The sequence below is a fragment of the Mustela erminea genome, chromosome X (assembly GCF_009829155.1).
Source record: "Mustela erminea isolate mMusErm1 chromosome X, mMusErm1.Pri, whole genome shotgun sequence".
NCBI lineage: Eukaryota > Metazoa > Chordata > Mammalia > Carnivora > Mustelidae > Mustela > Mustela erminea.
In genome coordinates this window covers 121,899,513-121,971,601 of record NC_045635.1, presented here as the reverse complement: position 1 = coordinate 121,971,601, position 72,089 = coordinate 121,899,513, and the positions used below count along the sequence as shown (strand labels likewise).

The 72,089-nt window shown below is 38.7% G+C and overlaps 1 pseudogene; it reads left to right on the top strand.

Annotated features, from left to right (window-relative positions):
- The first annotated feature begins 59,713 nt into the window (after positions 1 to 59,713).
- LOC116582384 lies at positions 59,714 to 67,480 on the top strand (annotated as a pseudogene).
- The last annotated feature ends 4,609 nt before the right edge of the window (positions 67,481 to 72,089 follow it).

Sequence of the window (72,089 nt, the reverse complement as noted above, 5' to 3'; positions counted from 1 at the left end):
GCAAAGATTTTTCCCACTTATGCAAAGGTTGACATAGGGGGCTATAGGAAGTAGTAGCACGGGGCTCTAGCTGGCTTGTCAGATCCATTCAAGAAGGCTTATAGCTTATAAACATCCCAGTGGGATGAAAGGATTTCAAAGAGGAGTTGTGGAGTGAAACACAAACTTGGGGTAACAGTTATGCCTCTGTAGAATCATTGGTATCCAAAGGCTGTGGAGGCTCTGCCTAGCAGATGCCTATAAGCCCCTGATTGTTCCACATACAAATAACAGCTTTGGACTATCTTTGTTTTTTCCATCCTTGAATAGAACACACTGAATGATACAGTCACAAACATCAACAGATGTATGACTGCTGCTTTAGACTGAGGATATAGAAAGCTGCCATCTGTTTCTACCAACTACCTCCCTTTCACCCACCCCACCCATGCCCTGCCAGCCACTTCCAGGAGGCAGGTGTCCCTTCAAAATATGTTGAAGTCCTAATGCTCAGTACCTCAGAATGTGACTTTAATTAGAAACTGGGTCATTGCAGGTCTAATCATTTAAGATGAGGTTGGGCCCCAATCCTATGTGAATAGTGTCCTTATAAAAAGGGGGGAGATTTGTACATAGACACACACATAAGGGTAAAAACCATGTTGAAGGCAGAGATGGTTATGATATTGCTTCAGGCCTAGGGATTCCAAAGATGGCCAGCAAACCACCACAGGCTGGGAGATAGGCATAGAACAGTTCCCTCCCTCAGAGCCCTTAGAAGAAAGAGCATTTCCCACACCAGGATCTCAGACTTTGGTTCTCTAGAACTGTGAGACAATATATTTCTGTTGTTTAAGCCACCCAGTCTGTGTTACTTTGTAATGACAGGCCCAGAAAACTTATATAGACATTTTTAATATTTTTTTAAATTAAAGCAGAACCAGGGAAGATGAAGGAGAAAATACCTGCAAGAAGGAGAAGCCCTGGGATGGTGAACTTGACAGTGACTTGAATATGATTGCATACGTATCCAAGAGAGATGAAATTTTAAACCAGAAGTATCTGAAACATTATGAGGTTGAACCGGAATGCGATAAAATGAGTTGTCTTCTCTGAGCATAGTCAGGACTCAAATCTAAGAAGAGGATATAGTTTTATGAAGAGATCAAACTTCACATTTTTTCCTCTCAGAGAAGAGCTTGTTTCTCTTATACATTAAACTCTTCTGAATAGACCTTTCAAGGTTGTGTGTGTGTGTGTGTGTGTGTGTGTGTGTGTAGGAAGGTGGGTAGTATTGAACTGTCAGTCTATTCATGGCCAGTTATATCAAAACATATTAGCCAAGCTTCAATCACTGAATATTTAAAGAATAAACAAAGTGATTTTTGTAACATTCTATAAGTCCTGGCAAATTCAGCTTAGCAAGACTTTAGTTGTTTTCTCAACTTAAGACCTGTAGTATTCATAGAGCTAAAGAAAAAAAAAAGATTAACACTCCACACAAAGTTTATAACTGCTTCATAAGTCACAAAGATTCACTGGGTAGTTCATAGATGCTTTTGTTGACTGCATGAAAATCAAATAGATCCACTAGATGTTTTGTTCTTACATGATTATGTGAGCAAATTCCATTTCCCTTTAAGGAAGTAAACTTGGAACAAAATGCAACATAGACATTTTCAACTCTGGATGAGGAAAAAATTACAGAGGAGTTATAATTATAGCTGTCTTGCAATTCTGAAAATGCCTTCATTAAATCCTGAGTGCTCTAATATAATGACCCTAACCCATCTTCATGTGCCTTTCAAAGAATTCTTCATACATAGATGCTTTTTGTACAATTTTATACACAGTTTTCCAACTCATAATAACTAATTTTTTGTATCTATATACAGAAACTGTTGAAAATTTGGGATTTTTATTTGGGGAAGTTTTGCACACATTGAGGGGGAAAATATTATAGGATATCACAGTATGTATATTTGCTGTAATAAACTGACTATGTGATTATTATAATGCCTGAAAACTAAACATGAATTCTATTTTAAATGTATTAGTGTTGGATAGTATTGATGAGTGGAAAGAATCTTATTTATTTATTTATTCATAGACTCTTTTATCCAAAGATAGGGTTCTAATATATTTGTTGTACTGGAAACTGGCTGTGAAACTTTAGCTCCTTTGAGTTGCATTTGCTTCACTGATAAAACAAATGGTTTGGGCTAGGTAAATTTCAAGTTTTCTTTCAGTGCCAAAATTCTAAATTCATTAAACAGGTATTTATTTATTTTTTAAAAAGATTTCTTTATTTATTTGGGGAGAGCACAAGAAGGGTAAGGAGCAGAGGGAAAAGAAGACTGTAGTGGGGTGAGGGGCAGAGAGAGAGAGAGGGAGAGGCAGACTTTCCGCTGAGTAGGGAGCCCAACACGGGGCTCTATCCCAAGACATCAGGATCATGATGTGAACCCAAGGCAGACGCTCAACTGACTGAGCCATCCAGGCACCCCTCAACAAGTATTTATTGCCTAATTTGTACAAAGGACTGTGCTAGTAGGCACTGATAGCCTGTCAGTGCATAAAACAGACAAAAATCCTTGCCATCGTGGAAGGAAAAAAATTGTCCTCCTGGAATCCAATGTCTGTCCCAGCCCTCATACTCATCTTCATATCCTGTGCCATTTGAATAATTTTCCTACAGAATTCTTATGAGCAAGTCCTTATACTCAAAGACTTTCCAGGTTCTCTATCAATAGCACAATATTGCAAATTCTTTAATTAGGCATTCTTTACCCAAGGTGACCTAGCCCAGTACTATGTTAACTGTCTCATTATTTCAGTGGAAGTATTGGATAATAGAAAAGAACTGACACAGGGGTCCAAAGCCCTGGATTTAGGTCCTAGTACTACCACTCATTAGCTATATAAGTTTTTGGCAGAGCATATAAATTCTTGAAGCCTCTATTTCCTCATTTGTAAAATAAGAAAGATAATAACCTAATTCCATAAGGCAATATACAAACAATGAATCACACTTGGTAAAGTTATGAGAGTACCTTATAACTCTTAAGGAAAAGTGGGAAAGTGAAAAGACCATGGATTTTGCAATCATTTAGAACTAGGTTTGAAATCTGGTCAATACTTGATAAATAGCTTTGTGACTTAACAAGTTAATTAATGTCTCTGAAATCCTTACCTATACAATTGGGTCAAAATGGTTCTTTTTGCATGGTTATTATGAGTGCTAAGTGAGTTTAAGGAAAATCCTTAACAGTCAGTAGGTTATTAGGTGACCACTGAATAGTAGCTATTATTAAAGCAGTTAGTATTTATTTTAATTCTGCATAAAGAATGAATTGTATAGATACTATATTCCTACTGGTTGACAAATTGATTCAAACTTCCCTCAAGAGAAAAAATACTATATATATATATATATATATATATATATATATATATATATATATAATTGAGAGAGAGGGAAGAAGGGAGTGAGAGAAAGAGAGAAAGGAGATTATGAAAGATTCCAACTGGAAGAAGAATGAATTGCAATCCCAATTTGGAGGTTATGCTGATCTTATAGAACCATCAAATAGTATTAGATAGTCCACAGTTAGAAATGCATAATAAATAAAAAGAGTAAGGAGATTGATTTAGTATTACGTTATAGAGTTGAAAATGTTTAAACATTATGATCTAACATATCTATTCCTAGATATGCACCCTATGGAAATTCTTACACATGTCCAAAGTGAGGTATGAACAGAGATGCTAATTGCGGAATTGTTTATAAAAATGAAAGATTGGAAATAAGTTAAAAGTCCATCCACTGAGGGGGCCTGAATTTGACCTTTGATTTCAGCTCAGGTCATGATCTCAGGGTCATGAGATCAAGTCCTGTATCAGGCTACCCACTCAGTGGGGACTCTGCTTGAGATTCTCTCTCTCCCTCTTCCTCTGCCCCTCCCCCCCTCAAATAAATAAATAAAATCTTTTTTAAAAGTCCATCAATTGAAGGGTGAATAAAATAATTGTGATTTACCTAATAAATAGGATATATGCATCAGTAAAATGAACGAACTATATTGTATAACTTACCTATCAACATGATTGAATGTTTTTAAAAATATACACCCCAAAGAGCTAGAGGAATGTTGAAAAAGGTACTGGCACAAAAACAAACACATATGTCTGTTAGCCATTTATAAGTCTTCATTGGAGAAGTGTCTGTTCATGTCTTCTGCCCATTTTTTGACATGATTATCTGTTTTGTGTGTGTTGAGTTTGAGGAGTTCTTTATAGATTTTGGATATCAGCCCTTTGTCTGTACTAGGGAGCTGGGGGAATTTGGAGGGGAAGACAAACCACTAGAGACTGGACTTTGAAGAACTAACTGAGGGGTTTGGAGGGGGGTGGATGGGAGGTTGGGTGAGCCTGGTAGTGGGTATTGTGGTTGGCACGTATTACGTGGAACACTGGGTGTGGTGCATAAACAATGAATTCTGGAACACAGAAAAGAAATTTTAAAAATAAATAAAAATTAAAAAAAAAACCAAAAAAAAACCAAAAAAGCCCTACATAGATCAATGGAACAGAATAGAGAACCCAGAAATGGATCTTCAAATTTATGGTCAACTAATCTTCCACAAAGCAGGAAAGAATATCCAATGGAAAAAAGACAGTTTCTTCAATAAATGGTGTTGGGAAAATTGGACAGCTACATGTAGAAGAATGAAACTGAACCAAATTCTTATACCATAACAAACAGAAATTCAAAATGGAAGAAATACCTAAATGTGAGACAGGAATCCATCAAAATCCTAAAGGAGAACACAGACAGCAACTTCTGTAACCTTGGCCACAGTAACTTCTTTTTTTTTTTTTTTCTTTTTTTTTATTTATTTATTTTTATTTCCAGCATAACAGTATTCATTATTTTTGCACCACACCCCGTGCTCCATGCAATCCGTGCCCTCTATAATACCCACCACCTGGTACCCCAACCTCCCACCCCCCGTCCCTTCAAAACCCTCAGATTGTTTTTCAGAGTCCATAGTCTCTCATGGTTCACCTCCCCTTCCAATTTCCCCCAACTCCCTTCTCCACTCTAAGTCCCCATGTCCTCCATGCTATTTGTTGTTAGACATATCTCCAAAGGCAAGGGAAATAAAAACAAAAATGAACTATTGGGACTTCATCAAGATAAAAAATATTTGCACAGAAAACATTAAAAAAAAACCAACAAAACAAAAACAAAAGACAGCCTACAGAATGGGAGAAGATATTTGCAAATGTCTTGCCAGATAAAGGGCTAGTAGCCAAGATCCATATCTAACCCAATAGTCAAAGAACAAAGAACCAAAGAACAGTTAAGAAACCAAAGAAAAAGAACCAAAGAACAGTCAAGAAATTGGCAAAAGACATGAACAGACATTTCTGCAAAGAAGGCATACAAATGGCTAACAGACACATGAAAAAATACTCCATATCACTCAGCATCAAGGATATATAAATCAAAACCACAATGAGATACCACCTCACACCTGTCAGAATGGCTAAAATTAACCAGTCAGGAAATGACAGATGGTGAGGATGCAGAGAAAGGGGAACCCTCTTAAACTGTTGGTGGGAATGCAAGCTGATGCAGCCACTTTGGAAAATAGTATGGAGATTTCTCAAAAGGTTAAAAATGATCCAGCAATTACACTACTAGTTATTTACCCAAATATTACAAACATTGTGATCTAAAGGGACACCTGCACCCCAGTGTTTATAGCAGCAATGTTGCAATAGCCAAACTATGGAAAGAGCCCAGATGTCCATTGACAGATGAATGGAAAAAGAAGATGTGATATATTTATACACACACACACACACACACACACACACACACACATAATGTAATATTACTCAGTCATCAATATGTATCAACTCTTACCATTTTCAATGACATGGTTGGAATTGGTGAGTATTACGCTAAGTGAAATAAGTCAATCAGAGAAAGACAACTATCATATGATTTACTCAAGTGTGGAAATTAAGAAACAAAACAGAGGATCATAGGGGAAGGGAGGGAAAAATAAACTAAGATGAAATCAGAGAGGGAGACAAACCATAAGAGTCTTAATTCTAGGAAACAAACTGAGGATTGCTGGAGGGGAGGTGGGTAGGGTGATGGGGTAACTGGTTGATGGGCATTAAGGAGGACACATGATGGAATGAGCACTGGGTGTTATATGCAACTGATGAATCACTGAGCTCTACCTCTGAAACTAATGATACACTATATGCTAAATTTAATTGAATTTAAATAAGGTAGAAAAAATATAAAGACTATTTACATAAAGTTTAAAAACTTACAAAACCATACTACATATTGTTTGAAAAAAATATATGGTAAAACTATGAAGACATGGATAGGAATGATAATCACCAAATTCAGGATCAAGTCTAATTCTAAGCAAGGTGTGTATGTATGTGTGTGTGTTTGTGTGGGGGTGTGTGCATAAGAGGATAAGAAGCATGCAATCAGGGTGAGGTACTCAAGGAGCTTCACTTATATATGCAATGCTCTGTTTCTTAAGCTAGATGGTGGGTACATTATTTTCTATACCTTGTATATATCTACATTATTTTGTGATATCTACTGAAAAGAGTATGATAATGAAGTGAGAGGAGAGGAAAAGAGGGATCTGGTTCTTCCATGTTAACTAATCAGGAAGTCATGATAAATTGTGAGTTCTGGTGACCCAGTGAGAATCTAAGAGAAGTAATCATTGTACGAAGAGTGATATCAACACACTTCCAACTTACACAAGATAACCATAAAAGCTTAGGTGGATGGTTGCATCACCCATACTAAGGCCCAGGTATCTGTCTAACATCTTCCTGGAGGCAGCTAAGTGGGATAGTACAAGCAAATGAATGGTTGAAAAGAAATATAGGCTTTGAAGGCAGACTGACGTGACTTGTAAATTTCCTTTCTGCCATCTGCCCATGGAAATGAGCTGTAAACTTAGAACTGTCAGTGAATTGTTATGTTACCTTAGATAATTTTTAGTTTCAGTATCCTTAAATGTCTACATCTATATATAGATAGGCTATAATATCTATATCTATATATAATATTTAGTTCACAACATTTCAGGGAATATACACATGTACCCACACAATGCTAGAAAATAATAGGTACTGAAGGAATTTGTTTTCTTCCTTTTTATACACTAGGAGATTCCTTATAGCCTGAATCCTCCTAAGATCGATTATTAAATTTCACTATAATCTGCTTGAGATCAATTTGTATAATACCATTATTACAAGGACCTGAAGCAGTTTTGATGTAATGCAGTTTTTCTCATTTTATTATTTCTTTGTTCACCCTTATTTTTATTTTCATAAGTACCCCCCAAAAGTTGGTTAAATTTCTAATCAAGAGTTGGATTGGAGAAGCAAATTATCTGTTCATGTTCTGTCCTGACAGGTGTTGCTAAAGCATGTGGTGACCTTGGACAGCACTGTCTCCCTCAGCCACCAAGATGACACTCCTATTGCAGAATGACTTTGAGCATCTATGCTCTCATAGCACCCTCGGCCACAACAGCATGCATTTTCTCACCATATTTTGTGGATCCTAGCTTCTGAACAAGCTGAGATCTCTCTGGTGAGCCATCTGGGAATAGAGATGGGCTAGAAATTATAGGACTATCACTATGAGAAGAAACAGTTTTGGTAATAGCACCTGAGAAAAGTGACTGGCAATTCAAATTTCAAGGAATAATAGGAATCAGAGAGCTCAAGCAGCCACCAAACTCTCACAAGTTTATAGGTCCAAGCAAATCCCATAGCATCATTTTTCTTTTGAGAAAAATTTAGAGGGACAGAGTTGTTAAATATCAAACATAGCCAAGGTAGGAGCAACCTGATTTTCTCTCCTATAACCAAATGAACTTATACTCATCTGTGATACCAAGCCAGGATGTCTTAACTCTGTTCAAAGGCATTGACTGTCATAGGGCTGCATGCTGAAATCTTGCAAAATAATACAGGAAATGGAATATTTAGCATGGTAAGATTGCATGGAAATCCAAAAGATCTGATATTTTATCTTGCACTTCACATTCATTTGTTATAATTACACACTTTTAACTGTGTGTGTATGGGGGGAGTATGTAGGTAGTAGAAATTCTGCATTTTGGTACCCTCTTCTATTACTCTCTGACCACAGTGAAATAAAGTTAGAAATTAAATTGTGTACAGAGGCACCTCGGTGGCTCAGTTGGTTAAGTGTTTGACTCTTGTTTTCAGCTCAGGTCATGATCTGAGGGTCATGAGATTGAGCCCTTCACACGTTCAGTGTGGAGTCTGCTTGAGATTCTTTCTCCCTCTGCCTCTGGCCCTCTCCCCACTTGCTTTCTCTCTCTCTCAAATAAATAACTAAACAAAATCTTTTAAAAGTGGTGGGGGGGGCGCCTGGGTGGCTCAGTGGGTTAAGCCGCTGCCTTCGGCTCAAGTCATGATCTCAGGGTCCTGGGATCGAGTCCCACATCGGGCTCTCTGCTTAGCAGGGAGCCTGCTTCCTCCTCTCTCTCTCTCTCTGCCTGCCTCTCTGCCTACTTGTGATCTCTCTCTGTCAAATAAATAAAATCTTAAAAAAAAAAAGTGGTGGGGGGTGGGAGGTCGGGGTACCAGGTGGTGGGTATTATAGAGGGCACGGATTGCATGGAGCACTGGGTGTGGTGAAAAAATAATGATACTGTTATGCTGAAAATAAATAAATGAAAAAAATAAATAAATTGTGCATGGATTAAATTCATAGAAAAATCCAACCATTTGGAAATTTTAAAACATTCTCTTAAATAGCGCTAGGTCAAAGTGGAACTCTAAACTGGTGACAGACCAGAATATGATGACATGAGAACACTACGTCTCAAAATATGTGGACGGTGGTCAAAGATGAACTTAGAAGACTTACAGCCATATATATTTTATTATGTGAAAGAACAAAGATAAGAATTTACTAAAAATAATAAAAATTAAAAGAAATAAATGTTAAAAAAAACAGGAGGAATTAATTTACTCATTCAGTAAGTATTTATTGAATGGCTACTATGTGCCAGACACTGCTAGGTACTAAAGCTACAGCAGTAAAGGTAACCAACTCTGTGCATTCATGGAACTTACACTGTAGGAGAAACAGAAAATTAACACATAAACAAGTAAATAATGTGTTAAGTGGTAAGTGCTTTTGAATAACAATAAGTCAGGGTAACAGAAAGTATATTTAATGACTGAAGTATAGAAAGATGTGGCATGTACTACTCCTCAGCAAAAGCTTCAAGAATCAATGTTCATGATTTGTTATATTCCCTTTTTTCTGCCTCTATGATCATGGAAAATGGTGTCAAGATAGGGCCTCCATCTGCCAGAGTCCATGAGACCCCTTGTTTACTTATGGTGGATAGTTAGCTTGCTTGAGAAATAAACATTGTTTGAGCCACAGATGTTTCCATGCTTTTGTTACTGCATATAGCCTAGGCCATCTTTATTCTTTTTTTTTAAGATTTATTTATTTATTTGAGAGAGAGAGAGCCCATGAGCAGGGGGAGGGACAGAAGTAGAGGAAAAGAGAGAATCTCAGGCAGACTCCCTGTTGGGTGGGGAGCCTGACACTGGGCTTGATCCTAGGACCCCAGGATCATGACCTTTGAAAAACAACACAAGAAATCAAGAGTCAGTTGCTTAACCAACTGAGCCACCCAGGCATCCCAGTCATCCTTACTCTTAAATTCATCTATGTGGAAATGTCAACTAGTTGGCCATTTACTCAAGACTTTGGGAGAGAAATTGGGATGCTAATATGTAGCTGGTAGTTGAAGTCATGGAACTAGGTAAGATTCCCGAGAATGAGTCTATATAGAAATCTGAGTATTAAGCTCCAGGGCCTTGAAAAGTTAAGAAATCAATGAGAACATAAAAATCCAGCAAAGGAAACAGAGAAAAAGTGATACATGAGAAAGGAGAAAAAAAATAACAATTATCTCTGAAGCCAAGAATATAGAATATTGCAAAGGGAAATTCCAATGAATCTATTGTTAATAGGTCATAGAAGAGGAGGACTGAGAATTGATCATTATATGTAGAATATGAAGGTCTCCGATGAATTTGACAGATGTAATTTTGTTGGAATGATGGTATCTTAGTCCATTTGGACTGCTGTAATAAAATATCATAGACTGGGTGGCTTATAAACAACAGAAATTTATTTATCATGATTTTGGAGGCTGGAAGTCTGAGATCAGGGTGTCAGTATGACTGGGTTCTGACTGAGGGCCATTTTTCAAGTTGCTTACTGCTGACTTCTTGGTGTATCCTCCCATGCTGAAAAGAGCAGAGCAAATTCTGCCCAAGGACACTAATCCCATTCATGAGCGCTCCACACTTAGGACCTCATTATCTCCCAAAGGCCACACCTCTTAATACCACGTTGTATGGGGTTAGGATTTCAACCTAAGAATTTTGCAGGTACACAAACCTTTAGTCTATGACAGATTGGAAACTCAACTTGAATGGAGTGGGTTGATGAGAGAATAGGAAGTAAGGGAGTATATGAGCAATGAGAATCCACTACTTTTTAAAGAAATTATTCTGTAAAAAGGAGCAGAGAAGGGGGTAGAGTACATGGGCCCATCTGTACGCAGATGGTCAGATGTGGTTTGGGAGTTTGTTCAAATTCTTTTCTAGTTATTTCAAACTTCTCAGTGAATTAGGAAGAGGGTTCATCAGCTTACAGTAAGGAAGGTGAGAGGATTTTGGAAGTTTGTGGGGAGAAGGTGTAAATAATCACTTTGGAAAGTGGAAGCAGGAACTATCAGGTAACTAATATAGACAAACATGGGAATTATCATATAAACAAAAGTGGGAATTAATATGTTAGAACAGAGAAAATCAATAAGGCCCATAAATACATCCAAAACGTTCTTTGGATAGATCAATAAAAAAAACCAAACTTCTGATTAATAAAGAACAAAATAGGAAAAGAGAAAATGTACATATATAATATTTGAAATCAAGAAAGGATACAAGGGGCGCCTGAGTGGCTCAGTGGGTTAAGCCGCTGCCTTCGGCTCGGGTCATGATCTCAGGGTCCTGGGATCGAGTCCCATATCGGGCTCTCTGCTCAGCAGGGATCTGCTTCCTCCTCTCTCTCTCTCTCTGCCTGCCTCTCTGCCTAGTTGTGATCTCTGTCTGTCAAATAAATAAATAGAATCTTTAAAAAAAAAAAGAAAGGATACAACCACAGAGTTGGAGAATATTTTAAATATTATATATAGATACTTAGACTAATACATAAAAAAATCTTCACATAATGAGGGGTGGCTGGGTGGTTCAGTCAGTTAAGTGTCCAACTCCTGATTTTGGCTCAGGTTGTGATCTCAGGGTTGTGAGGTCAAGCCCTGAATTGGGCTCCACACTCTGCAAAGAGTCTTCTCTCCCTCTCTCTCCCTCTGCCTCTTCCCCTGCTCACTTTCTTTCTCTCTAAAATAAATAAATAAATCTTTTAAAAAACTTCACATAATGAATAATTTTCTAGGGAAATAGATATTATCACAAGTATTTTAAGGAAGTAAAAAGTTGGAATAGGACAACAATCACAGAAAAAAGTTGAAAAATTATCAAAGAGCTACCAGCAAAATAGCACTAACCTCAGAAGATGGTAAAGGCAAATTCCTTCAAACTCCAAGGTATGAACAATTTTCAGAGTATGGAAAACAATGACATACTTTCCATTTCATTTTATGAGAGTGGTGTGACCATAATCCTCAAATGAAAAAATACCATAAAAACCCTAAAGACCAATTCACATGGGAATCTGAATAGCAGAAAGAATGTTTACTTCATGACTCCTTTCTTTAATATTTTTGTGCCTTTAGGTATAGCAAAAGTTCAGAACGGAAAATCAGTGTTCTCTCTAGGGCAGTTTAGAATTATGCAAATCATGACTAACACAAGAAAATAAAAAAAATTTTTTGGTAATAGCTAAAAAAAAGAATTATTACTTAGAGGTGGCTATCCAGCTGTGGACTACATTTTGCAGTTCCTTTTACATCTACATGTAATCAAATGACTGGTTCTTGCCAGTGGACAGAGTAGTAGTGACGTGAGACATTTCCAGGCCAAGCCACTTATGCAGATGTGCTTTCTCTAATCTCTCTTTTTTCATGTGATGGCTGGCTCTAGATGACACAGAGGTCCTATGAAAAAGTGCAGTCAACATATGGAAGCAGCCTAGATTCCTGAGTCATCGTGTGGAAGACCAGTCTGACAAACACGGACAACAACATTGGACTGATACATGAGTAATAGGTTTCTGTTGGTTTTAGTCAATGAGACTTTGGGATTTATTTATTAAAGCAATTGACCGTATCCTAATTAATGCATGAGATTAGTCCATTACTTGCCCTGAGCTTCCATTTTCCCATCTCCAATATGGTCATCAAAACATTTTAGGTGGAAAAAGAATATCTTTCCACCCACCTCATTGATCCCTATGTGCCCATTCAAGGAATAGAGTTGGTAAGATTACAGTTATCCCACGACATTCATTAGGCTATCTATGGTAGTGAGATGGGTCACTCAGAATCAATTGCATAGAAACAAATTCACCAGAGCGTAATATATAAACAAAGATATTTATCACAATGTTTCTCTAGTATCAAAAGAGGAAGAAGAGAAAGGAAGAAGAAAATAAAGAAGGGGGAGGTGTAGAGGGAGGAGGGAAGGAACCGGAAGGAGGAAAAGAAGAAAGGAAGGAGGAAGGAGGGAAGGAGGGAACCTTCCAACACTCATTTTTTTCCCTTTTTTTTTTTTTTTGAGGCCAACATTACCCTGACACCAAAACCTGACAAGCACAATACAAAAAAAAAAAAAAAAAAAAAAAAAATCACAGGCCAATATTCCTTATGAACATAGATGCAAAAATTCTCAATAAAATATTAGCAAACCCAATTCAGCAGCGTTTTTTTAGAGAGGAAGTAGGGGAGGGACAGAGGGAGAGGGAGAGAATATGAAGCAGGCTCCACACCCAGCATGAAGCCCAACGCAGGGTTTGATCTCAAAACCCAGAGATCATGACCTGAGCCAAAATCAAGAGTCAGATGCTTAACTGAGTGAGCCACCCAGGCACCCCCTAATTCAGTAGTATTCTTAAAAGAATCATATACTATGATAAAGCAGGATTTATCACTGGGATGCAAAAATTGTTCAACATACACAAATCAATAAAAATGATACACTACATTAACAAATTGAAAGACAGAAATCATGATCATCTCAATAGGTGCAGGAGAAGCATTTGACAAAGTTCAGTATCTTTCCAGTCTAATATTTCTCAACAAATTAGGTACAGATGGAGAGCAATATAATAAAGGCCATATATGACAAGCTCACAGCCAACATCATACTCAATAGCAAAAAGCTAAAAATTTTTCCTCTACAATCAGGAATAAAGACAAGGGTGCCTTCTCTTACCACTTCTATTAAACATAGTATTGGAAATCCTAGCCAGAACAATTAGAAAAGAAAAAGAATTAAAAAGATACTGAAATTGGAAAGAAGGAAATAAAATCATCTGTTTGCACTGACATGATCTTATGTATATAAAATCCTAAAGACTCCACTAAAACACTGTTAGAACTAATAAATGAATTCAGCAAAGTTGCAGGATACAAAATCAACATACAAAAATTAGTTGTATTACTATACAATGACAATGAACTATCTGAAAATTATGTGAACAATCCCATCTATAATAGCACCAAAAAGGGTAAAAAGTTAAGCATAAAATTAACAAAGAGATGAAAGATACATACAGTGAAAACTATAAAACTTTGTTGAAAGGAATTGAAGAAGACACAAAGAAATGGAAAGATAACCATGTTCAAGGATTATAAGAATTATTATTATTAAAATGTCCATACCATCCAAAGTGATCTATATATCAAGTGTAATCCCTACCAAAATTCCAGTGGTACTTTTTGCAGAAATAGAAAAAATACTACTAAAATTTTATGGAACCAGAATGTCCTCAAATGGACAAAACATACCTGAGAAAGAACAAAGCTCGAGGCATCACCCTTCCTGTTTTCAAACTATACTACAAAGATACAGTAATCACAACAGTATGTTATTATCATGAGATCAATCGAACAGAATGGAGAGCCCCCAAATAATCACAGGTATATATGGCCAACAAATTTGACAAAGATACAAGAATATACAATGAAGAAAAGATAGTCTCTCCAATAAATGGAACTGGAAAACTGGATATTCACATGCAGAAGAGTGAAACTGGACCTCTATCTTAAGGCACATACAAAAATCAACGGCAAGTAGATTACAGACTTAGGCATAAGACTTCAAAGTGTAAATCTCCTAGAAGAAAACATAAGGGAAAAGCTCCCTGACACTGGTCTTGGCAATGTATTTTTTGGATTTGACACCAAAAACACAAGCGACAAAAGCAAAAATAAACAAGTGGGACTCCACAAAACTAAAGTTTCTGCATAGCAAATGAAAGAACCCACAAAATGAAAAGGCAACCTACAGAATGGGAGAATATATCCGTGAACCATATATCTGGTAAGGGGTTAATATTAAAAACATATGGAAACTCTTACAACTCAATAGCTAAGCAAACACACACATACAACCCCCCCCATAAAGACAAAACCAAACAGATAACCTCATTAAAAATGGGTAAAGGACTTAAAAAAGAGAATTTTTTTAATAGACTATGTGTAAGTGGCCCATGGATATATGAAAAGGGGCTCAATATCACTAATCATCAGAGACATGCAAATCAAGGCACAAGGAGCTATCACTTTACACCCGTTAGGATGTCTATTGTCAAAAGGACAAGAGATAACAAATACTGGTGCAGATGTGGAGAAAAGGAAATTCTTGTACAGGGCTGATGAGAATATAAATGGAGCAGCAATTAAAAAGAACAGTCATACGAGGAATAAGTTTTAAGGATCTATTTACAGGGTGGTGGCTTTTGTTAATAATACTATATTCTATGCTTGAAATTTGCTAAAAGAGTAGATGTTAAACGTTCTAGAAAAAAGGTAACTATGTGAGGTGATAGTTGTGTTAATTAACCTGATCATGGGAATCATTTCACTATGGATACATATTTTGAATCATCACATTGTATGTTTTAAATATATTGCAATTTTATTTGTTAATTATACCTCAAAGCTGAAGAAAATATTATAAGCAGCTGAAGTAGCTGGAAATTTGGTTCTTATTTTTTTTCCAGTTTTGTAAGTGTTGGGCACTTACCCTGGTAAGTCTTTAGATATTTGAGAAATTGGGACACAGGAGAGACTTAAAGTTGTATTAAACTCAATTTTGAAGATGTTCTGCCTGAGTGCTACACAATCTTTGAAGGAACACATAGCTTAGGCTATGTTTGCAGAAAGATGAACCCAGACCAACCAGATACCTGATACCCATCTTCTTCCAAAAGATTTTATTTTTCAGTAACCTCTACCCCCAATGTGGGGCTCAAACTGACAACCCTGAGATCAGGAGTCCCATGCTCCAGCGACTAAGCCAGCCAGGTGCTGGGAGACTCCTGAGAACCCTGGTAACAAGCTCAATTCTGGTGATAATATGGTGAAGGAGAGGTTTAGAGGTCATTACTCCCCTCTGGATACCAGAGGAAGAAAATTCACATTTCATTAAAACTAGAACAATATATAACGCGCTATCATGATTCCTCAACACTCTTTTGCAACTTTCCTGGCAACAGATGTCAATTTTCTCTGATGGCTGATGCTAGACCCTGAGGACTGATGGGTATTCTCTGGGATCCAGGGAGGGAGGCTGCCTGTTCCAAGTGTGACGTGGCTATGGCTATGTCTCAGTGACTTTATTCACAGGACCTCTGTTCTCTGTCTTGTAGTCTGGGGGCGGGGCAGGGGGGGAGATGCTGACATCCAGCGCTCTCTGCCCAAGTCCCTGTCATTTCCTCTCCACTGATTGCTAAATGATTCCACACCATAGGTAAGGGAGGGCCTAAAGATGTAACAAGTGACAGAAACATTTGAGAAGGGGTTAAGAGGACGCTGTGATTTTCACCTTTGTTATCAGGGACAGATGATAATGGGAATCTTGTCACTATGGCCCATAGAAGAGAAATGATACAACTACATCAATTGCTTCATTACCATCAGGAATGGTGGAAAGGAGCGAAAGACAGAATTCATTTCAATCAGCTCTTTCTTTGGTTTGGTTAACTGTCAGTTTTTGTATATCCATAAGATGGAATGATATGCCGCCAATAAAATCCTATTTTTGAAGAATACTTCATGACAGCTGGCAGTCTTATGATATAATCTTAAATGTGAAAAACAAGATGCAAAACTTTATTCACAGTTTGACCCCATGCAGAGGGAAAAGCATTTAAGGAATTCTATAAAATGATGGGATCTCTGTGATTGAGTATTTTTTTTTTTATGTCGCTGTATTTTTCCAAATTCTCCATACTAAACTCCCTCTGCTTTTGCAATTAGAAAAATAAGAAGCATTATTTTTTAAATGTCACCTCCTTCGTTGTTGAAACTACAGGGCTCACTTCCAGGAACACCTGAAATTAAAAGGTGGATATGGGAGTGGTTTTCTCATTTTGGCAGCTCAGTTGGAATTACTCAAGCTGACAGGTTTTTGTTTTAACTTTGTCTAAGGGAGAAGTGAGAGGAATAAAGTAAATTGAAGGACAAAGTATGGGGTTGGTTAAAAATTCCATTATAATAAAGAATTAGAAAATGTGGGCTTTGGAACAGATAGCCAAGTTTATTAATTCTAAAAAAAAAAAAAAGCAGAGATGAGGACAACAAAATATTCTTTTTTTTCCCCCAAAAGCAGACCTATGTCTTGGTAACAAATTTATTACTCCTAGTTAATCTACAATCTGTAACAACACAGGAATAAATAATAAACAATACTATCTCTTGTGTCCTTTGTCTTTCCAATATTCAAACTACATTTCAATTATCTTAGAGTAAAAATAGTGTCATAGTAGAAAAGGATTTCCAAATCTCCTTTGTAGTAAGTTCAGGATTACCAAACACAAAGAGTCCTCTTCATGGAGTTCCTGTTTTTCTAAACGGCCAATGCTGTTCTTAAAGACTGCAGGTAAGTCTGCTTTGGAGCAATTTTTGTGCATGCTCTTGAGTCTGTACAGTTTTGCTAAGGAAAGAAAATAAACATATGGTTTCACTGACTTGTGGAGCATAAGGAACAACATGGAAGACATTGGGAGATGGAGAGGAGGAGTGAGTTGGGGATCCGAGGGAGAGACAAACCATGGAGACTGTGGACTCTGAGAAACAAACTGAGGGTTTTGGAGGGGAGGGGTTGGAGGGTGGGGTGAGCCTGGTGGTGGGTATTAAGCAGGGCACTTATTGCATGGAGCACTGGGAGTGGTGCATAAAAAAAGAGTTTTGGAACACTGAAAAAAAATTAAATTTAAAAAAAAGAAAGAAAATAAAACGTTGACAATAAAGTTTCTGTCCCAAACCATTGTTACATTCCAGGACATTTTTACATAATACTATTGTTAATTGAAGCCTAGTGATAGAATCATTGAATTTTAGAGGCAGAAGGAATTTTGGAAATAAAACAAAATCAACCACCTCACTTTACAGCTTAGAATATTGGTGTCAAACTTAAGACTAAATTCACTATACTGGAGCAACCGACCATCAGGGATTACTGATGCTTTTGTTTGAAAGGTCATCAGTTTTGAAATGAATCAACATAATATTTTAAATGTAAAAATTTCCAGCTGATTCTGGGTGGCAGGAAACGGCTGCTTATGAATGGAATGACAGGCTGAGAAGGCTTCAAAAAGTAAAATATGTTGTTTTTGAGTGTGGACAAGTGGAGGGGTTGCCAGGCAAAAAAAAAGGATGCAATGCCTTTTTAAAATATTTCATTTGGCAAATAAAAATATCAATGCATAAAGAGTTAAGTTTCATTTATCTTACAAATGATTTTGCAGATGATGGATGAGTAAGAAGCTACAGTGTTCATTTTCCTTTTTCTAATTTCATAACACATAGGATTTCTCTCCTTCTTTGACCCCCATGCTCCCTGCTGATGGATTTAATCCTGCTTTCATGTTACTGTATTTTGATTAATTTGTTACATATACTTTTTAATTTACTTTTAAAGTAAATAATCATGATCATTAGCTACGTTGTTATTTCTTTTACTTGGGCCACTATGCTCAGAACGGATAATCTTGGTTGCAGTGGGAAGCAAAATAACCATACAAAGTCTGCTCTTTTGACCAAGAAATAAACAAGGCCCCAAATGATCACTCTAAATCCAATTAAAGTTCAAATACTGAGCCTTTGGTTGAACACAGAATTTCTAAGAAAATTACAAGGGGTGATTCCATTCCCTAAGGCTCTTTTAAAGCTTCTAACTTGACATATTGAAGTGGCATTAACTGAATTCATTAAACATGTGATAGCAGATAGGATACTTAAGAACACCATACAAATATAATTCCACTTTTGTTATCTACTCATTGCTGCGAATGAAGCACATATTTAAAGACCAGCTAATCTACCAATTTTTACAGGATTTCCATTTAAAAGGTATGTTTATAATATATTTTCCATTTATTCCTCAAATATTGTTGAGTCCCTGATATGAGTCAGGCACTCTTAGGTTCTGAGTCACTCTGCTTTCAGTGAGTTTATATTCTGGTGGGATGGGGACCAGATAGGAAAAAAATATATGAGTAAATAAACAAGATAATTTAGCCAGTTAGAAGTACTAGGAAGAAAAGAAATTAGTTTCTCAAAAATCATCTGAGGATGATCAAAGGAGCTAATTTAGACTGGGTGGTCAGGAATACCCACAGTGAGGGTATGTGAACTCAAATGTGAATGACAGAAGATCAAGGATGGTACGAGGTGAGATCAAAAAGTCAAAAGGTCAGATGGAATAATGTTCTAGGGAATAGGGCAGACACCCTAAGTTGAGAATGGAATGGACATGTCCAAGGATTAGAAAGAAATCTACTATGGCTGAAATATAGCAAGAGACTGAGTTATGTTAGTGATGGAAGGAAAAAGAGGGATCTAATACTGAGCCACTGGGTACTTCAACCTTAAGAGTTAAAGCTCAGGAGGAGGGAAGAGAAAAGGGACCTGAGAATGAATAGCCAGAGACCTAGGGGAGAATATGTGCAATATCATGGGGGCCATGATTTAAACATGGAGGCCATGGTGACCAAAATAATTTCAAGGAAATGGTAGCAGTTGGAGGCAGGATTAGAAGGAAAGAAGAGCAGGGAATGAAATGGTGACAGAGTATAGAAAATATTTTAGACAAGTTATTCTGTGAAGAGTGGCAGAGAGATGTTTCTCTGTATCCTTACCAACAATTGGTGGTGTCACTTTTTTTTTAAAGTTTAGCCATTCTGATAAGTGTATAATGATAATTCATTGTGGTTTTAATTTGCATTTTCCTAAACTGCTAATGATGTTGAACATCTTTTCATGTGCTTATATACAATCTGTATATCCTCTTTGGTAAAATATTCTTTCACGTGCTTTCCTATTTATTTAACTAATATTATTATTACTTAATATTTTATTTCTTTTCAGCGTAACAGTATTCAATTGTTTTTTGCACCACACCCAGTGCTCCATGCAATCCGTGCCCTCCTTAATACCCACCACCTGGTTCCCCCAACCTCCCACCCCCCGCCCCTTCAAAACCCTCAGGTTGTTTTTCAGAGTCCACAGTCTCTCATGGTTCACCTCCCCTTCCAATTTCCTCCAACTCCCTTCTCCTCTCTAACTCCCTATGTCCTCCATGCTATTTGTTATTTTTAAATGATTTTATTTACTTATTTGAGACAGAGAGAGAGCATAAGTGGGGGAGGGGGGCAAAGGGAAAGGGAGAAGTAGACTCCCTCCTGAACAGGAAGCCCAACAGGGGCTCCATCTCAGGACCTGGGATCATGACCTGAACTGAAGGCAGACACTTAAATGACTGAGCCACTCAGGTGCCCCTGCCCATTTTTTAACTGGATTGCTTGTTTTTCTTCTGTTGAGTTTTGGGTAATCTTTATGTATTCTAGACATTAATGTCTTACCAGATATATGGCTTGGAGATATTTTCTCCCATTTGCTAGCTTGTTTTTTCATCATCTTAACCGTATTTCACAGAGCAAAAGTTTTAAATTTTGATGAGGTCCAGTTTATCAATCTTTCTTTTTAATAGATAATGCTCCTGGTTTCAAGTCTAAGAATTTTTTTGCATAGCCCTAGGTCCTGAAGAGTCTCTTCTATGTTGTTACCTACAAGTTTTGTAGGTTTACATTTTATGTTTAAGTGTGTGATCCATTTTGAGTTAATTTTTGTATAAGATGTGAGGTTTAGGTAAAGGTTCATGGTTTGCCTATGGATTTCTAATATATGTCATATTTAAATTAAAATATATAATTTATCATCCAAGTAGAATAAGTACTGATATTTTTTACATCCTCCATCAATTTTGATATTTTCCTATTATAAATGTAAGACACTCCTAGAAAAGTCATTTCATGTAGCAGTATAAAGCAGGGTCAAGTATTTTCATAACAACATCAGCAATTTTTCCTCATACCATCTCCAAATTGGGACTACCCACGTTAAGCAACAGTCGAGAGACGTTTTAACTTCAAAGATAGATGTATGATCAGTGATAATGTGAGAGTTTCTAATTAGAAACTAGAGTTTCCAAATTGATTTTAAAAAATTTTTTATTTTTTAAATTTCTTTTCAGTGTACCAGAATTCATTGTTTATGCACCACACCCAGTGTTCCATGCAATACGTGCCCTCCATAATACCCACCACCAGGCTCCCCCAGCTTCCCACCCACTGCCCCTTTACAACCCTCAAATTGTTTTTCAGAGGCCATAATTGATTTTAAGAGAGGAAAAAATCCAGCTTATTTTGGCTGCCTTGAGCTACACAGGTAAAATGGAAGAAGGCCATCACTATAGGAGCTCAATCTGTTTTTCAGAATTAATAACACTGTGGTTTTCCCTCAAATTACCATGAAAATTACCTTAACCTGCACTCAATTTCATGGGTATTATGGTCACAGTTTCCTATGCTGTGTCCATGAGTCCAGTGTCATGTACAGTGAATTCATAATATACCAGATCGATCTTCTTTAACCCTCCCCTTTTAAAAGACGTTATTTTATTTATTAGAGAGAGAGAGAGAGAGCACGAGTGGGGGAAGGGGTAGAGGGAAAACCAGACTCCCCCTGAGCAGGAAGCCAGATGTGGGGCACCATCCCAGGACCCCGAGATCATGACCTGAGCCAAAGGCAGATACTCAACCGACTGAGCCACCCAGGTGCTCCTAAAACACTTTTTATCATATTTCCTCCAATTCCCTTCTCTTACAGTCAACAGCTCCTCATTTACTAATAAATAGCCCAGATTTCTTACCTTGGCATTGCAGGTCCCCCCAGCCCTGGCCTCTACAGTACCTGTCTATGTAAACTAGTCTAATTCCATCTCCCAACCACCAAACCATCCACGAACTGTCAGCAATTGCTTTTTTACTCAGGCTAACTTCTTCTAGCTGATATTCTATCTGTTGAATAGACTCCTGTTTTTCCTAGTCAGTGAAAATGTGAACTCCCCCAATCAACCTGCCCTAATCATTCCAGCCCAAATCTTCCAAGGGTTTCCTTTGTCATCTAGGATAAAATACAAGAGCCTTACCATCGTCCAGGAGACTGTACCTGATCTGGGCAGTGTTACCTCTCTGACCTTCTCTCTTATGACATTTCTCTGCTCACTAGAGGCACTTCGCCCATGTTCAAGCCAGCAGAAGCCCATCTTCAGATCTCTTGGACCCACTCTTCTGTCTTCCGCTTTCACTTACAAGGATCCTTTTGATTCCATTGAGCTCACTTGGATAACCCAGAATAATCTCTTTACCTCAAGATTCTTAATCATATCTGCAAAGTCCCTTTGGCCATGTGAGGTACCATCCTCACAGGTTCCAGAGATGAAGACATGCATCTTTGGGGCTTGTTATTTTGGAAACCATACTTCCCAAATGTAGTATTTTTTTGCTTCATTTAAAGTTCTCATCAAATGTCATCTAGTCAACGATGCCTTCTCTGAGGCATCAATACCATACCTTCTTTTCTCTGTATATTCCCCCTCCTTAGTTTCCTTTCCTTATTAACACTTCACACAACCTGACATAATAATTTTGTTTATATCTAAAGTACAAGATCTCCAGGGGCTCCTGGGTGGCTTTGTTGATTAAGGGTCTGCCTTTAGTTCAGGTCATGATCTCAGGGTCCTGGGATGGAGCCCCATGTTGGGTTCCCTGCTCAGCAGGGATTCTGCTTCCCCCTCTCTTCCCCACTTGTGTATGTGCGCGCTCTCTCTCTGTTTCAAATAACTAAATAAAATCTTAAAAAAATACAAAGTCTCTGAAAGCAAGAATCTTTTCTGGTTTCTTCACTGCCATATCCCCTGCCCTGCACTCCATCTGGAACAATGCTTACCATATACTAGGTGCTCAATAAATGTGTATCGAAATGATGAATGTTGACTTTGTGTATTTATTATTTTCCTACTCCCTTATACATTCCTAGAAGTTAAGAACTACGTTTTTAAAAATTGTTTCCATTTCCTTTTTTTATTATGTTCAATTAGCCAACATATAGTACATCATTAGTTTTTGATGCGCTGGTCAATGATTAAGAACTGTGTTTTACATCGTTCATACACTTTATGTACTAAAGAAATCCAATTTCATTATTATGATTTTATCCTCTGTCCTACATTCCTATTCTGACCTTATTCTCTCTCTTCATTTTTAGAAGTTCCCATTCAGTTATTTTGTATCGTGGAAAAGTGCTTTCTCTTACTCTTCTGAGATGAGCATATAGGCAGTAGAGTTTTCTGAAAGGTGCTGGGCTCAGACCTTACTGTACAGATGGAAAAAAACCCTGGAAACATGGTAGCAACTTAGACATCATATCATATAGCTTGAAATAAATTTTAAATAAACACTTGCTTAAAAATACATCTTTAGGGGCACCTGGGTGGCTCAGGAGGTTAAAGCCTCTGCCTTCGGCTCAGGTCATGATCCCAGGGTCCTGGGATGGAGCCCCACATCGGGCTCTCTGCTCAGTGGGAAGCCTGCTTCCTCCTCTCTCTGCCTGCCTCTCTGCCTACTTGTGATTTCTGTCAAATAAATAAATAAAATCTTTTTTAAAAAGTACATCATTAAAATCAAGAAGTGTTTATGTGGTTTAAAATGTCATAGTGGCCTTTAATACACATTTGGCTATCAATGGCTACTTTAAAAAAAAGATTTATTTATTTTTGAGAGGGAGAGCATGAGCAAGCAGGGAGGGCAGTAGGAGAGGGAGAGAGAGAATCTTCAGCAGGTTCTGTGCTCAGTACAGTGCCCGATGTGGGGCTTGATCTCACAACCCTAAGATCATGACCTGAGCCAAAATGAAGAGTTCAATTCTTAACCAACTCTGCCACCCAGGTGTACAGTGGTGGATACTTTGGTGGATACTTTTAATACCAATCAGAAACACCAGCATCTTGTACAAGGAAGATGGAAGGAAGAAACCTCAGAGAAAGGAAACCTTGTGTCAGTAGCTTATGGTGTATTGTTAGACAATATGTCTATTTTTAACCTCTTTGAGTTTCAGTTTCCTCATTTACAAATGGTGACAATAAAGGCAACCATATTTACCGAATATTAATTGAAAGCCAAAAATGAAAAAAAAGAAAGAAAGAAAGAAAGAAAGAAAGCCAAAAATGAGGATATGGTGATCAAGTCAGATGTGGTTCTTAAAAAAAGTTATTACAAACGAGGACTCAATCTTGGCCATCTAAAGTGCTTGGAGCAGGGCGGTAGAGGAGTGTGATATAGGGGAAGACCCAGAAGAAGAAGGAGGCGAGATCTCCCCTCATGGAACTGGCAGTCTTCCTTTCCCTTAGGAGTCAGAGGCCAGAAGTTTTCAACAAAACAACATCTGAGAATATTAAACTTCAATAGAATCCTAAGTTGAGGACAGAATTCCAAGGAGTTGAAATCCTAGAGAACAATATTGGTAATAACATTTCAAGTCTGAGAACTAAGACTGTAGGGGCAGATCTGGGGGGTGACATGGACTATACACATAGAATGGAGAGAATGAGGTGCCAGCGGGCTAGCCAGCAGGGACGAGGCAAGAAACAGGGCTAGTTACCCTCGTATATACACTGCATGAGACCTAGATCCAGATGCCCTGGGTAAAGGGGAGCCAGTCATGAAGACCACCCACTTTGAAAGGTATATGCTATTCCTGGGTCCTCAGGTTCTATGACTTTGGTGTGTTATATAACAGCATATGCATATATTTGCAGGTGAATCATTCAATATGTTTTGAGGCTAGACTTTTATTCCTGGTTTTACAAACTGCAGAAATGTCTGGGGCTATTTCTGGGTAGACCCTGACAGATCTAGGATATCCTATGATCAAAAACTGATAATTTTTATTAACATATACAATAAACATGGCAATAGCATTCAAAAAAGTAGCATGAAAGCCACATCCAAATAAATGTGTACTTGAGATTTAAGGTGGGGTGTGTGTGTGTGTGTATTTCCAAAATACCCAAGTAATTAAATAAGGACAGTGGAGAGACTCCATAGCTCTCAAATGGCTACTGTGGTTTGTCCCTGGGAACTATCAGGTTGCGAACACTCTTGCTTTAACCATGTTAAAAATAACACCACAACCCATTTCAAGAGTAGGGAAGAAAAAATGAAGAAGATTAACTGGATGATGTGTCAGCAATGATTGAAAAGAACCCAAATGAATCATTTGGAGCTGTCACTGCTGAGTGACAGGTTCTCTGATGTCTTGGCCTGTTTCATAAAGAGTTTGGTGTTATGAAGCCAAATTGGTGCAATGTGAAGACAGCTGGTACTTCTGGTCACCTCAAAGAATGAATCAATTTGTTGCGAATAGATGAAAATATAAATTGTTTACCAGGGTATGGCTCTAAAATCCTTAACCCCCTTCACTCACAGCCCTGTGTCTTCAAATGCCTGTATCACTAAATTTTCTCTTTTTCACTAGCGGGCTCTCTTACTATAAGTACTGTGCAAACAACTGCCATGGTTAGCATTTAACCCATCTCCATAGATGAATTCACTCATTCAGTAAGTTTTTACTCAGTGTTTACTGAGTGCTGGGTAGTCCTCCTAGCCCTGGGACATGTGCATACATGAACCAGACCAAGTCCTCACCCTCAGGGAAAGTAGATGCTAGCTCCCAAGGTACACCCAAAGGCTCACCTCCCAAGATAGATTTCAGCGCTGAGGAGAATGAAATCAGTCCCTGCTCCTTTATCTTCCCCAGCATTCTACACATACATGGTGCTAGTTCGCATACCAGATTGAATTGCAGGCTAATTAGGAGTACCCCGTTAGGCTGTGGGCAACTTGGGAGGAGATCCTATGGAGGTAACTGTGTGTATCATCTGTTTCATACTCACTCACCAAGGATCCAAGCTAGGAGGGCAGGAGTCTTATCTTGCTCATGGCTGTATCTCTAGTGCCTAGGATAGTGCCTGGAATATTCCAGGCACTCCAGAAATATCAGTTGAGTTAAGAAGTTAACAAAGAAATCAGTTTTCTGGGGCGCCTGGGTGGCTCAGTGGGTTAAAGCCTCTGCTCTCGGCTCAGGTCATGATCCCAGAGTCCTGGGATCGAGCCCCGCATTGGGCTCTCTGCTTAGCAGGGTACCTGCTTCCCTTCCTCTTTCTGCCTGCCTCTCTGCCTACTTGTGATCTCTCTCTGTCAAATAAATAAATAAAATCTTAAAAAAAACAAGAAATCAGTTTTCTAATTTCTAGGTTCTGATTCTTTGTACTACTTTATGCACTGTGTTCTTGCTTGTTTCATAGGGCATGTGCAAAATTCCCAAGAGGGAGGAGGCTGCTATAGCTTCTGCCAGAATCTTGGCATCAGTGTAGTTTGTAAACTGGATTATATGTTGGCACATTGTCTACCCATGGCTATGACTCTAACTGATTCATGCCCTTATAGCCAGCACCCAGCAAGAGAGAGCTTCAAGCTCCTAAGTCCTATTCATGGCTAGAGTCCTTGACCATTTCTCCTTGATTTTGCTTTGTTTCCTGACTTGTTCCTCTTTCCCCTGGTTTCTTCTTTCTTGTGTTACTTCTCATTTTGGACCCCGCATTCACTCCCTTGAATCTACGATTGTTTGTCTGGCTCTGAAAGTCACAGGACTGTGCTAAAATTACTTTGTAGTCTATCCAGGCTGGTTTGGCCACCCTCAGTGACTCCATTTCTTGATAAGGCCATCAAATGCCATAATCTTCTCCAGAATTTGCTCCCATGGCTGGCATCCACTCATATTGGCTTAATCCAGTCCCCAAGAAGAGGAATAAGACACAATAGGCATTCAATAAATGCTTGCTCATTTGAATTCACTCATAATAGTGAATACAAAATGGGGTCACTTCCTGACTCATGGCAATCCCTTCAGTGAACATACTTGTTGTGTTCTTTGCCTTCCTTTGGAGGAATTCTCTTCTGCCCCCAAACACATCATCTAAATGTAATCTATTTTCTTATATCACGTACCTCCTTAGTCATGGTTAGTGGTCAAAGAAGGGAGAAATTGGCCAGACCCTAAAAAGCATGTGGCCTCGAATTCTCCTTAACTCTCTTATCAGAACAGCCTTGGAGGACTTGGAAAATGAGAACAGATACTAGAACCACGTGATTACCTGATCAAATCATTCCTTATCCAGTCAAAAAGTTAGTCAACAAAGGAATGTCTTTAACTCATTTTGTTGGCACTGCTCATCAGGGTGAAGTATGTACATTCTTGTGAGCTTTCTCTTTCTCCCTTTATCAAATGGGAGTCTTTATTGATATTATTTTCTGTTCCCACTATTATATATTGATTGTTTTGTGGGTGGGAAATTTGTCATACGTATAAAAAACCACATTTGGGGGCACCTGGGTGGCTCAGCTGGTTAAGCATCCGCTTTTGGCTCACATCACGGTCTCAGGGTCCTGGGATCCAGCCCCACCCACATCAGGCTCTCTGCTCAGCGGGAAGTCTGCTTGTCCCTGTCCTTCAGTCCTTCCCTCTGCTCATGTGCTCTCTCTCTCTCAAAGTAATCTAATCAGATTATTTTTCCTTAGATTTTTCATATTCCTCTGGTAGCCATATATCTAGTTTCATAGGGAAGGATGTGACAGCTCAGAAGCAGAAGTGCGGGGTGGAGAAAAACAGAATGAGAGAGAGGGAGGGGGAGAAAGAAGAAAGAGACAAACCCCTGCTTCTAGTTCCAGGGTGTTCTGGCTATTGCCTTCTGAAAGCTCTGTTCATTTCTTCATTCATTTTCATGAACACTTCATAGCCTTCCAAAAAATATTCCTTTTATCTGGGCTACTTTAAATTAGGTTTCTCTTGTCTAACAACCACAACAGTCCACACCCATATACTACGCTAGTTTGTAATCCATTATTTGGTGATGAAATTACTAATTACAAATTAAAAAATTAATGGAACAAAATTAATAGAATATTTCTGAGTGTATCACATGAAGTGTTGGCTTGACACGTGTGTGTGTGTCTGTGTGTGTGTGTTGCACGCACATGTTGGATCACTAAAATTATCATGCTCAAAAGTGTTTGAAAGCCCTGGCATGAAAGCATTTGAATCTGTGACCCAGTGGAGGCACTTGAAGAGTGTAAGAAATCAGTCTAGATCACTTTGTTTATAATGAGCAATGCAGGTACGTGGGTGGTGAAAGAAAAACTCAAGAAAGGCGGAGTCATTAAAGAAACTTCTCTGTACTTGTAGCGAAATAGTCTGCCCAGAGTGACACTGTGGAATAATTCATGCTTATGAATTTGGTGAGGACTGGAAACCAAAAGGCCAGAAAGAGGTTCCTTTCAGTAGCTACAGCCACACAAGCTGCAAGAGATCCAATTACCCAGGTGATTGGCTTAGTGTGAAATCTCCATATTATGCAAAATACGAAGAAGAATCAGAGGAAGTTAATAGAATCAAGGCAGTGATGAGTGCACAATCATAGCACGATAATGGGCGTGCGAAAAGACTCATTTTGGAAAATAAAGTGAAATATCAGGATGACGTAGTTATGAACGGACAACTAAGCTAATTCCTTCAGTCAGTGCCGCGGGAGTATCATGAGCCTCTGGTTAGTGGAATTCTGCTCCAGAGGAGGGATTCAGTCTCTGAATAAAAGCTGCTGTGAAATAACAGACTTATTACCGAAGCGGATAACTCTGGTTGAGTGACACAGTTGCTCTGTGGTAAACGGATAGGAAAGGTCTCTGTCAAGTTGAAGCTAAAGTATGGATATGGGAGGCAGTGTCTCACCTGAAGGAGATCCTGCCGCTGCCAGTTATCTGGAGGGAAAATGCAATCTTCGTAACAGAAACTCAAACTCTGGGAGGGTTTTAGGTATGCTAGGCGGTCCGGCGAGCTCTCGGTCCAGATGCTGGAGCCACAGGGCCCCAGACAGATTTCTTTGATGACAGAGGAGTTCTGTGCTGTTCTATATAGTATCGTCTAGCCATATTTGACTACTGAACGCTTGAAATCAGCCTAGTGGGACCGAGGAACTGAATTTTTATTTCAGTTTAATTAATTTACACTTAAGTTTAAATAACTGCGCACGGCGAGCATCCTCCGTAGCGCGCAGCGAGAGCATCGGGGTGCTTAGGAGCAGCTCTCCGGTAGTGGGTCTGACCCTCCCCCTGGAAGTGAATGGGGCGGGAGCTAGGTGGGAAGCACATGGTGGGACAGTCTGAAAGGAGGCCCCTGTGGAAGGAAGCAAAATTTGCCGCTGCTAGTCAGGCACCACTTCTTTCCTACACACTCCTGTTCCTTGAATTCTCACCTGCATCTGGAGAGGTCCTTTGTGAAATCCCATTTGGCTTGATTTGGGCTCAGGGGATTCACAGGAAGGAATCTGTCTAGAGGATGACTTGGTGTTAAAAGGGGGCGATGCGTGCCTGGGTGGCTCAGTAGGCTAAGCGTCTGACTCTTGATCTCACCACAGGTCTTGATCTCAGGGCTCTGAGTTCAAGCCCTGCAGGGGGCGAAACCTACTTTAAAAAAGCGATGGCGGGGGAGGGAAGAAGCCCTTGCATCCCTTGCAGGAGGAATCAGAGTAAAAGCATTTTACCCAAAGGTATGTAAAAGTTTCAGCTATACTGAATATATATATATATATATATATATATACACACACACACACACATATATTCACTGTATATATATATATAGTGAATATACTTTTCACTAAAAGTTGGAACTATTAATTTTGCCTTATGGGCAGATTAAACAAAAACATTTTATTGTATTCTATATTTAAAGAGACATAAATAAAGCTAAAGCAATCTGTCTAAATAGACATAGTTTCTTACTGGAGTCTAGTTCATATAATATTGGAACTAACTGATTCTAAGCAAGTTTATGTTCTGTACCAAAAACATGGTGTCATCATCCTCCCACAAGTTATCTCTGTGAAAAACTCAAAAACATCTCTTTTTTTCATTGTAAAATTTGAAAGATATATTTTAAAAGTACTGTACAGGTTTTACTAGTCCACTATAAAAAACTGATCAGGTACAAGTAATCAAACAGAAGGTAAAAAATCATTGTTGACCCAGCCATGGAAACTACAGTTAAATTTTGCGATATATACCACCAGGGAATTTGGGGTCCCATATGACTACTAAAGTCCTTTCCACATGCGTGCACTCATATGTATATTAAAATGAGATTACCTAGCATAATTGTAATGGGTTTTTCTCTTTCCATGTAAACAGATACAAAGTTTTCTTTCACAACAGACACATTTGCATACATTTTGTAATTTTTTTTTCATTTTGTAATTTTTTAAGGCTGCATAATATTTCATTGTGTGGATGAATTAGAATTAATTTAACCATTCTCCTGATGTTGTACATTTAGGCTTACATTTTCACTCACCATCATAAAGAACACTCCGTAGGATATTATTGTATCTATTTATGCAAGGATTTCCTTTAAGGTATTCTTTTGATTGGATAGCTACAATGAGAGATAATAAAGTAAGATAGGATGATCCTGGTCTGTAACATCAATAATGATAACAGCTGAGATTATTGAGCCCTTACCATGTGCTAAATATTATTCCAATTGCTATGCAAGTTTACTTCTTGTGTACTCCTGTTCCTTGATTTCTCACCTATATTTGGGGAGGTACTTTAAAAGTAAATAATTAATCTGAATAAGTGCTACCATTATACCCATTTTACATATGGTAAAACTGAGGCAAAGGAGAATTTAGTCACTTGTTCAAGATCCTTTCATTACTCAGGAGAAACCTGGATTTAAATCCAAGCAGTCTGACTCTAGTCTTTGCCCTGAACCAGAATCTCTACTGCGCTTCCACACCATAAATTTTGCTTTGGGTGCTCACATTAAAGATTCTTTTCACCATTATAGCCCATCTATAAGGCTGTCTCTTGGGCTTTTGCTACCCTAAGCACATTGGAAAATATGCTACCACTCAAATATCAAAAATTTCCAGCAGATAAAAGGAACTCTTTGGTTTTGGGTAACCCCACTTTCAGTGGCAGGAAAAGATAAACACTTAGCAACAGCAAAGAGTGATGGCATCAGTTCAGTTTTTCCATCCTAGTCAGTAATCACAATAGTATTTTTTTTAAGTCCATTAAGCCAAGTTTATTGTGTTATTCAAATATTCAACAGTTTAATTTTTTTTATGTTTATATATATTTTTTTAATTTTTTATTTTTTATAAACATATGTTTTTATCCCCAGGGGTACAGGTCTGTGAATCACCAGGTTTACACACAATAGTATTTTTCTTCCATTTCTATGGCACTGTTCCTTTCATTGGGCCTCATGTTATAATTTCACATATCACATTCGTTTTTCCCATTGGATTGCATGGGAGGAGGTGTAATGATCCGTATCCTAGTGATTTCTTTTTCTTTTTTTTTTTTTTTTGTATAGGGCCTAGAACAGTGTGTTGTAATCTCAACAGAAATGCAAACATACCATCTTCTGGCCTTATTTTGGTCATAAAATGCATTCCTAGATATTTCCTTGCTTCAACACATAAAGAAGCAACCTTGGTCTGCAATGTTGTGATACAGTAAGAAATAGGTTTTGGGTTTGTCCCTGCTTTTGGGCCCAGAGCCCCTAAAAACCCTTGATAGGTGTGATAGGAGCATCATCTGTTACAATATTTGGTCTAAGTCCCAGTTCCTGACATAAGAGCTTCCAGGACCCTTGGAATCTCAGGAGTGATGAGAGTCTTTTTTTATATGCTAATGAGATGGTTGGTAGCTAGGGACCCCTAGGTAACATCAGAGAGAAAGAAAAACCAAAGCAGGATTAGAGGGTTAGAACTTTCAGTGCCACACACCCCCCACACCAACTTCCATTTGTGGGAGAAGGGCTAGAGATTAAGTTAATCACCTATGGCTAAAGCTTTAATCAATTGCATCCATGTAATAGAAACATCATTAAAAAAAACATGAAATGATGGGGCTCAGAGAGATTCTGTGTTGGGGAACATGTTGAGGTGCCAGGAGGGTGGTGGACCCAGAGATGGTTTAGATTGTTCTTGAGTTGCATCCTTTATATAATAGTAAGTAAACTGTTTTTCTGCATTCTGTGAGCCATTCTAGTAAGTTATCAAACCTGAGGAGGAGGTCATTGAATCGCTTCAATCCCATTTGATGTGTGGGAGGCCCCAAGAGACCAGCGACTGGCGTCTGAAGTTGGAAGGCAGTCTTGTGGGACTGAGCCTTTCACCTAGAGAGTCTGATGTCTGTCTTAGCATCTGAGAGTTGGTGAATTGGCTGGTGTGGGGAACAAAACCTCACAAATTTGCTGTCAGAAGTATTTATGAATAGAAAAAGAGACCAGAGTGTCTATTTCCTAAATGACCATTTCTAAGAATCCTGGCTCCTAAGCTGTGGCAGACCCTGTAGTGGGGTGCTTTGAACTGGTTCTCAAAAGACAACGAAATATGTAGATGTAAGGTCTCATTTATGTAAAACTCCTATGAAGGGACTGGATTATTTTTCTCAGCTTACATTATCATCCTATGCTCTCCCTGATGGTGAAAAGTCAAGAATCAGCTAAACGTTACATATGACTCCAGTGAATCAAAGAGGTTAGGCTCTTACCAGTATGGTAAATGCTCAAAGATATTTTAATATTTAATATTTTACAAGGGGAATACAGAAGAATGAGTGGCCATAAGGATGTGGCATGGGCGTGTCCATTTTCAATCCCATTCCTGTGTCCTGCTCATTTTAATTAGCATTTGAACCAAAATTAAAACACATTAGGACCTCAGTTGGGTTTGCCTTTTCATTTGGAAGTGCAGGAATATTTGCTGAGAAATCTCGGGTGTGACAATGCAATCAAGACTTTAGAAAAGCATAGCCAAATACAATTTATATCAGTGCTCAGAGAAAATTGATTATGATATTATTTATATCTCTTTTCTCTGTATTCATTTCTCAATCCATGCATATAAAAATGTTACTTTCTAACTCATGGACTATAGACACTATAGATTATATGAAATTGGTCATACATTTAAGATTCTAGAATCTTAGGGGAAAAAACCCATGTCCTACATAGTGCTCCATCTGAAATAAAAATATCCACATAAAGAGAATTAATGTCCCTTTGGGCTTCCACTAGGCAGGAATCTGTCTGCTCTATACTATATTACATTAGCATGAGCGCTTACTGTGTACCAGCATGGCGGGAATTCCCCCTGGCAGTGACAGCCATGGAGGGACTAAATGCACAGCAGAAACCCACATTTATATGTGTGAACCAACTCCTCCTTTTCCTATGTCCATATTTTAAAAAGTGTGGCCAAAGGAGCCACAGAAGACGATTGTGGCCTTTGCCTCGGAAGGGTCCCTAGAAGCAGAAAACAGTCTTGCAAGAGATTGCCAATAAAAAGGATCAGTTTTTGTCAATTCATATCCTCATAAATGCATTCAGGTTTTTTAAAAAAGATTTTATTTATTTATTTATTCCAGAGGGAGAGCAAGAGTGAGAAAGAAAGAGAGAGAGTTGGGGGCGGGGGAGCAGAGGGAGAGAGACAAGCAGACTCAATGCTGAGTGTGGAGTCCTATGAGGGGCTTGATCCCAACACCCTGAGTTCCTGACCTGAGCCAGAACCAAGAGTCAGGTGCTTAACTGACTGAGCCACCAGGCACCTTGCATTTAGTTTTTACAACATGAAGTTTTTGTGGCAAAAAAATCTCATTGTTACATAGAGAAATGGGGCATAGCAGAGCCAGCTGTAATCATTAAATCTAAAAGGTTCTAGAGATTGAGAAATAAACTATTCTAAAATAGGCCTCAAGATATGCAAGAGTCTGATCTGATCCCTGACCTAAGGGTTCCCTAGGATGAAATGTTTCTTCTTTCTTTATAACAACTTTATGGAAATACAATTAACATACCATACAATTCACTCATTTAAAGCATACAATTCAAAGAGGTGTGCAACCATCACTACCATCAATCCTAGAATATTTTCATTTCCTTCGAATAAACCCTGCACTATTAAGTCGTCACCCCCAAATCTCCCCTCAGCCCCTCTGGCGCTGGGCAACCACTAATCTATTTTCTGTCTATATAGATTTGCTCACTGTGTACATTTAATATAAATGGACTCATACAATGTGTGGTCCTTTGTGACAGGCTTCTTTCATGAGTGGGAAGGGCAGAGACAGAGGGAGAGAGAATTTCAAGCAAGCTCCCTACTGAGCACAGAGTCCCATGTGGGGCTCAATCTCAGGACCCTGAGATCATGACTTGAGCAGAAACCAAGAGTCAGATGTTTAGCTGACTGAGCTGCCCAGATGCCCCTAATTATGTTTTCTTGATCTTCTCTTTAGGAGCCAATTATCTGTATATTACTAAAATCTCCACCCCGTATGTACATCTACTAGATTGGATACATTCTTTCTTTTTGGCTTGGAATTCACTATTTATTTTCATTTGTCTGTACTTGGTATATATATGTACTTTACAATATTGCTTGGGTAAAAAGGATGGGTCTTGCCACAGTTGTAAAGAAGCCATGAATGACTATTTCTCTCAGTTCTCAACTAGGTCCGAGATGGATATAGTCTGCCATAAATACACCAGTGCTTCCTTGAGTTGAATTATGTATTTTGACTAAACAGAATATCTCCAACACTAAACTAATTCAACAGTTAGGGGTCTCAATCTCTTTGATCATAGGTTTCAATCAAGTGCCACAAAAATACAATTTAAGCTAATTTTCATGATTTTATTCTTGTCTATGCTGATATTTTCTAACTTCTGAGTTTCTTTGCCTGAATATCAGAACATCAAAAAAGTTTCCATGCTTTTGAAATTTCAGTGTCTCTCTTTTTTGTATTTCAGTTTGTACATTTCCTTTGGAGGACTATAAGACATTTTAGCTCTTTCTGGCACCTTATTTTCATATGCATTCTGTACTTTTCTTTCTTTCAAAAATTTTCAAGAGAATCAGAGTCTACACTTTTAGGAACCTCAATGTCTAGTGGAAGGGAGAAAGGTGAAACAAAATAGGTACTCTATATATCTTGAATGCAAAAGAACAAGTTTAAAAAGCAATAATAGGTACAATTTATTACTACCTATGTGCCAAGAATTGGTTTAAACACCTTAGGTGTATTTCTTTTTTTTTTTTCCCCTAGAATATTTACTTTTGATTTTTACTGGGGAATCCATTTTAATATGCTGCTCTTTTTAAAGGGAACTATCTCCCATTCAAGTATAAAATATATTTATCAATTAAACATTAAACACAGAGAGGCAGAAAGTAGGAAGATAAATACTGGTTGTATGCATTTCATTCTTAAGGCAACCACATCTGGTAGCCACCTTCATCTCCATTTTAAAGATGAGCAAGTTGAAAGGTACAGGAGTTAAGAGACTTGTCTAATTAAAAGCTTGAGTTTATAAAATGGGATATGTGAGATTTGAATCCATGTCTTGTCTAAATCTGAAAACTGACTGTATTGATGCATCAATGTATAATGAAGTTATTCTGCCATGGGACAAGAAGCCCATCATAAAAGTGTGAAGGGGAGAGACTAACTTTGCTTGGGGGCATTGTGGAACAAGAGAGAACTGAGGAGGCCTTGGAGCGGGTCATTGGGCAAAAAGCAAAACCTGGATCTGTGGTTGCCTAGGGCCACTGCGGATGAAAGACGGTGCAGGACGGGAAGTTGCTATTATAGGCAACAGGCAGCATTGCTCGCAGCCAGTGTCTGTGTGGGGAACAGGCCAGGGGGCAGAGGAGCCACAGCACATCTGACAGCTGCAAGTGGTCAGCATGTGTGTGCACTTGCGAAGCAAAGAGAGGAGAGGCTGGAAAAGCAGGTTGGGCTAAATAAGTTTCCATAGGGCTGTTACGTTAGTGTGGATGGAGACTGGATGAGAGGCATATAGACTCTGGGACTAGCTAGGGGGGAAAAGGTAGGGACAGGGGCAGCAATAGAGGAGGAGATGGATCTGAGATGTGGTGACTGGTGAAGGCGGCAGAATGTCAGCCTGGGGGAATTTAGAGTCTACACAATGTCTCTCAATGAAGCATTTCTGTTAGACCTCTGCCCCTCCAATCCCCTGGTCTCAGGATGACTTTTCCAATGCATTGATTCTAATCTTGCTTCTGCCACTTATTGTATAATCTTAGGTAATGCATTAGTTTCCTAGGGCTGCTGTAACCAGCTGCTATGGACAGGGTCACTTAAACATAAAAATGTGTTGTCTCCAGTTCTGGGGGCCAGAAGTCCAAAATCAAGTTGTTGGCAGGGTTGGTTCCTTCTGAGGGCTATGAGAGGGAATCTGTTTCAGGCATTTCTCCTTGGCTTATAGATGGCCATCATCTCCCTGTGTCTTTATATTGTCTTCTTTCTATGCATACCTGTGTCCACATTTCTCCTGCTTATAAGTACACCACTCATTGGATTAGGGCCCCTCCTAGTGACCTAATTTTAACTTAATTACCGCTGTAACAATTTTGTCTCCAAATATGGTCACATTCTGAGATATTACGGGTTAGGACTTCAACATAAGAAACCAAGGAAGAAAGAACACAATTCATCCCATGACAAGCTGGTTACACCCAACCACGACCTTTTTGAGTGCTGGGACGAATGGTTTATGCTTGCAACCTGCTCTTGAGAATTTCTCTTGGCTAGTGAGAGCTGTCTGGCCAAGAGATGCCTATGAGGTTAACCTTCCACCTCTGGGGATGGAGAATGACTGACTTTGGAGGTGGAGGCCTACAAAAGCCTTGTGGTCTGCTTGTCACAAGGTGGGATAACTCTGTGGTGTGATTTATGCCCCTTGGCCTTCCATACATACCACCCCCAGGGATTAATCCAAAGCTAAGTTGTGCTTAAGCCCACATGCTTCCTCCACTCTTCCCTGATCCCTGTTTTGTTTCCATCCCTACCACACAGGTTCCACTTGAAGCGTATGTTTGCAAAAAAATCCCATCTACCTGAATCTTTATGTCAAGTGCATTTTCCAAGAAACCCAATCTCAGATTTTACCTAATCTTTTTTTATCTATCTACTTTCCTGACATGGCACATAGCAAGTGGTCAGTAAATGTTGCCTATCGTTTCTATTATTGTTATGGTGTCTACTTCGGTATTTAATTAAGCACATCATTAGATATTGTGGGATATTACATTTTATCATAGTGAAGAGTAATATTGATTCTTTATCATATTCTGGTAGCCCAGAGATTCTGCCTTGGGGAAATCTGAGTCAACAATAAAGACCTTGGACTTTGAGAGGATCCTAAGGTTCCTAGCTAAAAGGATTCACCCTACAGAAGGATATTTACATGTGTAGTGAAAACTGGGCACTAGGGCCTCAGAGAGCTAAGCAAAGTCTATAGCAACAACTCTTAGCCAGAGAAAATGATGGATTCTTTTAAAACGTGCAACCATTTGGGGCACCTGGGTGGCTCAGTTGGTTAAGTGTCCAACTCTTGATTTTGGCTCAGGTCATGATCTCAGGGTGCTGAGATTAAGCTCCATAGCATGAAGCCTGCTTAAGGTCCTCTCTCCCTCTGCCCCTCCATGTGTACTCTCACTCTTTCAAATAAATAAGTAAATAAGATCTTTAAAAATATGCATTATTAATGCATATTTTGGTAATTAAGCATTATCAAATGTGACCTTAGGGAAACACACGGTTTACAAACAAATAAGTTCATCAATACATTAAACAACTTAGTCACAACTAAGTAGTATTTCCCCCAAAGGTCCAGGATAATGTAGTATTGAGACATCTACAGTGTGATACTGAGCAGCTTTTGCCCAAGACCAAATAGAGAAAACAAACAATGGTTTATAGATTTTTTTACCATTAAAAAATACAATTATTGACTCTACTGGAAAAATACATTCTTGCAAGTTTATCTTGTCTTATGAAATAAAAGAATGCTAAATGCAAACATTGGCATGGCATTTTAGTTTGTGTCTAGGTAAAACCAACAAGGAGAAGTGACAGAAAGGTAGTTTAAGTTGGTATCCAGATTTCAATTTTGAAGTTAGGCATGATGCAGTAACTTAGCACTTAACATCAGTAGTTCCAACAAGGAACTATTAATATAACAGATGTATGAAGTCATTTAATAACATTCCATATCTACCCAACACCTACTACAATGCCTGGCACATTGTGTATACTCCATAAATATTTTTTGAATTAGTGCTCAGTTGACTCACAAGGAAAAGGAAAAAAAGACTTTTAGAAGGACATTAGTTATATAAGGCTATTTCCACAGGTTTGAAGCTAAGAGCCAACATCATATTAATTTTCAAAATATTCCAGCTCTCACTATTTAGGACAGTAAATAATATTTTTCCTGCCTTCCTCTCCTTAGTTCTGAACTGGGACAGAGAGAGAGAGAGAGAGAGAGAGAGAGAACAGAGACAGAGACCAGTAATCAGCTTGATTACTGATTAAAGCTCTATTAGAGGATGTGGCTTAGGTGTGCAGCTAACTGGTCTTACTCTCACTTTCTGAAGGGGACACACTCTTCTCACACATCAGGCTTTCTGGGAGAGGCTAATGCATGTGCAGTATAGAGCTTTACCACAATGGCCAAGGGTGAAGACCCAAATTCATCCTCCCTGGAGGCAGGTATATCCTAAGGGAGAGACTGAAAGGGTATGGGAGTGAGCCTTGTATGACTAGTTAGTTCTCTTAAGTTGATTAGCTAAGTTTTTTCTCCTTACCTGAGGACCAGCAGGTGAAAGAGAAGGAAGAGTGAGGGGGTGGAAAGAGGTTGAGAGTGTCACTTTAATGGAAGCATGGGGAATAGACAGTGATCCTTCTAATGCCATCACCATTGTTCATTCATCAGCAAGGGTAGTTGGCTCTAACTCCAATATGTATGTTAGATCTGATGACATATTTCTATCTCCACAGTTATCATTCTAATACAAGCCACAAATCCCCTGCCTGGGAAAATGAAATTGTTTCCAGACTGGCAGAGTTATGTAGGTTGTGCATTGTGTTACTGCATCCATTCTATGGTACCCCCGGTATTGCACAGTACACAACCAGGACAACTCTGTGTGATAAATTCCGCATCACTGGTGCCTATTATGTATTACTATAGGCTAATATTAGGTGCAGCTGATACAGTGATGAGCAAACAAATATTATCATGGAGCTTACATTCCAGTGGAGGAGGAGAAAAACATGTATATAAACCAACACATGGATTTCAGATAGGGACAATTACTGTGTTATTTTTAGATAGTGGCAAGAACTATGGAAATAGCAAATACCACCCACTGGAATGGTTGAAGACCCTCTGTAAGCTGTCCTTGGAAATGGGACTGAATCTTGGAGTTAATTCATATTGGTCAATAAGCTAAAAATGCCAGGCAAAAAATCTGGAAGGATAAGGATGATTAATTTCCCAGAGGCCATTGCTCCATTGAGGGATCTGCTGCTCCCTTAAGAGATGGGTGAATCTTTATAGTCTGGGTCCTGGGAGTTAATAAGTAGATTTTAATTGTTTTATTTGTGGGAAGTGCTAAAATACACTTGCGTATTAACGTGTAGAATATTTGGACAAGGGTCTCCCAGACTGAGATGCTCACAGAAACTGAGCAGGTAATGTAAATGCATGGAGCAGGCAAGTGAAGGAAGCAGGGAAGGGATAATGCATGCCCCCATTTAAAGGGCAGTTGGCAATGGCTTAGCTTTCTCTAATCAATACCACATGGGGATGTTCTTCCAGCATTGCCAAATATTCTTGTTTTCCCAGAGATGCAACAAATTTGGAATTTTATGTGAAACTTCTGGATCAGTAGATGTTATTTCCTAAAACGTTAGCTATATAGGTCAAACACACTTATAAGCTGAGGGCAAGCTATTTTGACTTCTCAATTAGACTAAGAACACCAAAGGAACTCTTTCATTATTAAAAACGAAACATTATTTGTTTCCTTGAGATACAGATGCATATAATCTCACATGTTCTGAGAAGGTTGTTTAAAGAATGGTCTTTATTTTTATGCATTTTGTTCTCTGCAATCTTCCTTGTCCTAACGCTATAACCCTCTGTGAAATAAGCCCTGCCATGTATGTTTCTATTTAATCTCTAGGCACTAAAAATGAAGCAGATGATCTTCAGAATCTGATTCTGAGAGAAAGAAAAAAAGATAAAGAGAGATTAGAATACTTCCATGGGCTTATACTAAGTCTATTAGGGTTAGCTCTTTTGCCCTTCAAAATGACTAACTTAGATACTTTGACCTACTGGCTGCAGAGCAGACAATTGAGATCCCATGGGTCTTTACAATCTACATTTGATGTTGAAGGGACTCCATAATTGGAATCCTACAGAGAATGTGTGGAGCGGATATTATATTTTCATACTGAATATTTAATACAATTCAATATTGCTACCCAAAACCTCTTTCTATACACACATACACACATGCGCGCACGCACGTGCACACACACACACACACACATGTATACACTGAGTTGTTAAGATAAAATTTAAAACAAACACACAAAACAGCACTGATAAATATTTGACTGTGAGATATATTTTTTTTCTGAGTGTCAAGTATATGGTATTCAAACATTATTATCTATCTGAACCATTATTGTAACACATTTTGATAGAGTGAGAATGGAAAAATACAAGATATTATTCTGAGACTTTTAAATCCCTGAAAATTCAAAGTCAAAATCTGTCATTAATATATTCTGTTTGCCTCAGTACTAAAGGACATATGTTCCGTCTGAATCATGCAGTTTCATGATGTTCCTAGGACTTGAAAAAAATGACATTAGCTTTCTCTATATCGTCCCTTTACAGAGAAACACACAGAAGTTCTTCAATTATGATCACTGTGATATTTATTGTGTCATCTACGTTACTTTATTTAGATAAGCTGATAAGCTTTCTTGACTCTTACAGTGGAGGAAAAAAAGAAATCAATGTTTCTGTTAGGTCAGTTCCATATTGAATTGTTTTGTCCAAAGGCTGTTGCTGAGCTTACAAATCAGAGTCTACACAATATGATGCAAAAACATATTTATAAATATTGAAACAGAATAAAGAATGAGCTTCTATGAATAAATACATGTAATATTTCAGGATGATTTTCAAAATTTAAAAGAATCAATCCTGTATCACCATGTCATTTTACCTGAAATTTCTAAAGGAATTTGGAGTTCATTACTTTAAGAAATCAGTACAAAAGATGGGTGCCTGTGGGGCTCAGTTGGTTAAGTATCTTCCTTCAGCTCAGGTCATCATCTCAGGGTCCTGGGATTGAGCCCTGTGTTGGGATCCCTGCCCAGTTTGGAGTCTGCTTCTCCCTCTCCCTTTGCCCCTCCCCCTGCTCATACTCTCTCTCTCTCTAAAATCAATAAATAAAATCTTTTTTAAAAAAAAGTCAGAACAATATGTTAATTAAAATTTTTAAAAAGTAATAAAAAAAAGTCAGGACAGGAAGAGATGTTCTAAACAGTTCAAATTATGCTTGTGTCAGACGGTAAATAGCATGTCTTTCCTGGTGTTGTTCTCTAGCAGGATATGATTATATAATTTATAACTATATTTGTTTAAAATATGTGATTCTTATGAAACTTACACAATGCATAATTATAGATATCTTTTATTTTAGGATTAACAACATCCAAAGGTACCATACTATTGATGGATCCACAAAGGCTGGAAAGGTATGAGGTTTGTAAATTGTAGTAAGAACAACAACATAAGAAATTCTTTACACACATTATCTCAAATTATCATAATTATCTCACAAATTGGGCCATATTATGTTATTTTACAGATGAAAAAAATGAGGCTTACAGAGCTATTTTGAGTGGAACATAGAACTATTTAACTTCCCTTCACTAAGGATGATTCATCCCAGGCATATGGACTCTCAAAAAGTCAAAATATAGACATCAGGGTTCTCACAATCTCCCCTAAATTTATGTGTACAATTTTGTTTGTCTATAAATGGACACAAAAAAGAAAATCCATAACTTTTATGATATTCTCCAAGAGACTGGTGACCCAAAAAAGATCCCCCATGCAAACTTTTAAATTGTAGCTATAAATTCCATAAGGGCAAGAGCCATGGTATTTCTTTGACTTTTTCTATTCTATGTTGGCACGCAAACCATCTGATGACATATTCATAACTTAACAGTTATGAAGATATTTGTAATTAGATTTGCCAAACTAGGAAGCATTTTTTATGACCAGAAATAAGTGGAAAAGGGCATAAGCCAAATCTTTAAGATATAGTTTCATTTTGTGGATACAGGGTTCATCCCATTTAGTTGGTAAGATGGCTGAAATAGCCTGACTTAAAGAGAATGTGGTTCAGTTGTTTTGGTAGAAACTGAGTTCATTAGTGGTGACAGGATATCACCACTTAGGATATTGCAATCAAATATTGCAATCAAATTCAACACAACCCAAATGGAAGGTATCATCTGAACTCACTTCTAAGCCAACTAGGCTTCAAGACTTCCCTATTTATGAGAAGGGAATCAACATTCTCCCAGTTTTTCTCTACTCTGAAGGACCCTGTAGATAGAAAATGAAGCACATGCGAAGGCCTCAAAGGCTGAAATATCACATCTTCTTTCTCAATTCATCCACAGACAGACACATAGGTTGTTTTCACGTCTTGGTTATTGTGAATAATGCTTCAGTGAACATGGGAATGCACATATTTGTTTGAGATCCTGATTTCATTTTCTTTGGATATATAGACCCAGAAGTTGGTATCTCTAGTTCTCAGTGTATTCTCATAGCAGTCCTTGTCACAATGCAACTAGAGGGCCAGATGCCTACTTCTTGGGTGTGGGGCAACGTGCATTCAATGTTATGAAAACATGATTTTTAAGGTAGAACTCCCAAGATACCTTCACATGTAATGTTCCCTGCGGTATTTTATTCATATATTTTTGATTCCTTATGACATGCTTTACCCTTCTCCTGTGGCATTCTCACCCCAACCCCCAGCTTTTCCAATATTTTATTTACTTCTCAAGTCATATAGTTTCCTAACTGGCTAAATGCAATGCTGCCTTTTAATGCTTACCCTGTATGCTTATGGCATCTGAAGCTATTAGAGATTTCACCTTTTTTGAACTTTCTCCTCCATTGTTCTGTTATTTTTCTTTATCTGTCATTTATATTCTCTCTATTGTCAGGAAAGATATGTGTCAATTTGAAACACAGAGCTGCAGGTGGAAGAGGATTAGATAAAGCTAAAAAAAAATCTGAAATCATTAGGAATGAGAGGGATATAGCAGCTATTTAGGATAAAACAGGCATTCTATTTTGGCACCAAATTAATTTTGGACTTCCTGGTAATCAAGTAGAAAAGGTAAACTGGCTGAGAATATTCCTACCCCACAGTGCTTGATAATGGCTCTCTGCTCTGCTAGTTCTTCTAAGTTGTGGATATTGTTCAAGGTTTGGTCTTTATCTAGAAACTCTTCTCTCCCTTTGCTCGGTTCCATCACTCTCACGCTTCCAAATGTCACCACCTAGAGTACATTTCAAGTCTTACTGTCTCATAAGTTCTGTCTACTTCCAATTATTTTTTAAAAGATTTTATTTATTTATTTGACAGAGAGAGAGAGAAGAGAGAAAACAAGCAGGTTAAACAGGGGAGGAAGAAGCAGGCTCCCTGCTGAGCAGAGAGCCCGATGCAGGGCTCGATCCCAGGACCCCAGGATCATGACCTGAGATGAAGGCAGAGGCTTTAACCCACTGAGCCACCCAGAGATCCCAGACAGAGAATCTTAAGCAGATTCCACATCCAGCATGGAGCCCCACACAGGGCTTGATCTCACAAACCTGAGACAATGATCTGAGCCAAAATCAAGAGGTGGGTGCTTAACTGACTGTGCCACCCAGGCACCCTGCCATATAGTTCTTATAAGAGCCAATTCTGGGTTCCCTGCAGGCTAGAAATATTTATCTTGTTCCTGACACAGTAACTCAATATTTGTTACTTACTTAAATTTCTCTAAATCCTTATATCTCTTATCTTTTTCCAACCAGATCATTAGCTCCCTAAGGGATGCCTCATACATCTATGCATTCTCAACAGCACACAATATAGTAGACGTTTTGTAAATATTTGTTGATTTGATTTAGAGCTATTTATACAATTACTTCCCTACTCAATGATACCTATATGAAACTGTGCACACATTAAGGGAACAAAAGAAATGAAAAAAGTTATTCTATTGCTAAACAAAAAGTCACATTGCTTCCTAACCTTTGTATTAAGACAGACCTTACAAGTATGCTGTTTTAATATCCACAGAAGCATGCTCCAACCAGCAACTGGAATTTATCAAGAAGACAGGAACTGCCACAAATAGCCATTCAATAAGTAGAAAATGCCATCACTGCCATTGTAATAACACCAGGGAAGGTCAAATTACAGAGTTAAAGTGGGCCTCCCTTTCCAAGTTGAGGCTCTATATGAACAGTCATGGGCCAGAAGAACATCAAGGGCCATGAGGACTCCTATAATCTGAGTAATTATTTGCTTATGGTGAGATATTTCCTGGAGGAAATAATGCTAGTAATGACGGCCATTTATTGCATTCGTACCATGTGCCAGGCACTGTACTAAATGCTTACATGAATTATGTAATTTAATCCTCACTACCGTGCTATAAGGTAGAGATCATTATTTTCCTGTTTTACAAATGAGGAAATTGAGACAAAGTAACTTGCACAATGTTACATAGCTAAGAAATGAGTAGACTGGGATTCCAATGGAGATAGACTGGCACCAAAGTTTATATGATTTTCTAACCTGAATTAGTCCTTCTGTGGCTACTTCCATTACATTAATAGCATGACTCACATAATAATCTAGATAGAGATTTATCTTAATCACAGACTTGCATACACAGCCATACTGCTTCAGGAAAGGGGACTGGACAATATATTTTAGTTCAAATTACTGGCAACATTTAGAGAAAGGGTTTGGGAATTTCGATAAATTCAACTTGGTCTCAAGTTCCAAAAAAGGCTTTTGTGTGTTGGTGCAAGCAAAAAAATCCACTAGTTGTAACAATCCTCTAATGGATTTAGAAAATCTCAGGAACATGGTCTGAATCCATTCTGTGTGTCTCAGTATGGATGGCTGATGATACCTGTGCTATTCCAGTGGCTTTTCAGTGAGTGCCTCTTTTTGTTCATCTGGTTACCAGTCCAACATCTTCTCTCATGCTAAAGATGATTCACATGCCAATCATGAAATATCAGATTCCATCCCTTATAAAGCTAATGGGGATATTTTTAAACACTTGCCTACTAGCAATTCTATCTCGTAGATAACATAAAGTCTATATACCAACGCACTCCCATGTCCTTTGGATTTAAACAGAATTTTAGAAAAATGATTTCATACACTGCGGTAAATATATATAAAGATGTTCATTCAATGCTGTGGAGACTGGGTAAAATATAATTAATAGAATGAATGCATGATATAAAAATAACTCTGGGGACTGATATCAGATAACAGTATGTCATAGTTTGATTCATAAACTCCACGGATACTGGGGCCATGTCTGATTCATCTTTGTATTTCACATGGGACTTGATACTAAATAGTTGCTGAGTTAATATGGTTGCCCGTAGGAGCTTTTCTATGTCCTTTATGTGGACGTACAGCTTATAATCAGGCAAGAGGTATATCTTGGATGAATGTGGGCTATTCAAAATTTTCATTTCCTAAAACAGTTTTCTCCATGTATATCTCTCCAATCTTCATCTGCATTTGATTAAATACTTCCTCAAAAGGTCACCCATTGAATTGCTAGGCAGTATTAATGTCTAAAACATTTTTCCTGGTACTGAAATAAATTTTGGCTTATCAGGAGTCTATTCATACAAGTAATTTAAAAAATAATGAAATTATCGTCATGCTTAATTTTCCCTGTGTTTCACAGCTGTGTCTGCTCCTGCATCCCAGGAATCATAGGTGTCCTCTTGCTATAAAAAATTTACATTCCATGTTGACCCAATTCATGGGATTATGCTCCTCTCTCACTGTCCCGATCTAGCACTTCATTCCTCTACTAAAGCCATGACCTATCATAAAATTCATCCCATCTTTTTGGACCCAAACCCTATAAATAACAATAATAATAATAATAAAAATATTTTTTCAGGGGCACCTGGGTGGCTCACTGGGTTAAAATCTCTGCCCTCAGCTCAGGTCATGATCTCAGGGTCCTGGGATTGAGCCCCACATAGGGCTCTCTGCTCAGCGGGGAGCCTGCTTCCCTGCCTCTCTCTCCACCTGCCTCTCTGCCTACTTGTGATCTCTGTCAAATAAATAAATAAGATCTTTAAAAAAAACATTTTTTGAGTACTTTCGGGTGGCACGTTCCATATTTTACAAAGACATCTTAAGAAATCTCTTTAAAATCTTTCTTCCTAGAAATCTCATCCTTAATTCATTTTTTCCCCTACAATGTCAATGTACCTTATTTCCATCTGGTATAGTTTTCATCTCTGACATTATAATTTTTCTCTATATTTCATGTATTTACTTAACTTTTAGAACAGACAGAATACACTTATACCTTTTTTGAAATTGAGGTATAATTAATATAATATTATATTAGTTTTAGGTATACAATGTAATGATTCATTATTTGTATATATTGTGAAATGATCACCACAATAAGTCCAGTTAACATCCATCACCATACAAAGTTACAATTTTTTCCTCATGGTCAGAAATTTCAAGATCCACTCTCCTAGCTATTTTCAAATATGTAAGACAATATTATTAACTATAGCCACTATGTTGTACACTACATCCTCCTGACTTACTTATTTTATAACTGGAAATTTATACCTTTTTCATTTCTATTAATTTCTACCTTTCATCTCTGACATTTTAGTCTTTCTTTATATTTCATGTATTTGCTTAGCTTCAACATATAGAACATATAGAATGCAGTTATAATTATTTTAATGTCCCCGTCTGCTATTTCTAACATCAGGGTCAATTATATGTTGGTTTTGAATGATTGGTTGTTCTCCTTAGTCATGTTTTCCTGCCTCTTTTCATGTCTAGTAATCTTTAATCAGATGCCAGACATCGTGAACTTTACCTTTTGCATTCTGATTATTTTTGTGCCCCTGAACTATTTGTTTTCTTGGAAATAGTTTGATCTATCAGGGTCTTCCTTTTATATTTTATAAGCAGGATATGAGCAGTATTTAGTACAGGCTTAATTTTTCCTCACTCCAGAAGCAAGTCCTTTCTGAACACTTAAGAAATGCCCTGTGAATTAGGACTCTCCCAGGCTGGTGGGTGGAACCGAGTTATTCCTGATCCTGAGCAGTGAGCACTACTACTGTTAATCCTTTCAAGATGCCCTTGGGTAGTGCCTTCACATGCACCTGCTGATGAGTATTCTTCAGAATACTTGGCAGTTCCCTAGCTTTCCTCCTTCCATGTTGCTCTGGACTGTAGGTGTCTTGCTCTACTTGCAGTCTCAGTTTCAGCTCTTCAGCCTAGAGGTTCTTCTAGATTCCCCCTGTGCTATGGCCTGGAAATTTTCTCAAGGCAGTAAGTTGGGGGCAATCATAGGACTCACTCCATTTGTCTCCTGTCCTTCAGAGATCACTGTCATTATCATTTTGAAAACCTTTGTTTCATACAATATTTTTGGCTTTTATTTCTCATTTCAAATGGCAAAGTAAAGCCAGTCTCTGTTATTCCATCTTGGCCAGAGAAGTACCATCAGATTTTTTTAAACAGCTATAGTGTTATGTATATTTTTATTTCTTCCCTATCAGGTTTTGGTAAGTTGTATTTCCAAAGGAATGTTGTCCATTTTAAGTTATTTAATTTAGTGGCATGAAATTGTTTATAGTATTTCCTTATTTTCATTTTAACACCTGTATGATCAATAATAACTTTCTCTCTTTCATTCCTAATATTGGTTTCTGTTTTCCCTCTTTTATTCTGGATCAGTCTGGCCAGGTGTTTATCAATTTTTAATGTCTTTTCAGAATTTTTTAATTAGCCTTTTCAAAGACCAAAGTTCTTCTTTTTTGACTTCCTTTATTTTTTTGTCACTTTTCTATTTTATTGACTTTTCACTGTAATTTCCTTCCTTCAGCTTACTTTAGGATCAATTGTTCCTTTTCTAGCTCTTCATGGTGGAAACTCAGATCACTAAAGATGAAACTTTCTTCCTCTTTAATATGTGCATTTATAGTTATATTTTTTCCTTTAATCATTGCTTTAGCTCCTTCCTAAATTCTGATGTGTTATGAATTTATTATTGTTCAATCCAAGCAGTTTATAATTTTCTTTGTGATTTCTTCTTTGATCTATTGGTTATTCAGAAGTATGCTGTTGAATTTCCAAATGTTTAGGCATTTAAAAATTTTTAATTCCTGTGTGGTTAACATACAATGTTATATTAGTTTCAGGTGTACAATACAGTGATTCAGTACTTCCATACATCACCTGGTGCTCATCAGGGCAATCCCTAATTCCAATCAACTATTTCATCCATGCCCTCATCCACCTCTTCTCTGGTAGCCATCAGTTTGCTCTCTATAGTTAAGAGTCTGTTTTTGTTTTGTCTTTTTTCTTTGATCATTTGTTTTGATTCTTAAGTTCCACATATGAGATCATATGGTATTTGTTTCTCTCTGATTGACCTATTTCACTTAACATTATATCCTCTAAATCCACCCATGTTGTTGCAAATTCTTTTTTATGGCTGAGTAGTATTCCACTGTATACATATACCATCTCTTCTTTATCCATTCATCATTCAGTGCACATTTGGGCTCTTTCCATAACTTGGCTATTGCTCATGATGCTTCTATAAACATTGGGATACATGGATCCCTTTTAATTGGTGTTTTTGTATCTTTGGGGTAAATATCCAGTAGTGTGATTCCTAGATCATAACACAGTTCTATTTTTTTTTAAACAAACGAGCTCTTTGTAAATGTTATCTTTTTTTTTTAAGATTTTATTTATTTATTTGATAGAAATCACAAGTAGACGGAGAGGCAGGCAGAGAGAGAGAGGGAAACAGGCTCCCTGCTGAGCAGAGAGCCCCATGTGGGACTCAATCCCAGGACCCTGAGATCATGACCTGAGCGGAAGGCAGCGGCTTAACCCACTGAGCCACCCAGGCGCCCCAACACAGTTCTATTTTTAACTCTTTGAAGAAACTCTATACTGGTGGTTGCACCATTTTGCATTCCCACCAACAGGGCAAGAGGGTTTCTTTTTCTCCACATACTCATCAACACTTGCTGTTTCTTGAGTTTTGATTTTAGCCATCCTGACTGGTGTGAGGTTATATCTCATTGTGGTTTTGATATGTGCTTCCCTGAAGATGAGTGATGTTGAGCGTCTTTTCATATGTCTGTTGGACATTGGGATGTCTTCTTTGGGAAGTGTCTGTTAATGTCCTCTGCAATTTTTAATTGGATTATTTGGGGGTTTTTTTGGTGTTGAGTTGTATAAGGTCCTTATGTATTTTGGATACTAACCCTTTATCAGATAGGTCATTTGTAAATATATTTGTCCATTCTGTAGGTTGCCTTTTAGTTTTGTTGGTTGTTTCCTTTTTTGAAACTTTTTTCTTGTTGAAGTCTCAATAGCTTATTTTTGCTTTTGTTTCCCTTGCCTCAAGAGACATATCTAGAGGGGCGCCTGGGTGGCTCAGTGGGTTAAGCCGCTGCCTTCCGCTCAGGTCATGATCTCAGGGTCCTGGGATCGAGCCCCACATCAGGTTCTCTGCTCAGCCGGGAGCCTGCTTTCTTCTCTCTCTCTGCCTGCCTCTCTGCCTGCTTGTGATCTCTCTCTGTCAAATAAATAAATAAAATCTTAAAAAAAAAAGAGAGTCATATCTAGAAAGAAGGTGTTATGGCCAATGTCAGAGAAATTACTACCTGTTCTGCCTTGTATTTTTATGGTTTCAGGTCTCATGTTTAGATCCTTAATCCATTTTGAATTTATTTTTGTATATGGTGTGAGAAAGTGGTCTAGTTTCATTCCTTTGCGTGCTGCTGTCCAGTTTTCCCAACACCTTTTATTGAAGAGACTTTTTCCTCTTGCATATTCTTGCCTCCTTTGTCGAAGATTAATTGACCATATAATTGTGGGCCTATTTCTGGGCTTTCTATTCTCTTCCATTGATCTTTGTGTCTGTTTTTGTGTTAGGCATTTCTTAAACATCTTATTATTAATGATTTCTAATTCAATTCCATGGTGACCAGAGAATATATTTTGGATGATATAAATACTTCTAAATATACTGTAATTTATTTTATAGTCTAGAATGTATATTGCAGTTTGGAGATATACTGTTCAATAGATATCAGTTATGTCATATTGGCTGTTCAATTCTTCTATATGATGTTTTTTCTTTTTTGTCTATGTGTTTTAGCAGTTGCTAACAAAGGAGTTTTTAAATATCCAACTGTTTATGAATTAATTTATTTTTCCTTTCATCATATCTTTTTTACATACTGTGCATTGGACTCCCATTATGCTAATCCTCAACTCACTCCCTCTGAGTCTGGCCCCACAGCAGTGTGTTTCTCCCACGAGTAGGCATTAATGAGCCTAAGATTCTGGTTTTTCTTCACTGACACAGCATGTTCCATACTGTCTCCTACTCAAGATACAACTTAAGGAATTTAATAGACCCCAAAATAAAAAAATTTCCCTTTAGTACAAATAGTTTCATGTTACTATAAAAATGTCACAACTGAGAACCTCTTATTAGGGTGTACGCAGTAGGTGGGGATGTGTTAAACCTATATGGTTGTAGTTCTGACCAACATGCTGTGTTATTGACAGTTGTTTGCCTGGGTTGATGGTTTCAGGTTGTGGCCAAAGAACTGACTGAACTAAATAGCCCCATCTGCATTATACTCATATCTGTCAACTCACAGACCTAGAATGTGTTAGAATTCCATTTTTAATTATATGTAAATCTTTTGGGGTAACATATATTACTAGGAACCTCTGCTCCCAGAAGATAACTTTGTGTGTAGAGGTAAAAGTCTGGCACCGTGACCATAAATAGATTAAAAAAAAACCCCCAAAACCAAAACAGAACCTCCAATTAGCATATGCAACCTTCCATAGTGCAGGTCCAAATGAGAAAATATCCCAAACAGGTAACTTTTCTACAGAGAGTGTCTTAGTAGGGGGAGGCCTTAGCAAATGTCCATGTATATTGGATAGCATTTATAAATCACATTAGAAGGCTCATCTTAATAGTTGCCTTTTCATTTCCTTCCATAAAATTGAAGGGCAAGCATTTTTTTTTGTCACATGGAAGAATAATGGCTTTTAACAATGGCTTTCTGATTTGCACTAAGCCTAATCTTTTTCTGAGGAGTGCAATTATCAAGGACATCGTCACTGTTGTATTGTCCTTGAGTACTAAGTGGTGAATTTGAAGACGCTAGAAAGCTTTCTTTGCATGAAATCAAGTCTCTTGAAACGATAACAGGCAACTGTTAGTGAAATGGAGACTAAGGTCTTCTGCAAATGTTATATTCTTCCTTCATTACTACTTTATAATGGAATGCAAGAACACTGTTTTATAGTCTATGCTGAGAACAGCATGTATTGACCTCTTGTCAGTACTTCAGTCTAGTGTTCTCAGTTTACTGTTGAGGTATAGTATAGCTATTGACAAGCAAAAGGAACTGCCAGAGATAGAGCATATATTATTAAAGCCATTCATTTTCTCATCAACAGTTTATGTCTTGCTTTGGGTAATTAGTGAGGTCTTGGAAGGAATTAGTATGGTATTTGGGAATGTGTGTGCCAAGAGAGTATACAAATACTGAATTAGAAAAGAAATCTACTCATTTATGAGGGGACTGAGCAATGTGAATGGTATGCACATAGAAACTGAACTCTGAGATCATTCACATGGTTTTCCCATTATATGCATACAATTGTCCCATTTATTGCTTTTTGTCTATAAGACTGACCCAGGGTCATTATGTTTCTAATGTTATACCACTGCATATATCCAAAACTACTTCATTCACCGACCATTACCCTGCATAAACTGAAGAAAAAGACTTTATTCCCACTCAGCAGACTGGGGATATGTCAACCAGAGGATATAATTGACCAAATGGACTAAATCCATTTACATAGCCAAAATGTGTGATGGAACAGGTAGAACTCCAGGGACTAACCCAGATATGCTATTTCTAGATGATCTCAAGCATCTAGATATACATATGAAACTTAGGCAGCCCAGTATTCTATCACTGGTATGTGTTGTTCAAGGCTATGTTTCAACCTAATTCCATCTTCAAGCATACGTATTCACTTCAGGTGGCTGATGATAACACACTGTCACATTTTATATGGATGTGTTGCACTCTACAGTTATGGTCTATTTCATCCCTCAGTATATTGAGGTTTCTGTCTTTTGGAAATGATTATTTCCATCGTATTTTGTGTAATCATGGTTCCAGGAGGGAATAACCTCCCCCTTAGGTGGCTCAAGTGAAACCACTTTATTTTTTTAAAGATTTATTTATATGAGAGAGAGAGAGAAAGAAAGGGAGAGAGAGAGAGAGAGAGAGAGAAACAATCCCAAGCAAACCCAAGCAAACTCTATGCTGGGTGCAGACCCCTACATAGGGCTTGATCCTATGACCAGGAGATCATTACCTGACCTGAAACCCAAGAGTCAAATGCCTAGCCAACTGTGCTACCCAGGCACTGCAAGTGAAGCCACTTTAATGAATAAACTTCCTAGAGATGTGAGGCCAGGTTAAGAGGACTGACAATGGATGTTGAGGGCCCAGAGACTGGCAACAGAAAGAAGCCATTACCATCACTAGGGCTAGAAGAGTGAAGAGTGGTAAGGTGCTTCTATTTTTTTTTAATGTTCAGTTAGCCACTATATAGTACACCATTAGTTTTGGATATAGTGTTCCATGATTCATTAGTTACATATAACACTCAGTACTCATCACAATACATGCCCTCTTTAATACCCATCACACAGGGGCGCCTGGGTGGCTCAGTGGGTTAAGCCTCTGCCTTCGGCTCAGGTCATGATCCCAGGGTGCTGGGATCGATCCCTGCATCGGGCTCTCTGCTCAGCAGGGAAGCTCCTTTCCCCTCTCTCGCTGCCTGCCTCTCTGCCTACTTGTGATCTTTGTCTGTCAAATAAATAAAATCTTTAAAAAAAATACCCATCACCCCATTACCCCCTCTACCCACCCTCGTCCCCTCTGAAACCCTCAGTTTGTTTCTCAGCATCCACAGTCTCGCGTGGTTGGTCTTCCTCTCTGATTTCTCCCCCTTTAGATTTCCCTCCCTTCCCCTAAGGTCTTCTTTGCTATTCCTTATGTTCCACATATGGGTGAATCCATATGATAATTGTCTTTCTCTGCTTGACTTAGTTCACTTAGCATAATCCCCTCCAGTTCCATCCATGTTCATGCAAATGGTGGGTATTCATCCTTTCTGATGGCAGAGTAATATTCCATTGCATATATGGGCCACATCTTCTTTATCCATTCATCTGTTGAAGGGCATTTTGGCTCCTTCCATAGTTTGGCTACTGTGGACATTGCTGCTATGAACATTGGGGTGCATGTGTCCCTTCTTTGCACTACATCTCTGTCTTTAGGGTAAATACCTAGTAGTGCAATTTCTGGGACATAGGGTAGCTCTATTTTTAACTTTCTGAAGAACCTCCATACTGTTTTCTGGAGTGGCTATGCCAGCTTGCATTCCTACCAACTGTGTAAGAGGGTTTCCCTTTCTCCACATCATTACCAACATTTGTTGTTTCCTGTTTTCTTAATTTTTTCCATTCTAACTGGTGTAAGGTGGTATGTCGTTGTGGTTCTGATTTGTATTTCCCTGATGGCTAGTGATGTTGAGCATTTTTTCATATGTCTGTTAGCCACTTGTATGTCTTCTTTGGAGAAGTGTGTTCCTATCTTCTGCCCATTTTCTGACTGGGTTATTTGTTTTTTGAGTGTTGAGTTTGAGAACTTATTTATAGATCTTGGATACTAGCCCTTTATCTGTAATGTCATTTGCAAATATCTTCTCCTATTCCATGGGTTGCCTCTTTGTTTTGTTGACTGTTTCCTTTGCTGTGCAGAAGCTTTTGATCTTGATGAAGTCCTAAATGTTCGTTTTTACTTTTGTTTCCTTTGCCTTTGGAGACGAGTCTTGAAAGAAGACGCTGTGGCCAATGTCAAAGAGGATACTGCCTATGTTCTCCTCTAGGATTTTGATAGATTCCTGTCTCACATTGAGTTCTCTCATCCATTTTTAATTTATCTTTGGGTATGGTGTAAGAGAATGGTCCAGTTTCATTCTTCTGTATGTAGCTGTTCAGTTTTCCCAGCACCACTTATTAAAGAGACTGTCTTTTTTCCATTGGATATTTTTCCTGATTTGTCAAAGATTAGTTGGCCGTAGAGTTGAGGGTCCATTTCTGGAGTCTCTATTTTGTTCCATTGGTCTATGTATCTGTTTTTATGCCAGTACCATGCTGTCTTGGTGATCACAGCTTCATAATATAGCTTGAAATCAGGCAACACAATGACCCCAGCTTTGGTTTTCTTCTACAACATTCCCTTGGTGATTCAGGATCCTTTCTTGTTCCATACAAATTTTAGGATTGTTTGTTCCAGCTTGCAACAAACAAGGACCCAGAGCCAGATGGCTTCCCAGAGGAATTCTACTAAACACTTGAAGAAGAAATCATACCTATTCTACTATAGCTGTTCAAAAAAATAGAAATGAATGGAAAATTTCTAAACTTGTCCTATGAGACTAGCATTACCCTAATCCCCAAACAGAAAAAGACACCATCAAAAAGGAGAATTGAAATGGAATATTACTCAGCCATCAGAAAAGATGAATACCCACCATTTGCATCAACATGGATGGAACTGGAGGGGATTATGCTAAATGAGAGAAGTCAAGCAGAGAAAGACAATTATCCTATGGTTTCACTTATTTGTGGAACCTAAGGAATAGCATGGAGACATTAGGAGAAGGAAGGGAAAAAGAAAGTGGGGGGAGGGGATTAGAGGGGGAGATGAACCAGGAGATACTATGGACCCTTGCAAACAAACTGAGGGTTTTAGAGGGGAGGGGCGTTGGGACATGGGTGACCGTGGTGGTGGTTATTAAGGAGGGCACATATTGCATGGAGCACTGGGTGTTATATGTAAACAATGAATCATGGAACTCTATATCCAAAACTAATGATCTGCTGTATGGTGACTCACATAATAAAAAATTATTTTAAAAAAGGAGAATTACAGACCAATATCCCCGATGAACATGGATGTCAAAATACTCAACAAGATTTTAACCAATAGAACCCATTAAAAGGATTATTCATCACTAGGAAGTGATATTTATTCTGGGGAAGCAAGGATAGTTCAACGTTTGCAAATCAATCAACGTGATAGAACATACCAATAAAAGAAAAGACAAAAGCCATATGATTCTCTCAACTGACGCAGAAAAAACATTTGACAAAATGCAACATCCATTCCTGATTGAAACTCTTCAGAGTATCGGGATCCTCAATATCATAAAAACCATCCATGAAAAACTCACAGCAAATATCATTCTCAATTTTCTCTTAAGGTCAGGAACACCACAGGGATGCCCACTCTCACCACTATTGTTCAACATAGTACTAGAAGTCCTAGCCTCAGCAACCAGACAACAAAAAGAAATAAAAGGCCTCCGAATTGGCAAAGAAGTCAAATTCTCTCTCTTTGTAGATGACAAGATACTTTATGTGGAAAACCCAAAAGAGTCCACCCCCAAATTACTAGAACTCAGCAATGTGGGAGGGTACAAAAATCAGTTGCTTTTCAATACACTAACAATATAACTGTAGAAAGAAAAATCAAGGAATAGATTCCATTTACAATAGCAACAAAACCCACAAGATACCTAGGAATAACCAAAGAGGTAAAGGATCTGTACTTGAGAAACTACAGCACACATATGAAAAAAAATTGAGGAAGACACAAAAAGATGGAAAAACATTCCATGCTTCTGGACTGGAAGATTGTTAAAATGTCTATCCTTCGCAGAGCGATCTATACTTTAAATGCCATCCTTATTAAAATACCATTGGCTTTTTTAAGGTAAGGGTGCTTCTAGACAAAGTAACTTACACAATGTCACACAGCAAAGAAATGACTAAGCTGGGATTTTATTGGAGGTAGATTGACACCCAAGTTTACATGATTTACTAACGTGAACTAGTTCTTTTGCTACTTTCTTATTTTATATTAATAGCATGATTCACTTAATAATCTAGGTAGAGATTTATTTTAATCACATACTTGCATATATAATCATACTGCTTCAGGAGATGGACAAAGTATCTTATTTTTAAAAAATTACTGGTATTTCTAAAGGCTTGGGAGCTGAGAAGGGCCATGAAGGAGAGGTCACCTAGCAGGAGCTGTCATTGTAAAGAAATGGAACTACTGCCAGAGGAGTGGTGTGGAGGAAGATGTTGGGGAGAAATACTCCCCTTACCTTTCTCTTCTCCTGCCCTTCAATGTCCTGTTGGTGCCTCCAGTGGGCTAAAACCCGTCCAGCAGCCAGCCAGCAAGGGAGCAGGGCTCCATGTCCAATACACAGAACAGGCAGAAAAGGGTGTAACGCAGACCTGCAGAGGGTGAAGTGGAGGAACGGAGAACAAATCAGCATACATTTTGACTTTACTGTTTTTGTAATTTTATCCTAACCAGTCTCCCTCCATCCACACGTGTGTCTCCATCCAATCAGAACACCATGGAGTCCAGAAAAATCAGTTCATAACAAAACAAATGAAGAAGCAAACACACAACAGCAGAAACAGACCTAAAAATACAGAGAACAGACTGATGGTTGCCAGGGATGGAGGGATGGGAGATGAGCAAAATGGGTGAAGGGTTAGGGAAGATACAGGCTTCCAGTTAGAGAAGGAATAATTCACAGGAATAAAAGGGGCAGAGTAGGGAATATAGCCAATGGTATTGTAATAGCGTTTCATGGTGACCGACAGTAGATGGCTTGCTGTGAACACGCCATTATGGATAGACGTGTCCAATCACTATGTTGTATCCCTGAAACTCATGCAACATGATGTGTGTCAACTATACTTCAATTAAAAAAAGAAAAAAAAATTGGCATCAATAAAGGTGACTGCATGGGGTAAAGAACATCTACCTTCCCTGCCTTCTGCTGCTCCCTCCCCTCTGCACTGAAAGTTTCTGCAGATTTGTTGCTTTGGGGACAGAGACTGCAGTCCTTTCTAGGGCCTGTGGTGTCCTACTAGGTCTAGTTCCAGCCTATTCCTTCAGTCTTTCCTGCATTCAGCTCCCCCTAGCATGACTGATTTTCTTTGCTTCCTGCCGAATTCTGAATCTTTGAAATGTTGCTCCTTCCTCCTGGAATATTATTCCTGCTTTTCCCTGTCTCCTAGTCAATGTTTCTTCATCCCTCATATTTCATCTTAAAAGGCACTTCCACATGGAAGCCTTCACATAATTCCTAGATCCAGTTAGCTACCCAATTTTATACATTTTGCTTGTCTCGTGTATATTTTCTTCATTGAATAGTTTCAGTTTAAAATTCTACTCTTATCCATTTGATGATTCGCTTGATTTCCATCTCTTCTACTACATAATAAGCACCATGAAGCAAGGAATTTGTCTGGGTTTGTTCACCATTGGATCGCAGGCCCTAACTCAGCACTTACGAGTGATAGGCTTTCAAGAAATAGTCATAGTGTTGAAAGATATATGTGTACATGTGGAACTAATATAACACTGTTTGTTAACTCTACTGGAATTAACAATTTTTTTTAAAAGACACACTGTGTGGGGGCACCTGGGTGATTCAGTCCACTAAATGCCTGACTCTTGATATCAGCTCAGGTCTATGATCTCAGGGTCATGAATTCAAGTCCCATGTTGGGCTCCAAGCTGGGTGTGGAGACTATTTAAAAAAAAAAAAGGAAGAAAGAAAGAAAGAAAACCTACAAAAGGCACACTGTGCACCTCAACCGCAGTTCAGGATGTTAATACCAAATAAGATGCATGCATTAGAATGTGTGGGTTCTTGATCCATTGTGAATTTATTACTCGGTTCTCTGTGCAGAAAAACACACAATGAGATAGCCACAGTTTATATTGGCTCTTCATGTATCTTGCAAGTAAAGCAATCTTTTTTATTTGTATTTTCAAGTTATGTCCTTGAAATGTCTGAGCTAAAATCATTGCTGGCATTATTATGCATCATAGAAATTGTGTTTCTGTCTAAGAAATAAAAAATAAATGTCTCCGAAAACTATGTTTAAAAACCACCTTTTTACTATCTTGCATTTTTCTTCCCATAAAAGTCACATTTTCCTGGTCATGAAAAAGAATGCAGTTGCCAGGAAAAAGGTGTGAGTGTGAATGCATAATATTTAAAATTATTCAAAGTAAATGTTCTTTCAGAGAGGAAAATTGTTATATCAGGAGAAATGCTGTCTGCTTCCTAAGAGACCATTCTAAACAAATAATTATAAACCACATTTTTGATGTGGCCTATGGAGTTCTGGATGGCAGAATATTTTTGTAATTGGCTTAGCTGTGTTCAGGGAGACATGACTTTGGCCCTGTTGCCACATCCCTTATTAAGGCTGTTGTTACACAGGCAACAGGGAATATATGTGAAGGAAATACCTTATAATTTTGTTGAATTAATTTAGTCAGTGCCAGTTATTTTTAACATTCCAAGAAGCAAAGAGAAATTCGTAACTCCTTCAGTATGCCTATTGGAATGGGGAGTAAGGTGGCGCATGCAAATGAGAGAATGTGCAGGAAGTGCCTAGCTTGGTGAGAATAAATACTATGTAATATCACACAGTAGACACTTTGTAAATATGAGTTCCCTTTCTCTCTATTTATTGAGGTACTCAAGTTGTCAGGGAAACGCTGATTACAAAAGCTTCTGTATTTCTACAAATAACACCGTAGGCACGTAGCCAGAGTGTAACCACAGGACCATGGCCAGAGGGGACTTATAGCCAAGTGTCTAAAGAAAACTCAGAGGTTAGATAGTGTCCAAGTTAAGCTTAGGAGAAGGTACTTCATTTGGACCTGGGAATGCCTGGCTTTAAAATTGTATTTTCATTCATCACTGGTATCTAAGACTGAATTCCTAAATTTGCAGTAATTGCTCCTTAGGCAATGTCACTGCTTTTAGTTAAATATTTTAATTTATAGGAAAAAAGGAGATCATTTGTTAAATTAATAATTTTATTGGAAAAAAAAAAGAACAGATCCTGAAATTGCTGACTTGAGATAACTAGAAAAGGCTATACAGATCTAAACCTTGGCTTCGAGATTGATGGGTTTATACTACTTTTGCCAAAGGGCAAAGTTTGCTTTAAAAATATGGGAAGAAATTAAGGAAATAATGTGTTGTGCTCACTGTTTATGTAACTTCTATTTGGATTGACAAAGCTTGCAATTTCAATTTAACTATCACCTGACATCACTGAATGGGACCCTCCCATATAGCATTATCAACAAAGCCCATCCCCAAAAAGATAAAAACAGAAACAAAACCAAAGCAAGCCCACCTTTTCCAATCCCAAGGGGATGAACGCTTTGCCGGTGCAGGCTAAGTTGTGGACCGACAGTAAATACGATCCTATAGTTAAAAAGCAAAGATGGGAATAAAAGCTATCAGCCAAGAAATGCTTTGTTTTCCCGCCACCAAATCTACCATGCTTTTCTATGTGTACCTATATATTTGGCCTCCTACTTCCCACTAAACGGAAGGCACAACTCTGCAATGAATTAGTGCTACATGTTGAGTTTTGGCCATCAGAATGTGACCAATGGGCTATGGATCCAGGCAGTTAGGAGTCTGTACGTTTTCCACATGCCTTCTCTCTCCAGCCTCGATGGCTGTAAGTGATAGATTTGTAGATGGCATTGTTACAAGTTGCAAGGAGCATAGATCCTGACTCACTGACTGGAGATAGCCTGTTCTAACGGACGTAGATGGCAATGGGTTTTGTCAGCTTTTCAATGATTTCATAAATTTTCAAGAACTACTATATGTTGCATGCTTGGCTGTGCTCTTCTGTATGTCAACTTTTCCTTAATTTTAGCTTTTCATTTTTCTCTATATTGATCATATCCCTTAAAAAAAGGTAAGGGCATGGTGGGGTTATGGACATCGGGGAAGGTATGTGCTATGGTGAGTGCTGTGAAGTGTGTAAACCTGGCGATTCACAGATCTGTACCCCTGGGGCTAATAATACATTATATGTTAATAAAAATATTTAAAAAATTAAAAAAAGGTAATGGCATTGAAAATAATTTAATTTGGTTTTAATCCAGCATTTTCCAAAGTGTTTTTCAAGAAGCACTACTTTTGGGAGATATTAATACATATACCCAAACAGAATTTCCAAGCCTTTATAATTTTGGAAAATATTACATTCTATAGATCTGCCTTGGAGACACTTGGCATATATTATCATATTAAAGGCTCTGAGCAGAAGTGCAAGAAAGAAGCCAAAGTTACTTTTTCCAGGTGCTTGTACATTTGTTGACCGTTAACTTTTTTCCTGCAAACATTTCTTAGAAGTAGTTCCATTTGTAGGGTGCCTGGCTGGCTCAGTTAATAGACCATGTGACTCTTGATCTCAGGGCTGTGAATTCCAGCCTCAAACTGGGTGTAGAGATTACTTAAAAATAAAAAAATCTCCCCTGGGGCTAATAATACATTATATGTTAATAAAAATAAAAATTAAAAAAAATCTTTTTAAAAAAGATTTATGTATTTTACTCTAAAGAGGGGGCAAGGGACAGAGGAAGAGAGAGAATCTCAAGCAGACTCCTTGCTGAGTGCAGAGCCCATTGTGGATCTCAGTCTCCCAACCCTGAGGGTTGAGCTCAATGGACTGAGCCACCCAGGAGACCCTTGAAAATAAAAAGTCTCCAAAAAAAGTAGTTCCATTTGTTGAAAAGTAGTTACAGAGATAGCCTGAGGAAAAAAAGTCCTGTAATTTCACTTAGAAAGATAAATTTTCACCAAAAGAACGTTGCATTGGTCAGAAGTCTACTAAAGAAACATAACCAATAGTTAAATGGGTGTATTAGTTTCCTAGGGTGGTTGTTAAGGTGACCAAAAAAATGAGCGACTTGAAAAAGCAAAAACAGTCTTTTCACACTTCTGTAAAGGCTAGAAGTTTGAATCCAAGGTGTCAGCAAGGTCATGCTCCTTCTAAATGCTATAGGGAAGAATCTTTCCTTAGCTCTTCTGGCTTCTGGGGGTTGCTGACAATCCTTGATATTCCTTGGCTTTCTTCTCTTTGTCTTTTCTGTGTCTTCATATCTCCCTCTCCTCACAGGGGCACTGGTCATTGAATTTAAGGCCCATCCTAATTCAATATGACCTCATCTTCATTTAATTACACCAGTAAAGACCCTGGTTCTGAAGAACTTGACATTCAGAGTATATGGGATTGGAAACTAGGACCTCAACATATCATTTTGGGGACACACTCAAGCTCCAATAGCAGGAAATATTTTTCATCTAAATATCTATCTATCTATCAATCAAAAAATTGGCTTATGCAATTGTAGCATCTGGCTAGGCAAGTCAGAAATATATAGGGCAGGCCAGCAGGCTGGAAACTCTTGGGCAGGAGCTGAAACTATCATCCGCAGGCAGAATTTCTTCTTCATGGAAACCCCAGTTTTACTCTGAGAGCCTTTTAACTGATTGCATGAGGCCCCCCCACACTATCAAGGGTAATTCTCTTTATTGCAAGTAAATTGACTGTAGATGTTAAACACATCTATAAAATGCCTTCACAGCCACATTGAGCTTAGTGTTTGATTAAATAACTAGGTACTACAGCTTAGCCAAGTCGACACAGAAAACTAACCATCAAACATAAAATTGTCAGATCAGGAGACTCCTGATGTTCTAGCACATTCTAAAGCTCTTAGGCACATAAAAGCTTTCTTTTCTTCTTAATTAACAAATTTTTCTTGATCAGCCATGAGGTAATCATTATGAGTCCTGTCTCTGAATGAAAGGGAGAATTGATGTGATGCAACTTAATTGTTCAGAACTAACTTAATTTTAAGAACTTAAACATAATGCCTATTTGGCTGTCTTGAAATCTTTACTTTGAAGTGATCTTAGAGAGTACCTAAGCTATTATTCTTACTTTCTCAATGGGCAAACTGGCCCAGTTTGGGTAAGCACCTTCTCCTATTTTTGCTGACAGGTTCAGACCCAACCTGAGGTAACAACCCAGTCCAGTTCTTTTTTTTTTTTTACTGTGGGTGTCAGATAAACCCAATGGCTTTCTTCTTCCAGTCATTCTACTGTAGGAACATGTGTGTGCTGAGAAATTCCCAGTGCCCCTCTCTCAGGACAGAGAGCTCAACTGCTGGGTGCCGTCCACGCTGCTGGAGAGGAAGATACATGGGCAGGAGGGCACGTCACCCAGCAGAATTCTTTTCTTGCCTCAGACCTTTCAGGACCCTCTTTAAATATGGGTCATGTCTTTCATTGGCATTACATTTGGAACTCAATTTTTAGTCACTCCCGGTACACAAGGTTGGCCTTCCTCTGCATTTCGATGACACTGTATGTACTGATATCCTAGGTGACATGTCTGCATAAATACATGAAGAAGGGAACAGCAAAGGTCATAACTTTTCCTATTACTGAAGATAAAATTTAATGAGCTAGATCACAGGCTGCTTTAAGAACGGCCGTGCCAGGTTAATGGGGCTCTGCTACTGAAGCCAATTACACTTGGTACAATTACATCCTATTCTAATAGCTGTAAGTCAGGGTTACACAAAGATTCTGTCTCTCGGTAATTACTAGCTAGGAAGCAGGTGAGGGGAAACTAAGCAAATTGTCACTGATCATACAAGAGACACACAGAAAGCACAGAGCTTGTAGCTATTCCGGGTGTGTGGGGGTCATCTGTTGCTAAGAAGGAGCTGGCTTCGCAGTCAGAAAGCCCTCTTCTTCTAGCACTGACCAAAAGGATATGTGATTTCAAAGACGCTTTTAGAAAAGTAGCTGAAAAGTGAATAGTAGGAGAGGGGAGGAAGAAGTCAGAAAGCCCTTCTCTATTGAAACTGTTTCCCTGAGGATTGTAAAAGAGGTAGTGGGCTGATATTATTAATTTCTTCCAACCTAAATACAGGGGAGTGTTACCAAAACCCGGAACGATATTGTAAAATTTTAACAAACAGACCTCAAAGATTGACTTAATAAAAGACCTCCTTTAAATTCTCCGCTAGCCTCACCCTGATGCCTATTTACAGGTCCTTTCTTGCGCATGGCTAAAAGGGGTCCATCGAAGAGTCTTCTGACAATTGAAGATCCATCAGAAATATAGATGAAAACACTTCGAAATTTCAAAGTTACAGAATTTTCCTATGATCTCACGGATCACTTTGCACACTATTGATTTTTGAAAAGCCTTCGAGGAACCAACACACCTTCTCCGAGTGAAACACATGTGTTCAGGTTATCAGTGAATAAATATTTAAAGATCCAAGGGAGTGGGGGGTAATGTTTCCTTTCTGAAAGCACCGGTGACATTTATTGGAACTGTGGGAAAGTCATTACAGACAAGGGCAGCTGTATTTCTACGTGCTGCCTTTTGAGTAGAATGATGTTTATAAGGGAATGAGTATTAAATAAATGACACAAGCAAAGTCAATTTTTCAAAATGTTCTTTGTTTCCAAGAGGTTAAAGATTAAAAAAAGTAATTCCTAATATTGGTTGTTCAGACCACAATTGGAAAGACTTCCAGAATGACTCAAGATTTTTAAAAAATCCTTTCAAAGTAATGAGGTAATCTGTGGTAGAGTAGAAACAAAGAGAAGCGAGGGAGGAGGTGGAAGCAGTGTGGAGGCAGATCCTTGCCCTCTGTCCCTTTTCTCTCTCTAAACAAAACTCATTTCCCTAGATTTTTTTTTTTTTTTTACAATCTCCAAAATGTCATTTGTTTTTTTTTTCCTTGTTTAAGATTGCTATCCTTTTCTTGGTTATCTTCCTCAGGGACTCTCCTTAAAGAATTAGATTGTGTAAGTATGCTTAATAACTTGGAAGAGACTTCAGTCATTCCTATCAAAAGTGTCTTGTACAATTGCCCTTTGGTGACAACCCCCTCCCCACCAAGAGCCCTAAATAAACCAAAGGACAGAATACTCTTCCATTTTTCTTCTAGTTCTTTCACTATTCAGTTGTATGTATCATCTCAGTAAGGGAGAAAACCGCACTGAAAGTGTATTGTATTTGAGTTACCCCAGAAATGATGCAGCCATCCTTTCTACTTAATAGATCCAATGCCGATCTATGTTAGATAATTGCAGTGTTCTGAAAGTGCTGATTCTCTATAAAGGCAAACAGATATTCTTCTTTAATATTTAAATGACTGTGGCTATTTGGAGAATATAATGGTCAGCCCGGTCATTCACATAAGTGCTGGACAGTAGAGGAGAGAAAACAGGAGAAGTTCTACTTAAAAAAAAAAAAAGAAGAAGAAGAAGAAATATATATACTAGTGGTTTGTCCTAATACCAATAGATTCGCATTAGAAACAAAACTAACCAAAGTCACAAAGGAATGACCTTCTCACTGGCAGAATTAAACTTTCTTAAAGTGGACTTCAAGAATCACCCAGATCCATTCATATCCTGCAGTCTCCTTACTCAAGAATGTTCCACAAACCAGAAGGCAAAAGAACATCAGCTTTGGGGGACATCTGGATGACTTGGTCAGTTAAGCGTCTGCCTTCGGCTCAGGTTATGATCCCAGGGTCCTGGGATCGAGCCCTATATCGGGCTCAGTGGGGAGTCTGCTTCTCCCTCTGCCTCCCCCCCTCAATTCATGTGCTCTTGCTCTCTCTCTCTCAAATAAATAAAAATATTTAAGAAAAAAGAAAGGCAAAATTTCAAGCTTCACCTCAGACCTCTGCATTTTATCAAGTCATTTGTAAGTACATTAAAGCTTAAAAAGCACTGCCCCAGACACAACAGACCATGAGGTTCTAGGGTCTACTTGCGCTATAATTTCTCCAAAAGAACATTTCAGACTTTCCAGATTCAATTCCAGATTCAGTTTCATGAATCTTCCAGTCGGTCCATTCTCTGGTTTGTCTCTGTATTCTGGGCAGTGAGAGCCATTAGTGGTAAATGACTACTAAGGACAGGATGGCCTTTAGTGGAACAAACACTAAGCTTGGCGTCAAAGAGAATTATGTTCAATTCCTGACTCACCACTAGCTGTGTGAACTTGAACAGGATGCTTTAGCTCTTTAGTCGTCATTTCTCTCACTTACAAAATTGGGTTAATACTCCCGGTGTCACAGATTTGTTAAGAGAATGGACTGAGATGACGCAAGCAGAGTGCTTAAATAAATCTCTAGGTTTGATCTCTTGCCTGAGGACCATGTCTACATTTCCGCCCAGAGCCTCGATATGAACTTCCCTTCTCTGATTCATTTTGTAGTTTGCTGCCTCAAAAGTATTAGGCAACTTTGCATCAGTTATATTCTTATATTTGAGGCTCACATTTCCACAAAGCAACAACCTCTTAGGCCTCATCACAGACTCAACATGATAATTTAGGTGAAACAATTTTCCCCAAAGCTTACTGCAATTAGAGAACCCCGGAGTTGTTTCATGACCATCTGTCGAACTGTGACTTGGAGAGCACTGAATCCCATATCACAAACTAATTGATCCAAAGGACTCTTCTCATTTAGACTGCTGGACGACTGGGCCGTGTTTGCCCAGCACAAGCCTGGTTTACTCTTGTTTATCCAGGTGTGATCATTAATACCCTCAATTTCACTTTAAAAGAGGTCTCCTAGCTTGTATGAGAAATTACACAGTCAGCTATAAGCAGATGACTTTAGCTTTCCAAAGCTAAACAGCAAGTGTGGAAGAAACGTTACACTGGTTCCCTTGCTTTGCCTGAGCAGTTCTTCAAAAAGTTGCTTCTGATAGAGAACCCTATATATTGCATCGGGCTTCCCAATCCTATGCGTGGTCTGCTGACTCTCTGTTGGCATTCAGGACCCTTTTACGTTCTGCCCTGTAGCATCCCCTCGATCGCACAGGATGCGAACTTGGGATCTCCCAGCTGAGTTCCACAGAATCTTAGTCACTGGCATGAGCTTTGGGGTGCAAATGAGAAGCACAGGTACCTTTGCCGCTTCTTCTGCAAGAGGCAAGCAGACTCTGGGATCAAGTTTGTGATCGCGTTGTGATTTCAAACAGAGGGTGTTTTTTCATTGCACGCTCTGCATCTCCCAGCCACGTAAGCGGCTTTGAGGCTGAAGGTGATCTGTGAGGTTGGTAGTGACTTCCTGCAGATCCCTAACCCCGGGCAGCATCATCTCTCTAAGCCACTGCTTGCCTGTCCCTGCCTTATTCCTGCCAGGGCTTTGTAGTTTGCTTGCTTATTGATGTTCTAACACATCTATTGAGCTATAATTGATCTAATTAACCCTCTCCCTCCTCTTTGTCCCCCAGCCCCGGGCAGCTAATGATCTGCTTTCTGTCACTATAGATTAGCTTACATTTTTAAGTTTTACATACAAATGGAATCTTACAGCATGTACTCTGTTTTGTGTGGCTTCTTTCACTCTTTAATGTTTTTTTGAGATGCATTAATGTTGTTGCACGTATCAGATTCCATTACTCTGTATTACTGAGTGGCATTCCAGTCTATGAAAATACCTTATTCACCCACACAACCCACTGATGGACATTTGCACTCATTTTTTTTCCAGTTTTAGTTATTACAACTAAAGCTACTAGGAACCTTCCTACAAGTCTTTGTAGAGACATGTTTTCATTGCCCTTGAATAAATAATTTAAGATTGCAGTGGCTGGCTCTTTTTCGTAGTACATCAAAGGCAGCGGGCTGTTAGGACAAAGCTGAACACTCTTTCCCAGCTCCTAGCTGCCAGAAAATCACTAAAGTGGACGATGAACATAAACTTTGTATCTTATGTGAGAAGTGTATGGCTACAGAAGTTGCTACTGATGCTCCAGGAAAAATGGAAGGTTCCGTGGTCTGAATCAGTGGTAGCAATGACAAGCAAGCCTCCTGCAGGAATTGCGGTGTCTTGACCCATGGCCGTGTCTGGCTGTTGCTGAGTAATGGGAATTCCTGCTACAGACCAAGTAGGACTAGAGAACAAAAGTCTGGGGTTGCTCTATGGATGCCAGTGTTTTCAGTTTGGTCATTGTAAAAAAAAGGGGAGGGGGAGAAGGATATTCCTGGACTCATGGATACTACTGTGCCTCATCACCTGGGGCCCAAAAGAGCTAGCAGAATCTGCAAATTTTTTGATCTCTCTAAAGAAGATGATGTCCACGAGTATGTTGTGAGAAATGTCCTAAACAAAGAAGGTAAGAAACCTAGAACTAAAGCACTTAAGATTCAGCATCTTGTAACTCCACATGTTCTCCAACACAAACATCTGTGTACTACTCTGAAGAAACAACAGACGAAGAAAAATAAGGAAGAGGCTGTAGACTATACTAAACTTTGGCCAAGAGAATGAAGGAAGCCCAAGAAAAATACCAGCAACAAATTGCCAAGAGATGGAGGCAGTCCTCTTTGAGACCTTCTATCTCTAAGTCTGAGTCTAGTCAAAAATGAGATTATCTAGAATAACAAATAAGATCAGAGTTTTTTTTTTTTAAAAGAGTGCAATGGGGGGCGCCTGGATGGCTCAGTGGGTTAAGCTGCTGCCTTCGGCACGGGTCGTGATCTCAGGGTCCTGGGATGGAGTCCCACATCGGGCTCTCTGCTCAGCAGGGAGCCTGCTTCCCTTCCTCTCTCTCTGTCTGCCTCTCCGTCTACTTGTGATTTCTTTCTGTCAAATAAATAAATAAAATCTTAAAAAAAATTTTTTTAAAAAAAAAAAAGAGTGCAATGGCTGGATCATAGGGAGTTTTGTTCAACTTTTGTAGAAAATACCAGTTTTCCTAAGTGCTTGCACTATTTTATAGTGATTGTACCATTGTCTATGATTTCTAGTTGCTTTGTGTCTTCACCAATGTCTGTAACTGTCATTTTAATTGTATCTATTCTAATAGGAGAGAAGTAGGATGATCCACAACTCCATGAAGACTTAAAAATGGCCACATTAACCTGGAGGATCTTAGGTAAGAGAAACAAAGTACTAGGTAATGGTGAAGGGTGAGAGAGAAGAGAATGAATCATGGAATAGTGGTGGCCATGGGAATGACTTGGAGAAAATACCTCTCCTTGCTTTGTGAGCCTCCAGAATTGAATGAGGAGTGATAAGGAAGGTTAACAGGTCAGTGTGAGAAAGCTCTCTAGAGGGTTAAAGAAAGCTCCTTTCATCCAACCAGAGAACCTTAGCCTCCCCAGAATCACACCCACAGAGGTGTTAAGAGTGGTACTTGGTGATTTCAAAGCCATATCATGCCTTCCCCAGTATCCGCCATGCTATATTGATGTCCAAAGAGGTGCTCAGTGACATCTAATGTGCCCAACTGGCTGGGTAGTGCTTAGGTGATAAATCAAACTGAAGAACATGGCTCCTCATTCCCTGGGGACAGTACATATAGGCAGGTCAGAGGCTCTGGGTTAGGCTGGTTCTTGCCTTCATCATGGCTAAGGTAACCAGGAAAACACAGGGGCCTGGGATAGTTATAATACAACCAACCCCAAGGACCAAAGGGAGGAAGATGAGAAAGACCCTCTGTCAAGCGAGGTCCAGAGATGGTGTCAAGGTGAGATGACTTCCTCTTTGTCTCCCAAGTCCTTTACCCTATTTCTGCCTGGCACAAAGCCCCTCATCGGTCTCCATCCTTTTTCATGAAGGCCCCCCTTCCCGTTTAGTCCTCATGCTCTTTCTCCAGACTAATGCCCTGGCCTCACTCTCTTGCCATCCAGGCACCAAGAACAACCAGGAAGACCAAAATATCCTTCAAGGGAACCCGAGAAAAGCAGTCTGAGACTTCTACCATTCATTCAAAAAAGCTGAAAAGAGCATAAAGCCAATATGCAACTGTCACCATATGCTGAATTGAAATGACATCCAAGTAGGAGAAGAAATCAAAATAAGAGACAAGATCAAAGCTCTCAGAAGAAGAGACCCTGGAGAAGCCCACCACTTCACATAACTTGTGCGCCAGTAACTGAATAAAAAAGGCCAAAGACCTTAGAAATACCTGTTGAGGGGCACCAGGGTGGCTCAGTCGGTTAAGCTTCAGACACTGGATTTCAGCTCAGGTCATGATCTCAGGGTCCTGAGATCAAGGCCCTGGGCACTATAAAATTGTACTCAGGGGGGAGTCTGCTTCTCTCACTCACACTTGTCCTCTGTCCCTCCCTCCCTTCTCTCTCTCTCTCTCTCTTAAATCAATGAACTTTAAAAAAAAAAGAAGGAAAGAAATATTTGTTGCATCTCCAGAGGCCTGTTTTCTGGGAAATGGCCAACCACGTAGAAGCTGAATCTCATACAAAAAGGGAAAACTGATGGTTATGATTAAAATAAAAATCAAGTTGCAAAAAGATGAAATCCTGTGTGTCTCTGTGAATTCTGCATTGGTGGGGAGGGAAGCAGGAGCCAAGGCAGGTGTGTGAGAAGGAAGGGAGGTGGTGTCCTGAATGGTTGGGGACCAGACCCTCAGGTCCACTGTTAGCCAGACATTAGGGATAAGGACTGAGCTTCAGAACTGAGCACTGAAGATAAATTCCCCTCCTGAACACTTTATCAAAGGGGCAAGTAATATATGGATGCTGTTACTGCATTTGTTTGGGGTAGAGAACAACATTAGGATCCAGACTGCCACAGCCCAGATGGGAAGAGGGTTTGATGTGTGGACAGTGACTGTGACTATGATAGTTTCAAAAAAGAAAAAAAAAGACAAAACAAAGAAATCATGTCCTGGTCACCTACCAATACTGATTAGGCTCTTTTCTATTTAAGAAACTGGGGGGTAGGGAGTGGGAGTAGTCCACTCCCAGGGCAGGTGATAAAAAGGATCTTTGTCTGCAAAGTTTTAATACAACTATAAAACCCAATAAAAGCTGATGTTTTAATTATCACCACACCCCAGCATTTCTAAATAATTACAGTGGTAAAACAGTCTTCTTCAGTAAAGCCTTTTGCTAGTTCAAATTCTAAACATTTTTGTGATTTAGGTTTCAGAGGCACAAGTTTATTCTACAACTAAATAAAAAACTTAACTTGATCCAAAATGGCCAAAGGATTTTTGTATATATTTCTTCAGAAAAGTTATACAAATGGCCAATAGGTACATGAAAAGATGCGCAACATCATTAAACATTAGAGAAATGCAAATCAAAATCATGAGATACAACTTCCTACCAGGAGGGCTACTGTGCAAAACAATTGAAACTAACCAGTGTTGATAAGGATGTGGGAAATAGTTTGGCGGTTCCTTAAAAAAAAAAAAGTAAACACAGGATTACCAAACGATCTAGCAATTCCTCTCCTAAGTACATACCCCCCACCCCAACTGAAAAGAGGTATGCGAACAAATACTTGTATGCCACTGTTCATAGCATCAGGATTCACAATAGCTAAAAGGTGAAAAGAGCACAAGCGTCCATCGCAGATGACTGGCTAAATGAAACATACTATTCAGCCATAGAAGGAATGAAGTCCTGATCCATGCTACAACATGGATAAACCTTGAAAACATTATGTCAAGTGAGAGAGGCCAGACGCAAAAGGACAAATACCGTATAATTCCCCTTAAAGAGGTAACTGGGGGAGACAAATTCATAGATACAGAAAGTAGAATAGAAATTACTGAGGGTTTCAGGGGAGGGTAGAGTGGGGAGTTCTTCGTACTCTGGGTGCCAATGGTTACAGAGCTTCTGTTTGAAAAAGTTCTGGAAATGAATACCAGTGATAGCTGCATTGTGAATGAACTTAATGCTACTGAACTACACACGTAGAAATGGCTAAAAGGGGGAATTTTACTTTATGTACATTTACTTTATGTACATTTCACTGCAATAAAAATGCAAAAAAGTTTCTGTAATATTCAAAATAGCACATTTTTAGTATTCATCCTTAAAAAAAAAAAAAATCATTGTCTTCTGCCGTAGAGTTCATTTGGAGAAGGTCCTGTTGTACTGTTGGCCCCAACACAGGCTGGAAGTTACCACTGGTCTATAGAAAGTTCCTAATGGTTTGGAACTGTTTTGCGATGAATTCCAAACCACTCCCAGCCTATAATCCCAGAGGTCCTGCATGTAATACACACATCCCTCGTTTCAACGGAAGAGTCTAAGTACATGATGGTTTCACAAAGACTGTAAAGGTAAAGTCACGCTGGATTAATTTGCTTAATGAGCTGCTAGGAAGCCACAATACTTTTGGGTAATGTAAGCTTCATTCGGTGGGATGAGAGTAATATTTAGTCTAGGGATAGTTTTGCCCCAGCTCGGCGGCACACCCCTCTTTGTACGCTACCCTGTGTACTACCGAGTACTCTGCGCACCATCCTCCGTCCTGTTTGAGTCCCGGGCATTGTTCCTCCCAAACCTCTTGGGTAGCTCTTCCCTCCGCCTAGGGAAGTGCCCTCACACACATTTGCAATCAGTAGTAGGCTGAGTACCCCCGGGGTGGGGTGGGGGGGCATCTGTAGATCCCTGAATTCTCTCTCTCTCCTTCTCCCATTCTCCACCCCCTCATCTCATTCCCGTCTGGCGATCTGCCCCCTGAACTCCAGCCACCTTGATCTATCCGGAGGCGCAGCTCTGTCTCTTCACCTTGGCGGAACCACCAGGCTCTCATCAGGTTTCTTGCTTCTGTACCACAACCTGGAAACTCACTCCAGGCCATAAGCTGGGTGCTCCTGAGCCTCACCTTGTTTGTATCCTGTGTCATGGATATCACCATCCCTAATTAGCTAATGTCCCATGTCTTGAAAGCGGTTGGTCAATATACTTTGTTTTTTCAGTTGTTGCAAGCAGGAAGGTGCAGAAGTTCTTGCTACTTCATTTTTCTCAGAATTTTTTCTCCTATCCCTTGTAATGGTTTTGAAAAGAGCTAATTTACTGTAACAAAACAAAACAAAACACTTTTCCTGTCTGAATAACTTTGAATGGTTCCTATTTACTACTGGGACATTGACTACAGGTATGCCTAGAGTTTGAAATAAATGATGTAATAACACAATTGGAAGCTAACATTTATTCAGTACTTACTGTTTAAGGGCAAAGTACACATTTAGTAAAATGACTCAGTGAATATTAG